Raw genomic sequence first — 72,089 nt, 5'->3', positions numbered from 1 at the left:
GAAATCAAGAGGAAGAAATGGGCTTGGGCAGGGCATGTAGTGCGAAGGCAAGATAACCGCTGGTACTTAAGGGTAACGGAGTGGATTCCAAGAGAAAGCAAACGTAGCAGGGGACGGCAGAAAGTTAGGTGGGCGGATGAGATTAAGAAATTTGCGGGGATACAGTGGCGGCAACTGGCGAAGGACAGGGTTAATTGGAGAGACATGGGAGAGGCCTTTGCCCTGCAGTGGGTGTAGTCAGGTGATGATGATGATGATGATGAAATCATTTATATAGATAAGAAACAGAAGCAGGCCTAAAACAGTACCTTGGGGAATGCCAGACAGTGACATGCATGTCATAAAAGAAGAGATCGAGCTGTGTGTCAAAGTTTCGACCTTTGCGGAAACCATGTTGATTAGGATGAAAAAAATAATGCGATAAGCAAAACTTCGTAGTGTCAAAATATAGTACAGGTGCTGTGATTGTTAACACTTGTTAACGAGATTGGTATGTAAATAAGCGGTGACGATTGCTTACCCTTTTTATAGACTGGAATAACCTTCCGTATCCGCCAGTCACGTGGCAGTGAGGACGAAGAAAGTGTTTGCTCGAAAATGAAACTGAATATCAGACTGCACATAACATTTGTATTTTTCACGCTTTTAGGGTTGAGGCCATCAACAACACATAGTGGGTTTGGGGAATGATTTTATTATCTTTGCTATTCCACTCGGATCAAAAATAATGGTTCTGAATCGAGAGCTGATAAAACAGGGTACTTGAGGCAGATTATTGAGCGGTACTTTTGTGTTGGAACATGTCAACTCGGAATGCAAAAGCACAGAATTATCAGTTAGAGAAGTTAGGCTAGACGTAGAGGGTTAAATAGTTTGCCAGAAGCGCTTCGGATTATTATGCAGCATGTTTCGTAAGGTGTCTGAGAGGAATTTACCCTTAGCTTAGGCTACTTTGGCATCGTAGTGAGCAGCGGCAGTGTAAAATTTGTTTCCATGCGTGGACAATATTAATACGTTTAGATGTGCGAAATAGTTGTTTTAATGTTTCATTATACCATCGAGAAAAAGGTCCCTGTTTTATTGTGATAGTAGGAACGTGTATTCCTAAAGGTGTTGTATTTCGGATTTAATAGGTAACCATTTCCAATTCAAGAGACCGAAGTGAAAAACCTGGTGCAAAGTTGGCGAGACAACCGGCGAGGTTGCCTATATGATATTGGTTATATCATATGGAGACGCTATATGATATAGGTTATGTTATATAGCGTGTTTCCTTTTTTTTTTTATTCTGAAGATACCACGAGAAAGTAGCATGGATAGCCAAGCGATCACTTATCCCTTCTAGATAACTTATCGGTGAAAATCTACCAGGTTGGGATGCCAACATAAAAAAAAAAATCCCCTGTGTCCTTTGGTTTCTGTGGCTGTTAACTTCACTCATATTTATAACGAGCCCCTCATTCCCCTTCCCTTGTTTGCTTAATTGCTTAGCGAGGGCCTCGGTTCTGGCAGCCTTGACGCCATAGGAAGCATAAGAGGGTTCTCACACAGCTTCCACCCTCGACGTTCGATGACGTTCTAACTCACACCAGCGGTAACTCAGGACGTTCTACGTCCGTCGCTTAGGAACGTGGGTGGCGCTGATGAACACTGTCAAGGTTAGGTTTTTTGTAAGCATAAAAATCCCTGAAAGCAGAAGATTTGACAGCCGTCGCCGTAGCTCAGAGGTAGAGCACCGGACGCGTAATTCGGAGGTCGTGGGTTCGAATCCCACCGGCGGCATGTGGTTATTTTTTCTTCTGCTTTTCTAATCAATTATCTTTAAGCGATAACATATTCAGTAATATTCTAAATTGATGAACACCACAAAGTAAATAAAATAATAAAAAAATAAATCCCCTGTGTCCTTTGGTGGCTGTTGGCTTCACTCATAACATAAGGTACAGATTGTTAGCTGAATGATGCGTTGTAGCCCGAAAGTAAAGCAGGTTTAAACGAATTCACTATCGAGCTTATTTCTTAAAGCGAGAATGCAATAGCGGGTCAAATTATGGAAGGGAATTTGAAGTCGCCGAACAGTAAGACCAGAATAGTAGGCTAGAGGGTTATTAATCTGTATATAGAATTCTGGTGTCCTGGTCATCAGCGGTGGCATAGTAGTTAGAGCATCCGCCTCGCATTCCGGGTGTGCAAGGTTCGATACCTAGCGACGCCGTGAACCGGAATGTTTTCGAACGGGTATAAGATTTCGAATGGGTTGGAGCTCGGCTCTTCTGAGGAGAAATATTTGGAAATGGCCTTATCCACCAGAACCGACACACATGATGTCAAAGATTTACACCACATTCCTTCGCGTAGACCTATGGGGTGACGAGGTGGTAACTTGTTGATGCACTCGCGGCTGTGTTCTACTGTGCCACTCTCTTGATGCTATCAATTGCATTGTCATATACTTAACATTGTTTACCATCAGCATCTTTCACGTGAAATTATAAACTGCGTATTGTGTAAAAGTTTTATCCATGTGGAAAAGTTTTAGTGCGTGAGAAATTAAGCCTGCACTCATCTATTTCGCTGTTGTCTGTCTTAAACCTCTAGCAGGCTGCCCACCTGAGGAAGTGGACCGATGGCAACATGCCCACTGGATTTTATGCAACCTGCCGGCAGGCTTAGTGGCCAACTATGCAAAGGACGTTAGCACATAAGCCCACGCTCAGCTGTTTCGGCTACACTCTTCTGAAGCCTTCTTGACCTTTTCGAACCATAGGTGGCAGGTGGAGCACCTAGGTCCCGTGACCTTGTGACACCATTTCAACCTGCCCACCGGATTGGGAACGAACTGCCACCCGTCAAAAGTGGCAGTTCAATTAATGATTTGTAGCGAGAATTTGCTCGGCACGAGCAACCTGGGTTTTGCAAGTGCCACAGGTGGCAGCACCTACATTCGCAGAGCAGGGCGCATCGCTTCAGCGCTCTACCTCTGTGCCAGGAGTATCGTGAGGACTCCAGGTGATCTATGAGTGCAACGTAGAGAACCTTGAAAACCAAGACTCGAACCAAAACCGAACTGAAAATGAAGTGCTAGTGAATCCAATTAGCAATTGACCTCATCACGCCAAATAGTCCGCCAGTTTTTTCGGACGTGGCATACGAACGGCGGAAATTATTCTTGACAAATATTTATTTGGTGTTTAGCTTTGCAAAGAGCAACAGGACCAATGTTTTCTTTTTAAATGAATAGATTTTTTTAATCACGGGAAAACATTTCATTGTCGCAGTACTGAAAAACTGATGGACGTGTTCAACGATGTCTGTCGTGAATTGGCGGTCTATAGCAATATATTGGACAGGGAGTGGTTTTCTTCCCTTCCCTGCTAATATTCACTTCTATCGGGAATACCGTGAAAGGTTCAGTTATTCCATCTGGCTCTATTTTTTAAAACATATATGCGAAGGAGAACACTTCTTCTCCTTAAAACACTTTGAGAAGGGTGGGTGGGAGGAGGGAGAGTGACGCGGAAAGATCCCCATACAGTTGCCCTGCTGTGTCCTCAACAGTGGCAAGGCCATTTTCAATGTTGTTTATCACGTGAATCTTTGATTTAAGTGTCTCAAAACTTTCGTAAAGTTCATCGAGCTCCGCCTCAATATTCTGTTGGGCAGATTAAATGTATTTTAACCCTTCCCTACAGATCAGTCTAAATTTTCACAACATCAACTGGTGGAGCACTAAATTTTTCAACCATATCGACGCAACAAATAAAAGCGAGCACTTCAGCTCCGTATAATGGCATGATGCGATAGCGTTAATGCGTCCCTGAGCCGCCTCGGATCTCCTTTGAGTATCACTTCGCAGACATGGAAATTTTCTATTTTACATTCATAGTCGCTGAGTGTCCTCGTAGCACTCCTGGCACAGTGAGGCAGCAGTTAAGCGATGCTCCACTGCCGTGGCAAGTGGCTCTTTCAAATAGAGGTTTCTCTCCCCGAGCAACCTCTAGCGACCAATCATTAATTTCACTGCCACCTGCCGCAGTGGGCAAGTAGCGAAGGCGTCGCAAGGTCACGTGACATTAGCGGCAGGTGGCCACCCGCTTTTTCGCTCACAATGCCGACGCATGATTTTCTGCAGAACGGAAGTCTTGGCGCTGCCGAGTTAAACTCATGATGTACGATGACGTTCGATATCATAACTGTAAAGTAGCAAGATCACTTCAGCGCATTCGCGCATATAGTAGGAACAAAGTTTGTGCGCATGGGAGTAGGACTAGGCAACGTTTGCGCCACTTTTTTGTCTGAAGTGAGAATGGTTAGAAACCTTGGGATGCACAAAAGGTGTCTGTCAGCCGTGCTGTTGAGTGCGCTGCTCCCATGCTCGCTTATGGCTTCAGAATTCTGAGATTTAGTCAGGCTGTCTTCTCTTTCGCTAGAAAAGTTACAAACACAGAAAGGTTTCTTTGAAACAAGATTTAGCATCACTGGGGTGTATTTACAAGGAAAAAGCTATTCTGCAACGCTATGTACGTTCATTAGTATATGTGTTTCAAACGGATTTGCTTCGAACTGATGTCTACATAGGCTGCACCAACGTCGTAGCGACCGCCCTGTTTGAGACCACAAACGCGTTGGCAACCTACCGGCTTATCTAATTCGCTTATAGTCACCCCTTCCTACCTGCGCTGTTGAAGCTTTCCCTTGTACTCAATTATGGTGCCTGTGACGTCAAGTGGAATCCATGTATAAGCATTAAGCTTATCATCATCAGCCTCACTACGCCCACTGCAGGACAAAGGCCTCTCTCATGTCTGTTCAACTAACCCTGTCCTTTGCCAGCTGCTCCCACCGTATACCCGCAAACTTCTTGATCTCAGCTGCCCACCTAACTTTTTCCCGCCTCCTGCTACGCTATCCATAAGGGCCAGTGATTATCTTGCCTTCGCAGTACATGCCCTGCCCAAGCCGAGTTCTTCCTCTTGATTTCGACTAGAAGGTCTTTAATCCGAATTTGTTCCCAAGCCCACTTTTCCCACTTCCGATCTCTTAACGTTACACCTATCATTTTTCTTTCCATAGCTCGCGGAGTTGTCCTCCACTTAAGCTAAACCCTCTTTGTTAGCCTCCACGTTTCTGCCCCGTAGGTGAGTACCGGTAGGATACAGCTGTTGTATACTTTTCTCGAGAGGGATACTGGTAAACTGCCATTCGTGATATGAGAGAGCCTGCCATAAGAGCTCCACCTCATGCATTCCTATTCTTCTAGTTATTTCCCTCTCATGTTCGTATTAAAATACCGAGTTTAATGCTGAGAAAACAGAGAATGTTACTCAGCACTCATGCTGTGTCTTTCTTTTCCTATGTCTGACCTGTAAGAGATTTTTCTAACACAATCTCTCATTTTCTTGCCGAGCGTCAAACTGCCACTGTATGCTTAGTTCCTTGTGCAATGCGCTAGTCGTAATCACTTAGAACTACCCCGTGAGACGTCGGCTAAAGTGTTTGAAGAATTCGATATCGTTGTATTTCCGTTTTCAAAGCAATTCATACGTTAAGCAAACGTCGCAGTTGAAAAGGCCTTGCACGACCAAATCAGGAAAGAAAATAATAATTCCTCGTGAGATGTCCGCCGGAGGGAGGAAAATGAAAGCATCGCGGGCTTGTTTGCTCAGATGGGGCTTAAAAGATGCGCCTATAAAATCCTTTGTCTAGAGCTTCTGGCACCGGTCTAAGGGCTGCTGATGAGGTTCATGTAAAACTTGATCTGAGGGACAGCGCTCTAAGGCGTAAAACGGCGTAGACTTTAATGCGCTGTTCAAAGCATGACCAATATTTCTCTGCTCTTTCTAGGATAGAAACCTGTCTTCCGACCTCATTACGAACGGCTTACAAATGCGTAAATCATATTTGATTGTGAGTGCAGGAACCCGCTGCTGGAGCCGGGATTTCGCCATTTCGAAAATGCTTGAAAATTTAAAAATGAGGCCTTCGTCCTTATTACAAATTCCTTACAGGTTGAGAAATTCGCTTGATTTGACAAGAAGCAGCAAGCCGCTGGCGCAACCATTATTAAACATTTTGAAAGGCCATTTGTCCTCAAAATTTCTGCTTTCTCTAAACGAACTCACGCATAATTATGAGTCCATTAAATATGGCTTAACGGCGGTCATAACAACAGCTAGTGTTTGCGGCACTCATCTGTGCGAGAGAGAGAAACAGAAGGATGGAAAGGCAGGGAGGTAGGTGGCGCGTACAGCACCACCGGTGAGATATGCTGCTCAGATTGTTCTGTGCCTCTAAGCCAGGCTCTATGTTTATCTGTGTTTTACTGATTTTTTCTGCGAAGTGGAATGCATGCTTTCATTTTCGTTTGTGTCCATGTATCTCAATGCAATCTATATCAAAGAAATCAAAGCTCGGAATGTACAGTCCTTACCTCCAATAAAATACGGCGATGCCAAATTGAAAGTTTCAAAAACACAGGCAGCAAATGAAAGAGCATTGTTCCACGTAGCCTAGCCACGTAGCTTCAGAAAGAAGTACCCAAAATTCGAACAGAGGACACAGAATAAATCCATTATGGCCACTAAGGAAACAGCCATAGGATCCTCGGACCACGGCTACAGCAATCGACTGCCATCAAGGCCTACTACTCCATTCGCCGTACGCCACTTTGACTATTCTCTTCATCCCTTCTTCCTTTCTCTTTTCTTTCCGCTCATCCCTTCTCCTCAGTGCAGGGTAGCCAACCGGAACACTCTTGTGGTTATGATCTTTCCTTCCGTCGTCCTCTTTATCTCTATCATGTTGCAGCGAATACTTTGGATGAAGACGTGAACCAAGTGTCTCGGTTGTGCGCGTGCTCTGCTAGAATGAAAATGCACTGCTTTTTTCTTTTTCGTTTTTTTTTGTACGAATTCTAATCTAAGCACAAAATTATCCGTGTACTCCACTGCTTGCACATGAGTGCGTTTGTATGCGCTATGCAGCCTGGTCAATCTCCCACCGTGGGTATATTCCATTAAGCCTTAGGACGTCATTATGCTCATCTAGGCTTTTCTGCTGTGTGTCCTCTGCGGTCTATTAGCTCTCGGCCTGTGCGCTGTGCCTGGGTCGTTCTTGCGCAATCCTTGCCATGAGCCACGTAGCTTCTTTGGTGGAGGTGCGGATTTTACGCTCAGCACACCGCCGAGCTTCGCACTGGTCGTTAGGCCGGGTCTACCACCATGGCTCAAAAAGGAGAGTAAAGGAGCCTCACCATGCTCCTTTCGTGCTCATGGCTCGTAGTCGCGACCCCAGCTCCTTTTCCGGCACAGATGGCAGCAATGTGGAAGACTGGCTCAACCTCTACGAACGCGTCTGCGCATATAACAGATGGGACACTACCTTAATGCTAGCCAATATTGTATTTTATCTCAATGGCACGACGCGAGCATAGCATCAAACCCATGAGGACGATCTGATAAGCAGGGACACCTTCAAACACTAGCTAAGGACGCTGGTCGGTAGGCCTATGATCGGCAGCTCGCGGCCAGGAAACAGCTTGCGTATCGAGCCCAGCCTTGAACAGAAAGTTACGTCACCTAAATCCAGGACATCTTTGCTGTTAGCCACAAGGTCGACGCTGCAATGAACGAGGCAGGCAAGGTGGGCCAAGTGCTCAAAGGCATTGCAGGTGATGCCGTCCATTTTTATTTCTGCAGACTGCTCCCCTGTTGACGCCATCAGTAAGGAGGGCCATAGATTTCAGCTTTCAGGAGACTAAGGACATCGGCTACGTAAAAGCACCAAGAAACCCTCAGTGTACTGAAAAACTCTGCATACACGCTTGATATCAATAAAATCTTGATGTAGGTTGCCAGATTTTGTTAAAACAATCTCGTAGCGTGTGCTTAAAAATCTTGTCCAGGCCGGATGGCTACCATCCTACCTGGAGAAGGTTTTCAAGCTGACGCTGACCATCAAATAAGTTTCCCATCTCACACCCTCCTTTTCCTCACCTGAAGTTCCTCCTCGCAGTGAAGCCCCACTTAAATCGCGCCAATGATGAGCGATTTTCCCAGTGTAAGACAACTCCTCTTGTCGAAACTTTGGTGCTTCCCTCTTGCTTCTTCGCTCCCTCATCTTCATCGCGCGCACAGAACCGGTGGCACTACAGTGACACTCAGTGGTGCACATAAAAGATCGTGTTCACATGCAACCTTGCAGGTCGCGGATAATTTAATGACTGGTCGTGCAAGGTTGCTCGGGAAAAGCAACCTGGATCGCACAAATTCTGTCGGTGGCAGCATCTCCGTCGCAGGGCAGTGGCGCACCCCTCAACAGCTGCATCGCTTCTCCAGGAGTGGTATGAGGAGCTCCCGCGATCAATGAAGGTAAAGCAGAGGATGAGCAATTCCGCATATATTTGCATTAACCCATTAACGCTATCACTTCATATCCTTAAGGCGGGGCTTACCAGTATTTTTAACTATGGTCCTAGATAGCCTATTCAGAAGAGACTCCAGTATTAGTTTTCGTGGTGATGTTGTCTTTGTATATATTAAATACGGTGGAATTGAGTAACAATTAATCATGTTGAAAACCCTGTCCTCCTCACTGACTCCTTTTACACAAGTGAGGAATGGATTTAATGAGTAATTCTTGTCACAAGACAGACGTTTCGCTGAAGGCTTCAGCCTAGGTTTTGTCAAGAAAGTGAGAAAGCATCTTACCTTGTTTGCTTGGGCAAGCTGATGATTCTACCCCACATCGTCGAAATTATTTTCTAAGCAAATACATCCCCCTCTTCCGGACATGCGAGAATGCTCTGTAGGCTAAAAAAGCTCTGAAATATTAGCTGGTTGATTTACTAAAAAGCGGAACTTGTTTGTTTTCTTATTGTCGGCCCGACTAGCCTCGGAAAACATAATAGCCGGGTGTGAAAGCTCTCAGTTACTAGAGTTTATATGAAATTAGAACAGTATTACGGAATCTCGTATAGATGAGCCATATTAGTTAAGAAGGTACAACATGGCTGCTATTGTGTAAGGAGCGATTCCTCAAGAACTGTTGAAGTATATTTGTTTCGCCATATATCGAGATACAGATTTAGTGAGCGGAATGCGCAAGTATAGATATAGTGCACTGTTTTTAGTTTTTCACGTACTTGTCCTTTGACATCGCTGCTGAGGCTTATGGTCAGTGACTCTACCTAGCCTCACCTCGGGCGGCACGTTTTGAAGCAGCCGCCGCAGACGCAGCGCTATGTTTCGCCATCCCCTCCCTCCTCCTTCTAGAGTAACCACTGTTCGGCTCGTTCCCGTGGCAGTCATGCTCCGTGTGTGCAATCCTCGCTCTGGTTAAAATCTCCTCCTTCCACAGTAGCCACCCTCGGAGTGGCTGTTTGGCAACCATCCTCCCGGACTTCGCAAGTGTATCTCAGTATTGTTCATCCTTGTTCATCCCTTGGACACAACACTCATTCAAAAACTAAGCTAACACCTGCAGTAATTAGGATTTCACTTTGACCTGCTGACAATTCAGCGCTGATAACACGGATAAAAAGATGGTGGCGAGCTTGAGAATCCAACACCTTGCGAATTCCTCTACCTTTGCTTCTCTATGCACGCACCACTTCCACATCTTTCCATGGCATTAAGTTCAAGGACATATAATAAGGAAATGTTGTTACTTGGAGGTATGTCTTACGTCATCTCTGTGTTCACACCGTAAAATTGCAGCACCTGCTTTAAACTGAATTACAGATGGAAATTATATCATATGTACCAGATAGGATGAAAATATAACCTTGCTCAATCTTATGAAGGTAATGTAGGGCCAGCTTACACCAAATATAATAAATGATTTTCATTTCTTCTGATAAAAATTATGCACACTCCCGATTGTCTTTCAGGGTTGTATCGTTAACTCTCTGGCACGCCCGTACCACGATATCAGGAATCCGTTAAATCGTATTCAAGAATTCGGGCTCCAAACTAGCGGATTTCACAAAGAAACTGGCTGCAAAAGTGCACGAAAATCCATCTCAGGATAAAGGTTCTTTTAGCGAGTCTCCACGTGCCTACCAGAATTGGCTAACTAGGGGAACCTTCCTTTGCCAATAGCTCATTGCCAGTTACAAGGAGGCTGTGCTTGTACCACAAAATGTATCACAACTTTTCTTCACACTGTCCTATCCAGCCTGCTCATCGTTCTTCAGCCCGCACAATCCACCAAAATGCTGTTTACCCACCTCCTGTTCGCACCGTGAGCCATCTCTATTCCTTCTTCAACCAAACAGCGCGTGACTGGAACAGTCTTCCCACAAGTGCCATCCTTCATACAAACCCGGACCATTTTAAGAAAGCCATCGAAAAAATGTTATTAACACCAGGTTGCTAGCCCACCCCTCATGTAAAGCCCTCACCCGAGGGCCCTTGAGGTATGTGTAATAAAACAATAAATAATAGAAATTCATGCATATCGGAGAAATAAATTGCGGAGGGCAGGCAGAAAGTGATAGTAATCAAACACTTCTATGTGAATGAATCTCTTTCATCTCTCGCATTTCGCAATGAAGTTTTCGCGCGGCAAGTTATAAAGAACAAGCAGGTATACTTGTCAATGTAAGAAGAAAATGAAAATGGGATCAACCACTGATTGAAGAGGAGTGCCAGTATTCTATGGAATGTAAAAGGGAAGAGTGAATTTTTCTCACACGTGTCTCAAGACACGTGAACAGAAATAAATGAGCAACGAAGAGTTTTGGCGGCCTTCTTTTTAGATAGAAGCAAGGAACTTTGTAAAGGTGCAAAACGTCCGTGAGCGCCTATTAATCAGAAGCTGTCACAATGAAAGGACGGCTAAGCCATAGGCGAACGCAGCCTGGGGGGTGTGTCAGTGCCTGTCACGCAGGCTCAATAATTATCACTCATCTTTTTACATTTATAGCATCCTCCCTACTTTTACAGATTCCACTGCTCTGAAAAATACAATAAACTAAAGAAAAAGAAACAGAAGCAACATAATAATAATTACACCAATCATGTTTTAGAGGTAGAGCAGGCGAGCAGAGATCTTTTGTGAGCGGCTTTGATTGGATAACGTCACTGCCAGCTTTCTTGAAAATGGTGTCTTGGACATTTTTTGCCTTCTGGTGTGTTCCTCGTTCGCTTCTATATGTTCATCTGCTGTTGCCCTGTTCTTCGCCGCTTTCAGCAAGGCGTACGTTTTCCCCACGGATACTTGTGCCGCTATTTAATTATGTTTTAGGTGAACAAATTTATCGTTCGCACTCCTTACCCAACGGTTCTCCATTCCATTAGCTCTGTGGTGCTGGTCGCATTTATTCCACTCGACTGCGGGCACCGGCGCTGTGAGGCCTGTTGAGCTGAGAAGCAAAGCGGCCGAGCTGATCGAAGCTGACTTAATCATTTCTATGCTTGCGTTCGCCAGCGCAACGGGCGCAGCGCCATGATGATGGCTACTAGATGGTCTCCCGCGTAGAAGAAACGGCAATGTTCTAAGGAAATAAAAAACCTTAGAGTGTGGTGTGCGCCGTCGTAACGTACCACGACAGAGCACATCTTCACGACTAAAGTTGTATACAGGACGTTACGTATGGCACAAGGCGGATGAAGTGCCTAATGGATCCGGGTGGAGCAGTCGGCGTTAAAGTCTGGCCTCGGGCGCGCGGCCAAGGCTGAAGTGCGGTGGTCGTTCAATGGCCACGGGGCAGCAGAGCCGTGAAGTCAGATGCCGGGTATCAGGATATGCATAGGCGAACGGCACGCAGTTGGTATGGAAAGAGGATTGCTGGGGGGGCACAGTGAAAGAATCACTGCGGGCAGTCGAAGTTTCTGGGTCGGAGATAATCCCAGAAGAATTTCAGTAGACTTGATCCTGGCTGCTGCAGCTCCATCCATGATTATTGTCGGCGATGAGACAGTCTTTAGGGACAGCAATGATGAAGCCGTGAGCAAAGGGCCAGAGCCGTGGTAAAAACACTTTGGTGCTTTAGCATTGCTAACCACGAAATATTGCTACGGACGCTGAGAGGACGACGAAGTGGTTTTGTAACGAAGACGACGCTGAGGTGAGCGCTTGTGTGCTGAGAGACTACTCCAAGTCGTCGGTTCCTTGCGTAGCAGATTACCTCTGCTGTTTCTACTGCTGCTTCTAGCCGCCACGTATCAATATTGTGCGAAAGCAAGTTTCTGCAGCCGAACAGCAACTCCACGTTCCTAAAAGCGCTATTAGAAGTGGTTTTTTTTACCTTTCCTAACATGCACACAGATGGAAGGGGACGAAGCTGACGACGAGCGATGCACAACGTGACAGCGTGCTTCAATTTATGCGCCATTCTGCGAGGTTAACAACAACAATTTAACACTAGGCGTGATCGCATGGAACAATAGTATAGTGCTCTCGTGCAGTTGCAAGCGAAGCCTGCTGTTCACGACGTCGCGGCTTCGAAACACGGTCGCAGCAATACTTATTTTATTTCAGCAGGTTGGCCAAGATCATAGTCATTCATATTCTCGTTTACTACTCGCGATTATCCGAATCACGTGAATGACTTCAGAGGCTTCACCACACACTGCTAACTTCGAGGTTAGATGGCTAATAGTTCGTTTGCACTAAAAATTCATTGCTTTGGTGCAGTCAGCGCGAAAGCGACGCCTACCTTTGAATACGCACTATGCTCTTGGAAATCCTCTTAATGTAGAAATTATCCTCCAGCTGCGCGAACCGTGCATTGCAGTGCTCGATACGAAAGGGTGGACAGTCGACGTCGACGTACGCTCGAGTCATGGATACGGGGTCCTCGTGTAGATGAACCGGTCTGCCAAAATCAGGACCCGTAAGACCTTGTGGCCTCCAAGATGGTTGCTGGTCCTGGTGAAGGGTTTGCGAAGGCGCGGCGCCAGAACACATAAATGAAGAGAACCCCTGGGTGATGCCGTAACATCAGAAAACAGCGCAATTGTGGGTATGGCAGTCGAGCTCGGATGTAGTGCCATGGCGTGGTGTCTATGATGCAACGGGGAGCGGCGAAGGGCAGCAGAGAGGGTGCGGGCTGCGTTGCACTCGTTGCACGCGGTAGTTGCTATCTGTGGCCACCAATAAGTTGACACTAACCACAATTATGCCATTTTATAGCGAGTACAGGTGCCGCCACGCCTGACTAACTGAGAGGCGATGCGTCACAGCTGTCCGCCGTCCTTGAGAGCTACCCGTGTACTGCGCTCACGCTGGCCAGCACGAGAACCGCGCTGCTTCAGTGATTTTTGAGACAGGCCTTTCAAACCCTTTATATCTGTTTGTTCCGGCCGCCTTCATTTCCTTAGTGTGTGGGAGAAAAATACAGGTACCGCCATCTCCAAGAGATTTTATTAATTTGCTCTGGTGCCTTATATACCAGATCTGTGAAGGGAATGTGCACTGACCCATGTGTAAAAAATAACACACGTCCCCTAGTGGCAGCGCTGTTTCATACTTCAAATATTTTACAGGACAACTCCGGATTGATTACAATGACTTTGGGTTGCCTTAACTGTATTGCTATTCCATCGAATGGAAGTTTTGCATTTTTCACCCATTTAAAAAGGTCATCGCGAACACAGCAGTCAAATCAGTTTCCTTTACGCCCCGTAGCTGACAGTCACAGAGCCACACCGGCCGGTCGTTGGACCACCCGTTTTTCGGTAAAAGAGCCAGAAAAAGCGCATATATGGACGGGAGTACGTGTCAAATTGCAATGCTCGAGGCATGCTGCGCGGATGATTATGCTTCTTTTTTCTACGCAAGCCGAAATCTTTGTTGTGGCTCCCGTACTAGTATGCGGTGTCACTTCATTGCCGTCGGTTGAAGTGAATAGGATAGAAGGGTCCTATTCAGTAACCTTTCATTTTGGTGTTATTCCATTTGATCGGGACATCTTTTGACACTAAGCCTACAGGAGGAGGGAAAGCAAACAACCAATTGTAGCTTAGGTGCGTGTGGGGGACCACCACTGTGCTGGCTATCATACAGGCTGGAAAGGTTGCAGGGACCATATTTCTGCAGTTTATCGCATGCCCACCGCAGTTTTTAATGCATTACAATTGGGACCGCCATGTCGGAAACTTGCCCGTGAGTAATTTCTCCATAAACAAATATGCGTCACATTAGCAGATTCCCATAAATATATGACCAACACCGTTTGTACCTCAAACCATTGACCAATTCGTTCTCGCCGTACATTGTGCTAGCCGTCCCGGTTAGCTCAGTTGGTACAGTAACTGTCCCGCTGAGGCAGTGCTCCCAGGTTCGAATCCAGGACCGCGACGAACTTTCCTTTGACTACGAAGTATCTAAGGAAGCTGTATCGATGTCTTCTGTAACCGTACGACTGCGCTTTGGTAGGTGCCAATCAGTAATTGCTTTCCTAAGTAAAATCTGCTCCGTGTTGGGAGATACCCCTAAACATTCGACCAACACCGTTAATACTTCGAATTATTTTTCAGTTCGCTCTCGCCGTACCACCTGCTCGCCCTCCTGGTTAGCTCAGTTGACAGAGCGACTACCTTGTGAGGCTATGGTCACAGGTTCGAGTCCTAGACCAGTACGAATTTTAACGCAAGTGCGTTACCCTCATCACGGAAAAAAAATTGCCCGGTGTAGGGATCAGGTGGAGAGCAGGCTTTAAGAGGGTTGAGGGCCTTGTGGCTGTCGCAACTGGATTGGATTTCTGCCGCTAAACGCGTGCTGGGATCGACTTCATGGCGAGTTTCGTAGAAGAGGGAGAACGTTCGCGGTCCGAAGAAGGAATGAAGGACAGGGAAAGCTCTTTCCTGTACGCGAGAAAAGCGAAGATGGCATGAATTATGTGTCAAGGCCGCTTTGGCTGCATGACACGAGCTTCGCTTTAAGAACTCCATGTTCAGATTTTGAAAAATGTCTAAACTGATGAGCCCCACAGATTTATTTTTTGGTTATTTACTCTCTTTACATCCAGAAATCGATTCATAATGGTTGGGATGAAATACCTGGTAATTAGATGGAAATACTGCAAATCCTACTTATACGACGCAGACTGGCGGATGTGACAGCCCCTGCCGTGGTACCTTGTGTTACCTCGAGCTGCTGGTTTTATTCCTACCGCATCTTCACCATTTTGATGCTGGAGAAAAACAGAAACACCAAAGCACTACAATGTACAGAGATGCGCCATGAGGCACTTGATAACATTGCATGATTAGACACATCTGTATTTTTTTTTATAATAGCCCCATTTCGTTTACTGTATTGTTATGTTTTCTTTTTCCTGTAACCACCCCCCTCTTTAATGCCAATGGCCGTGAGAGTATATGAAATAAATAAATAAATCAATAAATACGATGTCCTACGCTGCATGATGTCTCATTGTGTCTCACTGCTCACACTGCTACTTTGGCGCGTGAAAGTCATTAATCGACCGTCACATCATTTAGCTCTTGAGGTCACGAAAGTTAGAAACTGGTAATTGAAGCTCGAATAAAGAAATAGCAGTTGTGTCTATCCTTATACCTTGAACAGTTAAGTGCAGTAAAAAAACTACAAAGAAAGCGCACCAATTTGCGGCGAATGGATGATTACAAGTGAGTTTTTTTTCAAGGCTGCGTTGAGCACTTCGAACTTGGGGCTTAGGCGACATCTGTGGCATTCTATGAATCGACAGCTCTCACTTTCTTCACTCTCTTTCCAAGGTGCCATAAAAAAGCAAGCGAACATAGTGCGACCCGCAGTCTTTCTCATATGTTGTAGAGAGAACTATACTACTCAATACTTAACTCTTATATACACTCTGGGTTACTCGTATGGGGCAAAACAACACTTTCTAATATAGCAAAATTATAGTCACTACAAAAAAGGGCTAACCGTGCTATATTCAACCTTTCACTCAGCCAGGATATAGGAGAGCTTTTACAAAACACAAGTTGCTTAAGATACAGAGAATATATGATAAAAAACTGTCTATATTCATAAAGGATTTAATCAAATGCAGCAAAGCTCTCTTTGAGAACACATACCTGCATACGCCTATTGCATACAACTTTCTAACAACTAATTTTCATGTCGCACTGTTCCGAACAAATTATGGCCACCAAAAGTTGACGTTTGCGATACCGCGACTTTTAAATGCCTACCCACAGCTACTTTCTATGGCAGTGGAAATCCGATGTGACCAAAGCTATAAAAGAGCTGTGCGTGATGAGCTACTGTCTTAGCATTGCTGTGTCAGTAACCATTGCTCTTTTTTTTTCCTTTTGGAAAGCCGATCTGTTTTGCGTATAGCATTGTCATCTTAGCTTGCGTTCCATGATATAATTTCACTGTCGTCGAATGCTTGGAATGATTGCTTTCTTTTTTTTTCTGTAGGAGGGCAGGCCTGAGTCAGGTGCTTCTAGCGCCTTTGGCCTGCTCATGCTTAGTTTTGCATATGTTTTGTGAAAGGCCGCTTATTCGTATTACCACGCATGCTGTTCGTACAGGCACGCAAGTATATAAGTGCATGCTTTAACATTTTTCTTTGTGCCAGTCTTTCTTAAAAGTTTGTTAAGCTGACTCTAGCAAGCCCGGATGCAACAGGACCAGCTGTCCAACGCCACTAGAGAAAAGGTGTGGCGCGTTAACAGCCATCGCTCTGGCGTTTGTTACAGCTGGAAACAGGGTAAGCCCGGTTTTTTTATCACCTCACAGAATTACGACACTACACGCAGTGATACAGCGACGTGCTCCCCGCCCGCTTTGAATCTGGCGAACACGTGACTGCTGGAAGGCACCGCGCGTTGCTGTCAAGAAAGCTATGCGGGGTGAGAGGCAGGAAAAAGGGAAGGTGAGATGTCCACACGTGAGGCCGCACGAGTGCAAATATACGTGAGTAAAGAAGGTGGTGGGGAAGGGAGAGAGGAGAAGGAAACATTAAGAAGGAATACTTGACAAGGATCTTACCTGAAAGCAGTTGTTAGCAAATGACGAACGAGAAGACAAAACGCATAACTCGAAAAGAAGGGAAAAGGCAATAAAGAGCTAGGAATCAGATCAATCAATGACGCCTTCTGGTAGATGAACAGTTATTTTCTAAGAAAACGTATTTCTCTGAACCTCCTCAAGGCGCACAATCGATAGTGAACCCCATAGAGCCCCCCCCCCCTCCCCCCCCCCCCCCCCCCGCCCCCCGACACCCTTTGGACACCGACTGTTACAGGTTTCCGGAGATAAATGGATCTTCTTGTTCAGTGGAGTGTCTAGGCTCTCTCTACCTCTCCTCTGTTCAATTGAGCGCCCCTACCTCCGAACCACTTGTCGATGCGCCCATTTCGTTAACGGGCTCCCGACGAGTCCCTGATTGCGGCAGCTTTCTTGTGTTTCGGATTTCGTTCGATCCGCTCTTCTTCGCAGCCAATTTCTTTCCGACACGGGCGCATCGTCGCGCGTTGGTTTGATATCGTGATCCGTGCGCTTGCTAAGTCATGAAATGCACTTTAGAGATGCACTGTACTTGCTATAGGGAGCTGAATAAGTTGTATACCACCGCAACTACGCAAAATTGGGCAGCCTTATTTCTAGCCGGCGTCTGCACAATGAACCCTGCGTCCTCAGTGCCCACGAGTCACTAAACCGTATTGTACGGCCCTATGGTACGGCACAAAGGGCCACTAAACCACCAGTACTGTTGACAACTGAGCCGTGCAAAGGTACGAGGCTGGCAAAACTTAAAATGGCCTCGAGAACATTTAGAATCTAGTTCAGTAAAAATTGATTATTTGTCTCTTTGGCGCTGCGTTGATGTTTTTTAGGCATCAAAATACGCATTTCATGCCGAGAAAATCTGATTTTAAACTAGATTTCTTTTTACTACAAACCAAACTCACCCCGTCATTACAGAAAAGCACATCGGGGATTACTCTAAGAAAATGAAGGATTGTGCATCCTTGCCTCAGAGATTCGCACACAAAAATCCATCTCGAGGTCACCGTAGCTTCACTGTGAAAATGGCTGCGCTCAGGGAATACCTGTACTCTGTTGTTTTTTACCTTTTCAAGATTAAAAAATCTCCCGTTTAAAGTAAGTAGTCTTCCTTCAGAACGCTTCACCGGCGAACTTCAATGCGTCGTTAGTGTCACTTTAATTTCGCAGGAGACGAAGATGAACTTCAAGCTTCTCTGGCTTCGTAACACGTAACTCCAGTCTCTGCGCGCTCCAGCAATATTTTTATTAACCCCATAATCAAAGATACATACATTTTGTTCTCAACTAAAACTGTATTTTGGAGAGACAGAATACATTATTGCATTGTACAACCATTTTAATTATTTCACGGTGGGGCCCCTTGCTCCAGGAGTTAAGTAACGGCCGCTTTCGCCCGCGTTTGCCCAGGTAAAGTTAGCTTCAGCCCGTGATCCCATGGAACGGAGAAGAAATGTGGGGTTCAGGAGAACTGTGGGGCTCCCACATTAGCATGTGTTGCGCAGGTCCTCTACCAGCGCCTAAACAGGTGCCTGTAGCGAACGCATCCGCTCAAAAAACGGTCGTGTGGAAACAAGCCAATATAACCAGCATTCCGGAAACTAATGAACGGAAAGAAAGGAATATTGCAAGCGGTTCTTACAGTAGTACATTGCAATCAAAGAAGGAAATTAAAAGTGGCAGACAATTTTTGCCTAAATTGTATGATCGCGCGAAAGCACCGCTGCTGAACGCCGACGACGACGATAAAGACAAACTTTTCTGCCTGTCCCTTCGCGCCGTACATGGAAGTTAACTAATAATCGCAAAAACTGAAAAAAAGGAAAACACCCGAGGCAAAGACTGAACCTCCACAAAAGAGACCAAGGAAAATAAAAACATATTTCAGCGAAAAGAAAAGTTGACACATGATCAACGTACTAGAACCACATACCTCAATGCAGCAGATTATTGTGTTTGACTATTCTTAAAAGCATTTCAGGAAGAGCTGCGAAACAGACGTTCACTTGGCCGAACAAGGAGAACAAAAATGTTACGAGAATACTTGGCTCTTCTTATTCTGCTCTACTTTTCGTGTTCGGCTAAGGTTTCACCTTCCTCCAAAAATAGTTTACAAACTAAGTCGGAAAGGCAGTGCCAGTTGCAACGGAATTCTGGGAGAGGCTGGTCATTTGGATAGTTACTCTTACTGACCTGTCTCTTTCGAGAGATGGGTGTTTGTCTCCACGCCATGAACACCTCTTAGTATCAAATGGGAACATTTTCTTCCGAAGCACTTCAATATAATGCGAGTTTGTCGCTACTGAACGAAATTGTTAGTGAACTTCTTGCCTACTTTCTTCAATTGTTTTTATTAAAGTTCTTAAGCTTTCTCGGACAGTGCCTTAGGTTTCAGTTTGGTGTGGGAGCCTGCTGCATTCTGATCTCGCTTTTGAGTCCTGCCAAATTTCAAGTGGGAGCCTCGAGCGCTAGAAAACCAGCCGCCGATCACTCTCTTCGAAGCCGAAAAAAAAGCCCTCCCAAACATTGATCTTAGTAGCCGGCTGCCTTAGCTGGGTACGATGGTGAAGTGATGGCGCGAAGAATAGCGGCTACAGGACAGTGGCATTTCGGACTGAATTGCCTCCACCATTACAGAATGGCACGGCGATCGACCTAGTACGTACCGTTCAATACGAGCACAAGACAGGTAAAAGCGACCTGTGGAGATAATCTTGGATATCGAGTACACATCAAGGACAAAAAGGCTATGAGAACGTCTTGCACCATGCCACCCTTGACAGGTCTTTAGCGTATGTTGTCCTCTTCACGCGTAGATTATGCGGTTCTTTATCAGTCCTAATATTTCTACGTCTAGGGCAAAGATGACACTTGTCACCACATCGACTGTGGCCAATTTGCTTCGTAAGCAAGAGTTCTAAATACTCTCCTATTTAATATTGCCCTCGTTGGCCCCGGTAACGAGCTCCCGGCTTGAATTCATATGCATGCGTATGCGACTCACACTTACGTGGACGCTTCAGGAGAGAAGGTGCTTCAATGTCATTCAGACTGCAATGAGCTGCCTCCTGCGACCAAGTAAAATATATACGTTGGCAATCGATGTTACTAGAAACATCTGCGGCCACCAAATGCCCCAAATCAGCCTCCTGCTGGCCACACATCATAAAGAGAGGCGGGACTGCATGCGCTCACCTCCCTACGCTACGGGACTCTCCCACGGCGAAGCTCGGTTGAATCAACTAAAGCTTGTGGTGTGTCCTGTTTAGTTTCGAAATACTGACTGAAGTGTGGCGTGTCGAAAGCAAGACTAAAAGGTATTTTTCTCAGGACATAATGCTAATTAACAAAAGGAGAGACATCGACAGTACAGAAAAGCGTTTATTTTTATGAAATTTCATATTAGGAATCCGTTGTCATGGGTTCCTATTATGTCATAGGTCATGGGTTATGTATCTATTGCGGTCATGACCTAAAATATATACCAGAATGTAATGTGTCGATTTTAAAATAATAAGTTCCTGAAGACTATAACGGAAGTGTGCACTGAAGGCCAAGAAGAAAAAAGAACAAACTTCACCTACCAGAATGACAAAAAAAACAGACCTGTGATTGGCACTTCCCAACCATACATAGAAACGATTTGGCTGTTTGCTTTGCCATGTCGTCCGGCCAAGAGGTGAGATGCAAGCAACGTCATGCGGCTCATGGACGTAATATTTTGCAGCATTGAATTTCAACTGGTCTAGTGATGTATATTCATCCCAGGACTAGAGCCGTTTCCGAATAACCTTCAGCGCTCCCTCTGCTTCGATCAAGTTAGCCCTGCTCATTTCCAAAGCTCTTTGCTCAGTATCGGTGCCACTGTTCGATATCAAGCGTGACTGTTCCTCGTTGCCCCGGTTCCACTTGCTTCTGTTTTTGAATGAATGGGCAAGTTTCAGTTAGGTACCAGGCAAGCTGAAGTGCGGCGGCTGTAAAGTAACACTGGTTCTTTTCTGCAACAAAATGGAGAAAAGTGGGTTACTACAGGAAATTTACCTCGCACGTAAAACACCTAATTTTAATAGCAACCTTTCGAAGCTTCTTTCTTGCTATTCTCTGAACTGTAAACCTTGCTTTCTTTTTGAGAATGAATAATTATTTTTCTTCTGACTCTATTAATGATTACCTTCCTCCCTCTGTAAATCTTGCACAGCAGAACATGTTTTTCTTTTTTTTCAATGCAGTTGACTTCCAAAAATTTTAAACCAAGTGGATGGTTTTTTAGGGAAATGATATTTTAAAATATTCACTTTTTCCCATTGATGACACCATGTTCATGACGCCTATTTATATTAAAATTCAAGAAGTTTTTTAAGTTTTGCAAGTTCAATTCAAGCTCTGCCTTTCATCTTTCTGTGGAAGTGACGTGGATCCTGTTTAAAGTGGAAGTTTATTCCTCCCTCTTGTCATGCTCCTGGCAGCTTGGAGCGAAGTCTGATTGCACCAAGTGCATCGGTCTAGCCGCACTAATGGCCTTCAAATAAATCTCTGCTGAGGTGAAAAGAAGGGAAAAGGAAGCCGTTTTACTTATGAGCAAATCTAAAGTGCTCAGTACAGTCTCTACTATTCAAGAAAAACAGCCGAAAGAGGTACCAGGCGAAGAAACAATTTTCGACGGTCGCCTCGTCCTAAATAAATAAAGAGAATCGCTATGCGCGCAAACATTTCCCTTTAATATTGGCGATTAACGCTGTAGTTATTCATGTTCATTTCATGCTGAGAATGTTTTTGTTTACTTAAAATCTAATAATCTGTAAATAATCTCTCAAAAAATAATAAATGCACTGCAAATCAAAACTGGCATCTCGATTTTCCGTTAATAATACGTCGTATCCTATGAGCAACATGAACTTTGCACTAAGGCCTCATGGGAAATCTGTGACTGAACTTAAGGCCTACAATACACTAACTTGTATGTACATATACATACAAATTAGTGTTTTCTAGGCCTTAAGCGAAAAAGAGGATGTCCTTAAAATGCATTTCAAACATATTGTATTAATTTCATATATATTTCACATTTTTTGTCCCTATGCTTAAACTGCAATACGAATGCTTTTTAAGTATGCTAGGAATAATATTTTGAACGTTCTTTAAGATATGTGAAAAGTACACTTTTGCCCCCTTAGCATATTTATAGTGCATTAAAAATATACTAAATATATCCATTAAATACATTAGAAATCGACTAAAATATACATTTAATAAATGAAGAATATATTCACTTCGGCTCATTTAAGCATTAACCCGTCTCATTCACATAATGAGCCGGGGTAATGCTTCAACTGCAGAACAAATTCTACACGCGTAGTTATCAATCAAGAGGTGCATGAGATTATAAGGTCACATGACGGAATGAGAACGGCAAAGATACCTTCACAGCAAATCATGACGAAAGTGACGCAGCAAACAAGTGCTCCGACATGTTTCATGCTTGGCTTGCCTTATGTATACTCACCGACAGCGACGCACTATCTTGTCCGGTGAGGCGTTTTTTGCGCAAAGACTGTGGGCCCTCAAAGTATCCCAGAAGTGCTTTACTGATCGCGTTAGAACCTGGGGGTGCTCTAAAACCGAATTGCTTTTCGAAATTTGCGTCAAAAATAGGTCAGGAGTCTAACTAACTGTCAAACACTAGATACACGGGCGTCTAAGGGAGCATGTCGGCCTTGCCGGTGGTGGTCCTTTTCGCTGGCATATTCGGGCCCGGAAGTATTCAAGGAGCCTTTTCCGGTATAATGTTATCACGTTCTCTGCACTTAGTATAAATAAGCGGTGATGACCTTCCTGCTAGAAGTTACCACGAAGGGAGAAGTTACCATAAAAGAAGTTACAGGAAAGGGAGAGTTTTCACTCTTCCTTGAAACGTCATTTCGAGCCCTAGATTGTTCCGCGTTAGCTTGAAGTGTAATGCAAATACGTTTACGCGGACGGCGCATTTTGTTAGAATTTATGTATACTTGGACGAATTGGTTTGGTTTGGTTTATGGCGTTTAACGTCCCAAAGCGACTAAGGCTATGAGAGACGCCGTAGTGAAGGGCTCCGGAAATTTCGACCACCTGGGGTTCTTTAACGTGCACTGACATCGCACAGGACACGGGCCTCTAGAATTTCTCCTCCAAAGAAATCCTAGCCGCCGCGGCCGGGATCGAACCCGCCTCTTTTGGCTCAGCAGCCGAGCACCATAGCCACTGAGCCATCGCGGCAGCTATACTTGGACGAATTAATTGCGTATTTACGAAAGTACACTTTAAATACATTTCCGACACCAAAATGTGATTTCCAGAAACTCGATTCCGAGCATTAGGTAGTTGAACGGTAGCTTGAAGTATGCTACAAATATGCTACGGACCGGACTGCCAATTTGGTAGAATTTAAGTATTATTTGGACGAATTAATTGCGTACTTACGGAAGCACACTTCAAATACATTGACAACACGAAAATGCCATTTCCCCAAACGCGATTTCGAGCACTCGACTGTTCAACGGCAGCTAGAAGTGTGCTGCAAATAAGTTTAAAAGGACTGCTTGTTTGTTAGAATTGAAGTATACTTCGGATGAATTCATTTCATATTTACGAAAGTGCACTTTTAATACATTTACAAGGTCCTAAAACTGCATACATGTTTTTTCACGTACTTGAAAAGTGCTCGAAGTATGCTTTAAGTGAGGTATTTTTGGCATATTTTAAGAATATATTTTGAATACCATGCATGAAATTTCAGGAATGTAATTCCTACATATTTTAATGCATTTATGAATACAAAATATGTTTAAAATACAATTTAAATAGCCCACCGAATATTCCAAACTTATTAGTTTTTGCTAAGCGATAGTTTTGTACTTGAACGTGTGCTCAGGTCTGTAGTGCCGTTGAGAGAATAAGAATATATTTTTTTCACAATTCCGCGTGTTTTAAAACTTTGAAGGCAACCACCTATTCGCGGCAATAGATTGTCACGTATTCTATATATAGAACCGACCAGCCTGGCATGTGATCGCAGCAAAGTTGTGCTTGGCTAACAACGAAAGATTTCAACAGTCTAGTCTCATGGCGTGCCGAGCCGCCGCGGTGGCTCAGTGGCTATGGTGCTCGGCTGCTGGCCCGAAAGACGCGGGTTCGATCCCGGTCGCGGCGGCTGAATTTCTTTGGAGGAGAAATTCGAGGCCCGTGTACTGTGCGATGTCAGTGCACGTTAAAGAACCCCAGGTGGTCGAAATTTCCGGAGCCCTCCACTACGGCGTCTCTCATAGCCTTAGTTGCTTTGGGACGTTAAACCCCATAAACCAAACCAAACCATCATGGCGTGCCGAGGCGCGTCCAAAGCAGCTGTTACGGTTGTTCTACATTGATCGCTCACAAAGAGCACTACGCGCGGAAGTGCCGCAGGATCGGGAAGGGAGAAGGCTGCTGTCGATCGACTCCTTTTTTTGGCGCCTTTCCAGCACTATTCATGTCATTGAAGCTGTATTTCACGATGCTTTTGATTGTTTGCTTCTCTCTTGGCGATTGCAGCATTCAAAGCAAGACATTCAAAAGAGCAACAAAATTTTCAGAATACGGCACGTAGTTTCGCTCAGAAAAAGCGCTTTCTCTCTTTCCTTTATAAGCACGCACCAATGCACGGAGTTGAGAAGGGCCGATTTTATTAGAATTTTTGGAGGACGTGCGTCTGGGAGGAAGGTGAAACAAGCAGTTGTTCAGGGGAAATTGCGCCTTCAGTGCTGCTACTTTCAAGTTTTTTTATTCTTTTGCAAACAACTGTGCTGAAGGGTGCTAATGGTAATTTTTTCTCGATTTTTCGATCTAGTTGAAACTTGGCCTAGCGCAAAAGACGAACACAAGAACGAAGTTTTGTTGAAGTATTTTTCGATCGATGGCTCGAACCTAGCAGTGAAGACGCGATTCCGATATTAGAAAATTAGGAAGACACTTGAATAGGGAGATTTCAGCGCACTTCGAAGATTTCAGCGAACTCTGTCCGGTCGAAATAAATCCGGAGCCCTCCAATAAAAATTTCTCGCATGTAAAAATGCTGCTTTGGTGCGTAAAAACCAAATTTTCTATTTTCAACAGCAATGATTTAATTCATTGCAGACGGTTACATTGGACACTCGTGCGCTAATATCAGACTCTGGTTAGGACAGAGTTAGTTTTTTTAATGCGAAAGCATTTCTAGGCCATGTTTGCGGTTTCGTGTACGCAGCCCTTGCATCACTCTAGGAAGAGTTAGAGCAAAAGAAAGTTTGCATATGGTAGAGGATGATAAATTGTGGCTGCGCGACAAATTTGGTTGATGTAGAGTAATTAGTTGATTAATTAGAGGCGAAAGAGTCGTTTAGACGTCGAAATAGTCCAAGGCATTGATATTGTAACGTGGCGGCCAGCCGAAGAGTGAGGCGTGATGAACCATGAACAAGAGATGATTTAATGGCCGCTGGCCTAGCGTGAGCGCTCCGTCCTTCGCCACTGCCAGCGTCGTCGTCTTCTTAACATTACCCGGGGCCACCGAGCGATCATCCCGATCGTAAATAGAAGACGTCAATGAAGGGATGGGCCGAAACGGTGATGGGCTTGCAGGTTAGAAAGAAGTGGCAAAGTGGTGAAGTGCTGGCCGCCACAGTGGATGAGATGATCGAAGGATGAGTCACGGTCCACGAAGCATCCGGGCCGTAGGGTGCCAGGAGCTCACGGCCGAGGTCCTTGGACGCACTGGACGGCAGGGGCAGGGGGGGCGGTGTCTTCACGTGTGGGTCTTGGGTCTCGGGTCGGTCTTGGGGCGGTCTTCGGTCGCTCGGGTCATTAAGGTCGCTGTCGTCAGTGCATCGTGTCCTGTGGTCCGGGCGGAGGACAGGGTTGGGGTGAGCGGCAAGGTCGGTTCAGGTCGGGCGGGCTGGGGCACGGCCGGGCGGCGCGGACCAGGCACTCATGGCCGACGTCCAAGGCAGACGAAGGACACCGAAGCTCCGGGACCAGGATGGCGATGAAGGGACCCCAGCACCTCACACCAAATGTAACCTGGCGGCCAGCCGAAGAAAGAGGCGTGATGAACCATGAACAAGAGATGATTTAATGGCTGCTGGCCTAGCGCGAGCGCTCCGTCCCGCGCCACTGCCAGCTTCGTCGTCTTAACAATATATTGGGTAGACGTCGAAACAGCCGTGGACGTCGAAATTGTCGAAAATACGCAACTGAGCTGGAAGCAGGTTTAAAATAGATTCAGAAGTCATTAATTACCGTTGATTAACAAAAAGCTTTGGTTTATGTAGAGTAATTAGAGAGAGGTAATTAGAACCTAATGATACAACGGCTGTACATGTGGTGGTGATGAACAAACGTGGTTGTCATGGCAAGACGTGAAGTCATGCCGTATCGTTGAAATGGGGTCGCCGTGACGTCTGAGGAGAGGGCGGCTGCGTGACGGGGTGAGCAGTGGCGCGATGGAAGAATCTTCTAGAAAGTTCCTCCGCTTCGAGGGCTTCCGGCTTGCGTCAATCGTTGCCTTGCCGCCGACGAGTGCGCGCATTCCTTGCGTATGAGTCAAATCTCGAGGTATCTCGTTGTGTGAGAGTCGACGAGTGTGCAAGAGGCGTCAGTGCTTTCGCACTCCCCCAGTGCGAGTGGCCACAGTGATCTCTAACTTTTTTTTTGTTCGTTAGAGAGAAACGAGAAAAAAAAAGCTGCCTTGCTAAAGAGCCTGGCTGGCTACCCTTGCAACAGGGAGGGCGACAAGGAATTTCTGGATGTCAGCCTTAACTTTCCTCAGAAGGCGTTGAAATACAAAGGGACACCGGCTTTGGCACCAAGCTGTAAACATACTGTTTGTATTCTTTGCTTTTACAGACCCAAAAGCACCACGACCGTGGCCAGTTTATATTCACACGACAAACTCAACTTCCCTTCTTCCTTTTCTCTCGCTAGTAAAGAAAGTATAGAAAGAAATTCAGCGCGGCTAAAGACAGGAGGATCGGTATATGGTTTATGGGAGTTTAGCGTCTCAAAGCGACTCAGGCTATGAGGGACGCCGCAGTGAAGGGCTCCGAAAATTTCGACCACATGGGGTTCTTTAACGTGCACTGACATCGCAGAGTACACGGGACTCTAGAATTTCGCCTCTACAGATATTCGACCACCGCGGCAGGTATCGAACCCGCGTCTTTCAGGTCAGCAGCCTAGAGTCATAACCACTGAGCCACCACGGCGGCTATTTTGGTTAGCCGCTTTCCACTGGCGGTGGCCTGAAGCAACTCCAAAGTAAAAGAAAACAGAAAAATGTGTGACGTCAATGACATAGGTGTGAGGCCTGCGGCATACTATACTTTCCGCATCAGTATGACGTTGTAGGCAGGCGGACCATTGCCTCTCAACCCGTTGGGGTGTACGGATGTCTACAGGCCTTTCTCATGTGGGCGCCGCCATATTGTAGAAGTAGCATCATCTAGGTACTGGCACGGTAACGCATGTCATATTGCCTTCGGCAGCCAGCCTGCAGCAGCTGCATCGGGCTCTCTGGCAGGAGCCGTTGGCTGCGCTGTGTAGTCGTGTTATTTTGATCTTTTCTGCATAGGGGTTTCTTGTCTTCAGAAGTCTATTGGTTGCACATGCTATTCGGTGCTGCTGTAAGCCATTTCAGAGGGTGTAAAACCCGACGAGATCGTTTCAATTTTATATACTGTTAAAAGGCGATGATCTCTGAAATATTTGCACCATTGTATTGCATTGTTGTCGCTGGAATGGCATGTCTGTGCGCATCCCCATTCTGTGTAGGCCAAGAAAAAGTGACATAAATAAAAAATGAAAAAACAATGGCAATACATGTGAAAAGAACGCGCTTCCTCTAGGTGGTAAGTACTAGTATCTATTAGTTATCTCGAACATTTGGTCGGTAGCCTGGTGACTCTCTCCATGGACTGCTTTCTCAGGCTTCTTTCAGTGGTGTCTAAAAAAAGAAGTGTAAAGGAGGAGGAGAGAACAACTCTTTATTTAAGTTTAAGGGCCCGGCAACTGGTGTCGTGTGCATTTTTTCTTTTCGATTCTTCTTTTCTTGAAATTCGAATGGGCCGTCATGCCCTTCCGGAAGACTCACCTGGAGGCCCTGTATGCAACCAAACAATCATTTTTAGCTAAGGTACACTAAAAGTGAAAGAAAATTTCTCTATTTAAGCCCTCGCTCGGCCGCAGCAGATACTAGAGAGAGGTAGGGTGCCTGGATGATGCTAGCTGTTTCCAGGAGCCCTAGGGATAGGAGCGAAGGCTCCTCCCCAGACGCACAGCTGCTTTTCTGCTCAGCCATGGAAACGGCCTATACGATGCAAATAAAAATGCAGTGACCAGCGGCAGGCTCTCCGGCTTCCTCCTACTTCGTCTCCACTGGCACTATTAGGAGTATGTGCGGCAATTTCTAATAAGAAGGCATAACTGAACTAACGTAAAGCCACTGAGCGCTTCACGGTCAATGGCGGTTCTTGTAAGGACTTCGGTCAACCCCTTTAATACCCCTCTAATGGGGCCTTTGAGATTGTAATAAATAAAATAAAACAAACTGTGCCGCCCGGTAGCTACCGGTTTTTAGTGGGTGCAAGCTTTGCTGTGGCCTGGCGCTGCGCTTCTTTGGTGTGAAAACCTCGGATAATAGATCTCTGACACCACCTCGATTACCCCACATACACTGTGCCATGTCGCTCTTTGGCCGCAGCTGCTCTTGCATCATTAAACCCGAATCATCATCATCATCTCTTTCTTCTTCTGTAGATAACGCTGTCGGGTGAGACGCCTGTTACTTGCACGCTCCTCCATATCAAGTATGAACCTTTCTTCTCAAATGTCTGTCGAAAGCCTTAATTTCGTGTTTTCGCAGCAGAGCATTCACACCGGCGACGTGTTCGCTCCTAACGTTAGCCGGTTTGCATGACTTCACGTGACGGCATTAGAGACCTTTAGCGTAGTGGATACGTATTAGCATAGACTTATACCAGTGTACTGGATGCCGGCTTCGCACGCGCACTGCTAGGGGCGCGACCAGGCAGGGCCAGTGAGCCTGCGTAGTCTACCGGGTAAAGCGGTATACGTCTACGCTAACTCGTCTGTGCTACACTAAATGTCTCTACTAATTTATTTGTGCTCAAACATAATCATGACTACTTATATTCGTGGTATATTTTTCATTCCCATCTTCAGTCACGTAGCCCACAAACAAAAAAGTAACCGATGTGCTTTTTGATTAACCAGATCACACTCCTTTAACCCCATTCTCTTATATTTTTCAATGCGGGTCCATGAAATTCGCCGCATCAGAAGCGGTCTTGCCAAATGCTTGAAAGTGTCGGCGACACTCAAGACGTTTTCGCGCAGCCGCTTCGGTTCCCGCCTCACAGCGCATACCACTCGACGCCTGCGGGAACATTTAATCACCATCGTGGGAGGAGACGGCGTGCTCGCTCCCTCATAGCTTTTCGCCGTTGTGAGCTTTCATTCCGGCACTCACAAGCCGCTTGCAAGAACTACACAATTAAAAAACAAACAAAGAAAATTCAGTTGGCGCCTGGTGCGCTACTTGATGACCGTTCGTGGCGTTTACGCTGACCTTTTCTATCCTAACGCTTCGGGGCCACTGCTTACGCATCGTAAATTGTACACGCGGTCTGATCCTAGCCCCGGACAGAATAAATGGCGCGTTTGGTCTACGCATTACTGCTGACTGCGCGCGCGTTGACGCCGACGCTGCACTTACGTGCCAGGAGCGCCAATAAAGAGAGCGCGATGGATGGAAACAACAAAACGCAATTTAGAGCTAACGCTGCAAAGAAAGTATTGGCCATTTATGATGCAAATGCGCCTTTCTCGTGGACACGCTTAAACAGTGCCGATGAATTATTCAAGAACGTCATTTTATTTGCACAGGCACTCCTTCTTGCGGCTTCGCAACATAAATATTCTGCTTCTTTCTTGAGCAGTTTTTAGGCCCTGATTCAATAGAGCAGAGAGGCACCTTCCATTGTACACTATTGGCACGAGTGCGATAATGATGGCTTCTAACTCCCAATGGCTCATCAAAGCAGTTGTTATGCTCTGGAAGATTCAGTACATAAACATTCTGCCAAGCGCCTCAATAGGGGTTTTTTTTTTCATTTGTGCGAGGCTTGTGTCGTCATAGGGGTTTAAAACAGACATAGTCTGGAAGTGCCAGATGACTGAGGGCCTACCAAGAACACTGACCAGTCGCACGGCGTGTTTTAAAACCACCCTCCATTCCGACCAAAGAACTAAGCGCCAGTGGTTGCTAGAGACTCGGCGGCTGCTGTCGTTTTTGTACTGAAATTGTTGGGATTAACTCCATGCTTCATCATTTTGCAGTTCCGAATTCAGTTGTCCATTCCTGCTCTATTCAAGGGAATCACAAAGTTCTAATGCCTTTGAAAACATATGACTTGTCAAGATGAAAAATGGTGTGTCAGGATTGTAAATGTACTGAACAAGGTAACACCCCTTTAGACCAACCTTTGCAGAACTAATAAACAAAGAATAATGTTTGCGTCGCCTTCCGAGGTTCAACCCTTTAGCTCTAAATGACGAAGATTGATGAAGAAACATTATGCGCCTGCCTAAACTAGCACGGCGGTTGCAGGCTCGCCATTAGTTTCCTTCCTTTTATTTTGTGGCGCTTTAATTTGTACTCATCATCAGCAAAATGGGGAGAAATTCTAACACAAGGGCAGGTAACGTGAAGCGAACACGATCGCAGCAGGAGAGTACACACCACGTGTGTAAACAGAAGAAACTAAAAGGCACCCCATATAAAATAGTAAGCTATTTTGCCATAGGCATCCCAACCTTTCTTAATGCAGGAAACTGAATGAGAGCTCATGGTGTCATATGCTTCTTTCTTGATGCAAAACGCTGTGACTTGTTCATTAATGGCGTGATCGTAGAGTTTGTTTAAATATGCCAACACGAGACCGTATAACCTAACTTACAGGGCGGTTGTGATACTCGCAGATACTACACCAAAGAATTGGGGAAAGCGAATGCCAGATATTCTGAATGTCTCTTAGTAGCATATTCCCAGTGCGGCTTACTTGCTCCTTTAGACTAATCAGGAAGGTTTCCCGCACGTTTTACTGCCTTTTCACTTCTTATCGGCAGGCTTCTCGTATGTTGTGGCACAGTTGCGAAGCCGTGAACTCAGTACGCCTTTGGCTGCTTTGCTGGACGGCTCGAGTATTTCTGGAGCTTGTATTTTTATCTCTTCTTCAGAGAGTTCAATGCGATACGGACTGTGTAAAAATAATCCAAAAATTTTGAGTTGCCGTCGAGGAGAAATATGACCTTCAGCTACCCAGCTGGCGCATTTCCGGGCCGAATAGGCAGAGACATGAAGCGGCCAAGAACTGGTGAAAGGATCCTGACGTCACATCAGGCAGGAGACGTCGCGACCTCTTATGTAGAGAAAGGTATACCAAACTATGACTTATGAAGTGCCAATGGGTTTGATAAAGCCAGCAAAACCTCCCCGATGCAGTGAGACTAACAAAACCGGGAGGGAAAGTGCGTTGTCGTAATTTAAATACAAAAATACAATAGTTGTGAGTAAATTATTCGAGGCCCCTTGCGATAGCTTCTTTATTTTAATGGCAGAGAAATCGAAACCCTTCATTTATTTCTAAAAACTAGAAGTCGCTTTAGAGTACACAATAAATAAAGGAGAAAGCTGGAATAGTCTTGAATAAAGTCCAGAACCGGAACATTGCGTGACCGTTGCACGCGAAACATTGCTACAACTGGAGTTGTAATCTGCAGGTAGCTGTGCTCACCGTCTACAAAAAAGAGAAGAAAAGCGCGGTTATTTCAGAGCGACCCTGTCATTTTTTTCTTAGAATTTCCTTAATCTTTCAAGCTCTAGATAGGATTCGTGCGCATATTTTGCACACGAACGAGTGTACCCAGTGGTAAATTTGAAAGTTGAATCGTTCAGAGCACTCCAAGTACATACACTTTTAAGGCGAAAGCCTTTAGTGGCTCAAGCTCACGGTGTCCGGCCATGCTCGCAGTGTCCGTCCGTGCGCTGGAATCGTGCCAACTGTGGCCTCCCCTCTGCGCAGCGGCGCAACCTCCTCCCCTCCTTAGCAACCGGCGCGCCGGTAGGGGGCGCAACTGTGCATAGAAACCTTGACGTCACACAGTAGCGGTAGGACGAGCGCGCACGTCGGTGATGGCAGCTACACCGCCGCTCCTTCACCAGATGTCTCGTTGCAGTCGAGTGAGTTGAGTGAGTGAGACGCATGGCTCCGAAGCGGCGCAGTGATCCCGCGCCAAACGGTTTGGGGAAGCGGCAGTGGGTTGACCACAAGGCTTTCGCCAAGCACACTTTAGAATTTCCAAAGTGTTTTCGCAAATTTTTTAGTTCCCATATTCGCTCATTTTCCTGGTGCTAGCAGCGGAATTTTTTGTCTATCTCAAGTTTATCCGGTCCACCATTATAAATTTATAACACCTCCACGAAGGCACTAACGTCAAATGTAGCGTTTTGTCATCAAATTTCTGCATACTTTACAAGTGTCTTGTCGTCGCTGCTTCGCGGGTTCTTGTTTCCGTTCAGTGGTTTGCGTCAACTAATTCTGGATGTCTTCTCTTGCTACTTTGGAAGTTTTGTTCTACATTTGTGCCGTCACTTTCAACGTAAATACAAATGCCTGCGACACTGTTGTGTCTCTTGGTGCGCGCTACTCGTTATTTCCGGCAGTGTAGTCTTAACACCTGGATTGTTTTATCTCTGTGTCTGTTCTGATACAGCAAACGGAGTTGCCAACTCAAGAAGCCATTTTTAAAACTGTTCTTTTCTCAACACAGCAGCACTAAAAGGAAAAATGATATCGTCGGATCCAAACGAGAATCAGCCACTGCTTATTGGAGGAGGAGAAAACATTTATTGCAACACTGTACTGAATTGGGAAAGGGAGGTGTGGATGGTCGTTTACCTGGGTGACAGTCCCTATTCCGGGACGCCATTGGCCGCCGCCGCTGCCCGTGCTCTCTGGACCAGGGCCCGCTGGGTCTCCATGTCCGAGCTGGAGAGGGCCACCTCCCAGCTCTCCCTAGTTGGCTGATTTATAAGGGCTATATTTGAATTGGACTGCCAGGCCCACACCATGTGGTATAGGTCGGCATACTGCCCGCAGAATTTGCACCTGCCCGTGAATGTCGGGTCCACGCGTTTTAGTGAGGCGGGATCTAAGAAATACCCGTTTGGGAGCCGTATAAGGTGGCACTCCTCGATTCTGTCGAGACACTTGGCGGGTCCCGGGAGTACCCTCTTGCAGAAGCGTAAATGGTTTGTAATTTACGCGTAAGAGATTAGCGGAATCAGTTTGATTGCGAAGAAAATTTCACGGAGAAATGTTGCAAGAATTATTCCAGTCAAAGTGACACCAAAATACATTTCGTTAAAGTCTGGTGCTGATTTTTATGAAAATTTGGGTTTTACGTACGTTGCACAGCTTTATCGTACGTTTTCACCGTGACAGTCAAAACCGGCTTCTGACCGAGATATCTTGTTTTCACCATTTAATGAATCATGTACAAAACTGAAGCCGCCCATCAAAACGCATCACTGCGTGGCGCGTTTTGATGAGCGTCACTTCGCGCTCTCCACACACGCGGTTTTCGAATGGCGCGACAAATAGCCCAAATTTATCCAGCCCGGCGGGGACGACAATCTAGTTTTCTGAATTCTTAAACCTCATAAGGCTAAAAGTATCTCATTGCCAAAATCGCCCTAATGTAATGACTGAAAAGTTGACTAATATAACGTAGGTAATAAATTTATACAATTAACCTGACTCGCCTGTTTTCTGATGTCCCTCAACACTGCGATTACTATTCCGTAAAAATCGTCTCTTTACCTAATAAGCCTATTTTTGAAAATTAGTGGCGGATCTCCTGAACCACCTGTGGAAGCTTATACGCTGCCACGCACTTTAGGCCCCAATTATCTGAGCGGTAGCAGCATTTTAACGGCTCTTCTTTACCTACGGGACTGTAGAAACCGTCCTGCGTAATTTTTCCTTTATCGCTCGCCTAATGGTGCACACACAGAGCAGGCTTCAGGCACCATAAAAAGATAAGACGAGAAACTGTGACAAAGCCGAAAGTAACGAGCAATCTAATCATGATCTGTCAATTGCGCGAAAAAAAACACGTTGAATGGGTAACTGAACTAAAACAAGTACGACGAGGCCATTGGAACTGAAGCTGCGTAAAGAGCGAATGTGTTCGCTGTAGCAGAAAGTTTCTGCAAAAGTTTGCCTTCAGAAAATAACTTATGGAATACCGATAATTACTCCACAAAAATGAAAGAATTACTTATAACAGGCCATTTTGTTTATAGAATTTTGTTTCTATTTTTCCCAACTTTACAGCACTCTGCACAATGCAATTTTCTTTGAATTAAAACATAGGGTTCTTCACAGATTGTTGCAGACGTCTCCGTTCAGATAAGCTGCTGCACCTTTGTCCCCTCTGATTTCAATTTTCACTAATAGGATTCTTCTTAGCCTTACCACTATGTCAAAAAAAAATTTTATGTTATGAAATGTGTATCGAGGAGAGCACTATTTTCAGCCCTCATAAAGACTTATGGCGCCCTTAACCTGCTCTCGATAGGAATTTCATACCCAGTGGAAAGAGGCGTTATGGGCCCCAACCACAGTTCATGTTCGCTCCATATTTAAGGGAACAGAAGCACACCTGGCTCATTGAATTGCAATCATCGTCTGCGCCACTCTTTAGCCCAAGTGCGGATTTGATCTGGGCTCGGTCACGGAGTTAAAGTTTTCCTAAACGAGTCGAGAACCCGGCGAACTTGTACGTGAATTTCTACGAGAATTTCAGAACTTGAACCATTGAACTTGTACGAGAAATAGTTAACTTGTGTGTGGCGGAGAAATTCGGAGGTTTCTAGATGTACAGGAATTCGAACGAGCACCACCTTCTGACATGGTGGACCTTTAATCGCTGGCTAGAACATCATACCTAATTTCAGCTCCTGCTAGATTAATGATATTCCTGTGTTCCAGGAGGCAGTATGCGCGCTGCTAACAGCACTCAGAAGAGTGTGACGAAAGGTTGTATACAGTGTACGTCCTGTCTGTGGTTCGCTTTAATCCCTTATAGCAACTGCTACTCTCAAGTCTTTTTAGTTAAGCCCCTCTGTCAGCCCCTTGCCTTCTGTAAAATGGATAGAAGGAGCTATAAGGGGAGGAACTCTGCTCTGAACACCGCTACCAATTCTCATTGCTTAATTTACTTCGTATGCTTACTACAGGTAAAAATACATGGCAAAAAGTTTGCACCCGATGCACCCGAAAAATTTTGAGCACCTCATGAATCACCTGTTGATATCAACGACGGCAAGCAAAGCTAGACATGACTAAAAGACGCAAAAAAAGCACGAACGGAATCGCTAAAAATAAACAGATCAATGCGAACATCAAACTCTCCAGGAGAGCGGCGAAAAAGGCGGGTGAGGCGGTCGAAGATGAAAAAGAATTTCCACTAGCGCGCGTAATGATAGTCAAGTATTCACAGGGTGCGCAGTTTGTTATGCTCTGTCTAACTGGCTACATCACATAATCTCGGTTGTTCAAGCGCTCATATTTTCATGATCTCGTCCACCAACTGGCATACAAGACATTGATGTAGACTACCTACAGCTCTTCGGGGACGCCAGCGGGCACGTACACACATAGAAACGCACGCAACATACATACATATGTACTACTATTTCATCTAAATGATGCCTCAAGTAAACAGACGAAAAATTTTTACGCCAATGAAGGCAAAATGCGTTCGACAAATACTTCGCAATGATACTTACGAGGTTTGCTACGGACTCAGAAGCAAGGTTGGACGGAGCACCGTATTTTACACAAAACGGCAGAATTTACGAGTAAGTAAAGGTAAAAATAAACGTGATGCCATAGGCGCTAACAAAATGATATGAAAAAAATCTCTCAGTATTCCACGCAGCCGGGGTCAGCGTCGCTAGTCCGTGCATAAAGGTATCTAGGCTCTCACCCGCACAGCAGCGGAGTGGACGCTGGCTTCTGTGGCACGTGCCTGGGCTTACCTAACGCTCTCGTTCCCCACGCAGCCAACACTCTGCCACCATACGCCGCGGCGCGAACATTCTTGGGTTGCTTCGGTTTCTGCCATGAATTGCTGCTCACCGCTTCGGGAACTGCATAAGCACGCATGAGACGCGTGGAACATCGCGGCTTTTCTCGGGCTACCACGCGCGAAAATCCGCGTCACGTATCCTTTCAAGAACGCCGAGCATGCTTCCGCATGCACTGTGAGGTGAAGCGTGGGTTGAGAGGCTGAATGGGATTATGTTATTTTTTCGTCGAGGGTAGCACATTTCAGGAATATTCTTTTCTGCGCTAAAGAATCCGCTGTCTCGTCAGCCCGTCTGTTTGCAACGAACTACGTGTCAATGCATACTGACTTAACAGCTCCAGAAACGAATGCATTCTCGACCGCTAGCCCTGTGCCACAACTGCAGCTTTCAGTTTTGCTGCCGAACTTATTATCCCGGGCTTTTCCCTCACCCATATGTGCAAAGCGTCATCTTCTCCCTGTTAAAAAAAAAAACATTGAATGAGATATCCAACACTTTAGAGCTGTAGGAGCAAAGGTTGCCTCCAGAGTTTTGCAGCCCCCACTTATAAACGTATAACCACTGTTGCTTCTGGATGTTTCAACTGTTCTCTCGCACTGATTTACCGCTTACTCATCTTGTGAATGCCGCTTCCATAACCGGCTCACCTTTGCATTTAGTAATTTTCCTTCAGGTTATCCGTTTCCATACGAGCAAGACATATTAAAAAGTATGGTAAGATAAACGTAAAAAATAATCTCTATCAAAAATTAGGCTACCTTGTCTGTCGCTTGAAGCAGGAAAAAAATCTGGGAGCTCGATTAATATTCTGACAGAATACGTAATTGTAAACTTCTTGAAATTGAATTGTGCGGCATGTGACGCGACCACCGTTTGAGAAGACATTAAAGACAAACATTCACTTCGCCTGTGTTGCTAGAACATGTTCGACTTCTGTGCCAGCATTGTATCGCATAAGAAAATTTTAAGCATATGTGTATTGGTTTTCGTTCAAGCGCTGCATTTTCAGCATTTTCGTTTTGATGCACGCAGTTGCGACGCTCAAAAAGCAAACTGGGAGAGTGAAATTCAGAGGCGGAGGAAATGAGCAAAAAATGAAATTATGTGACATGAAAATATATTCAAATGAAATAACACAGCCACAAGAATGCACCATATTACATTTACCTTACGCTATAAGAAAAAAATACGCATAATTAAGCGCAGAGTGTTAAGCGAAAGCGGGCGCAATTATTAGAACTGTATATTGTTTTTGCAGGCCTCCCGACAGTCCGGCCTAAAACTCACCGAAGAAGCGGGTCTTAAAAAAAATTGAAGTGACATAGACTGAGAACCAAAGAAAATAGTGACTGGAACCAAACGCAAACTGACTAAAACAATATAAGAAGTCGCAAAAGTCACTCATGCATAAGAAACATCAGCAAAGTAGGGAATCTGATTTCCCCCTTGAGGCGTTACGCTGCGTGGTACTAAAAAGAAGGGGAACACAGCGCACAGATATGACGATAGGTTCTTCAGTTGCGTTGCTGAGAAAGGCAACGTGCGAGAAATAGAGAGAAGAGGAGGGGGGGGGGGGGGGGGGGTATCACGGGATAGAAACACACAGCGGGAATGCATAACAAACTCTGTGAAGAGCCCGATAAGAGGACCGGTGGGACTACCACTGCCACACATCACTTGTCTCCAGGCGCAATTAACTGACTTTGCGCTGACTGCAGTACACTCATTTCTACTGTTTTTGGCGGCAGTGATACAGGCTGTAAGTCATGAGCCCATATGCCGGAAATTTAGCGACTGCTCTCAGCTTACGGGGATGAGATTAGCAAAAGCTAACCATTTATTTATTTTTTTTCTCCATACTACAGGTCCTAGTTCGGCCCCAGATAGGGGTGGGCACTGAAACAAACTACAAAGCAAAGTGCACAAAGCCGTACATCATAACCACATGTGTGCTGTTCTAAGCAACCGCAATCGGAACACGCTCAAAAATGGCAACCAGAGTTATAAATTGACAACAAAAACCGCGACAGTATTAGCTTGTAATATTGTGCATTTCTTCAAGACGGGACCGAAATTGTTTGCGATTTGAGGCTATAACGTCATTTTATGGGAGTCTGTTCCAGTGTCACGTTGCTGATAGAAAGAATAAATTCCTGAAGCACTCCTTCGAAAATTTCACCTCTGTCACACATTTGCTATGCTTATGACGGGTTCTTCGCGTTAAGTCATCCTGTATGTAATGCTGTTTGACAACATGTACCATGCCATTCATAATGTCATATAACAGGTGCAGCCGTTTATCTCAAGGAGAGGCAAGTCGGCTCGTGCGTAAAGTGGGGTAACGGATTCTTTCCTGCGGTAGCATGAGTACACAAAACGCAAAACACGTGGCTGGACTTGTTCAAGCTTTAGAGTTAAAGTTTTGGCATATGGATGCCATGCTTCACATCAGTATTCCAGTATAGGGCGGACAAACATCTTGTATGCACATAACTTTGTCTGAGGGGAGGCGTGCTTAAGCATACGCCTGATGTATCCTAACCTTTTGTTAGCTTTACCTACAACTGTGTACATGTGCTGCCAATGTGAGGTTTGAGGTTATAGTAAGGCCTAGGTATTTGTAGTCAGTTGCTCGGTTCAGCTGATTTCCGTGAAAGTTATATGAAACGTCCAGGGGCTGTCGTTTGTATATTACTGACATGACTACCGTTTTGTTAGGGTTTGAAGACATTTGTCATTTCGAACACCATTCATCAATGATGGACAAGGAGTGGTTTAACATTACTTGATCTTCTACAGACCTCACCTCTGTGTAAATGACGCAGTCATCAGCGTACAGTCTCGCTCTGACGGGGCAGTTTTCGATCATGTCATTGATGTAAACAAAGAATAAAAGTGGCCCCAGGACAGAGCCATGTGGTACCCCTGAAATGGCTTCTTGCATGTCGGACTCTTGACCATCAATACTCATAAACTTCTGGCGGCTTCTTAAAAATACTGCAACCCAATTAAAGATGTTATTGTCTCCTAGGAATGATTTTAGTTTGCTCAGTAATTTTCTCTGACACCCTTTAGTAAGATCGAGAAATATCATATCACTTTGCCACGGAATGACGTTGAACACATGGTAGTACGGACATTGTGCGTGAAACTTAAAAGGCGTGCCTGGTCCGGTATGATGTGTGTGAAGCAGATGTGCAAATGTAGAGATATTAAGGAAGTGTAGAATATAAAACCTTTGGGGAACGCGAAGACTTGCGATGGGGTGGCGGAATTCAAAATGCTGATTCAAAAGACACTGCGATTTTAAGGATGAAATGCTGGCTTTCTACGACTAACACAACGGGTAAGTCGAGTGAGCCTGATCTGAAATCATTCGACAGCGAAGTGTTACAGAACGGGAGAGGCAGGACGCAGTGACAGATATACAGCCCCTTCTCTGCCGCGTTATATCTCTTCGCTATGTGACATCATGCACCTAAAGGTACTAGTTTAGTTCTTCGAAAGCATTAGCCGTGTTCTTAATAATTAGGGGCCTCTTTCGTCCCCCCGCTGTGTGTATTTGTTTAGCCACGTCATATGTGGATTAATCTCAAAAACAGCCTAACTGCTGAATTATGGCTAAGTAGTAACAGAAAAAATAAACTAGTCCTTTTATTTACTCTGCTCAGGTGTTGCACGCCAACATTAGGCATAAAGTAGAGCCTATCACCCGAAGTGAGTTTTTTTCAGGAAAGTAGAAAAGGCGTTTAACGAACTGACTCATATAGATGTCTGCAAGCGATCCTTGTTGACAGGGTGCTAGGGTACTTCCCTATTACGAAGTAAATGACGCAATATAATTTTGTTCTATTTAAAAGGAAGATTTACGGACAAACGAAAAATGAATTCTCCGCAATAGGAGACGACATAGGACCTGGAAGAAAACCTAGTCACTCGGCACTCGTGTGCTCGGGGACAGCTATGGAGCTGCGCCTCATACGGGAGCGAGTTCACTCATATGTAAGTTCTATGAACTGTGTAGAAATGATAAACCTTAGCGAGCTATGCAATTATTTCATCCAAAAACATGCCCTTGACTTGTACATCCTTACTTCCTTGTGCACCAACCCCAGTTACATTTTACTTCATTTTTGATTAAAGACAGCCGCCTTATAATCACGCACTACGTGGCAGTCAAGCTTCTAGTCGTTGCTCAAAGCTCTTCAAAGTTAATTGATCAGTCTGAAATTGAACTGCTGTGATGAAAGCAGAAAGTTCATAATACGAGTTGGAATTGATGGCAGGGCTTTGTGGGCTATGTGAAATTCATAAGAAAATAGATGCTAAAGAAGGAAAAAAATATATATTTTATGGTGAGAATGCGGCCGCCACGTAAAGTGCATTTTGACGTTCCCGCAGTATCTATCCGCGGTTCATCGTTATAGCTCTTGGTTCTCCTGTGAAGCGAGGACGAATAAACTCTCCAGGGAAAAGGTAGCGTCTTATGCGAACAGGGAAAGGTGAAGGGGAAAATGGGAGACAAGAAAACGGCGCCCATGCACTTCGACAGAAGCGTCGACAGGAGCATCGATCATAGACGGCCTTCAATGAATATAAATCAAACGAATGAAAGTGGTTGTTGACCCCTCTATCCTGATATGCTGCCGCCATATACGCAGCACAGAGCGAGATAAAAATGCAACGAATTCTTTGCGAGACCCCAGAGCTTTTCGTGCGCCTTAGTGGATCGACCTCACAGCGTGAATTATCCTTACAGGACGCATAATGTCTCAGACTGTGAGGGAAAGAACCGTTTGAAGGACGCTCTGATAAGCTAGGGAACAAAGTTCGTAACCTTGATTTGGTTTTCCTCACCCACTTGGTACTTTTGTATGCGAAGCATGTTGAAGAGACCGGAGGAGTAGCCCAGAGAGCAGAGCTGAATTTTGGGCGAGTTGGAACGTATTCATAGCGCGTAAACAGAACGGAGGCACAAAGAAGTTAGCAAAGGCGCCTGGAGGGTCTCTGCACGTATATTTAAAGACAGCATGAAATAAATTAAGTGATATGGAATGATATCAGTAGAGAATATATTGACAAAGAAACTTAATGTAAGTAAATTTTTACTTGTCTTGAACGAGTGAGGAGCTCAGAGCATTGTAGACGCCACGCACAGATGGTGTAAGCTGCTTCATGTACAAGCCCTCTGCTTCAAAAGTCTGCTTGGCCGCATGGCTATTAAGAGAAACGTGTATGTATTCAGCAGTAAAAATATTTGCAATAAGACGTAGTAAGAAATTAGCTTAGACAAGCTAGTTACTGTGTCACAAATTTGTTAAGTCTCTCGAAAACTATGCCTGAGACCCGTCCAGCAACACTCTGAAACGAAGCAGTAATGTTCTGTGCATCGAGTAATATCGTCTTGTCCATTCTATTCCACGCAGCGAGAAGTGCTGCGTCAGACAGATAGAGTATTGCAAAAGTGTTATCGATGATGTTGAAATAGGAAAGAAATTACTAGGAGAAATCGATGAGGCTGTCACGCTTTCTTTCGTCTTCTGCGTCCCTTTTTTATAAACGTCTCCTGGGGCACTACAGATAAGTACGAAGACCTATATGCCACGCGCTTTTTCTATAGCCACGAATACCAGTATAGCAAAGTATATCTTTAAGGCAGCTAGATGGAATAATAATTTATTTATTTATTTTATTTACAAATACTGTTAATCCCAATTGGGATTGTGGCAGGAGGGCTTAGTAAGGTTAACAGAACGCGGTCAAGCATAATTGGAACATTCAACTGGTCAGCATGTTACGAAAAACAACAAACGGTAAAACGAAAATACAACCGAGCTGTGACGAAAACAATCAAATAACGCATAAAATAAGGCTAATGTCGGTAGTATTATACAAAGAATAACAAAATGTTGAAACATTGCTAGTTGTTATAATACGCAGACAATAAGTAAATATAAGTAAGACAATAAGTAAGTAAGACAGTAACACAGTAATAAGTAAGACAGTAAGACAGTAATAAGTAAGACAATAAGCAATGAAGCCTTGCAACAAACTTTAAACGAGGAGACACAAGCTCGAGCTCGTGTCTGCTTTTTGAATCTTTTTCGGTGTTTCCTGATGTCTCACTGACCTCAGCGTTACGGACGTAACAATTTCCTTAGTAATATTCTTGGAAAGCAGTTCTCTCTTTGTCCGATCGGCTTAAATCAGGCTTGTTTGAATGTAATTGTAAGTTACTCAATTTTTTTTCTTCTACTGACCATTACAAGGTGATCAAGGCAACTTAAAAGAATACAAACTCGCAACGGAGAAAACAACTGTCAGGCTCTTTTACCATTGCCAATGCCACCCAGAACAATTCAGTGCGATGCATTGGGGGGAAGGGGGGGGGGGGGGGGGATAAATAATGTATGCTTTTCAAATAAAAATGACAGAAGTAAACGCGTTGATATGCACTTCATTGCAAGCAGCTCAGTTTCACCTAAAAAAAGAATATAAGCAGGGTCCGAAAACAAAAAGTTGAGTGCTATATTCTTCGTCGCGCTCCTAGTACAAATACCGTAATTTGCTGCTTGCTTTGGCGCAGCCGTGATGCTGAGCCAAAGGATCTTACTACAACGCCCAATTTCACTGGTGCAGTTCCCTTGAAATCCTCTGCCTGAAAAATATTGTTATGACTTGTATTGTACGGCACGCAGCGTTACTCTTCGTTTGCGTGAAGCTGGGTGCATTTGATGCGGGTTTCCTCAAAACAAGACGAAAGAAATGATAGCCCTTGCTTTTGCTACTCATATCGGGGTTAATATAAAGTACCCATCTGGACACACAGCGTTCATGAGGTAATTCTAAAGGAGGACGAAAACTAAATCATACTTACTATTCACGTCTCAGTACCATACGTGCAAGTGTGTAGCTGGCCGAACAAAAAAGTTACTTATGTTTGCCTTTTGAAATGACTGTGCGAATTATGCGCTTTAGTGCTTGCTTTTAACTCTACACAAACTAACTGTCTCAATTCTAGAGCAATAGCGAGAAAGGAATTTAGCGAAGTTTCCTTTTTATCTTTAATTACTGTTTCACTATCACTTTTCAACAAAAGAAAATAGGCTGGGAAAAGCACTTCATCCACTGCCTTGCCTCGGGCACCATTAATGAACTTTGATACCTTTCTAAGATTAACACGGCGCACATTATCATTTTAGGGCTGCGCTCAACTGTGGATTGGTTGACTGAAGTGGTTTTCAGAGGGAGTGCTTGCCAGGCTTACTTCGAAGCCATTCTCGTTGTAATGGCAAGAGACACTGAAGTTAAAAACGCGGTGTTTATTTAACATCCTCTCTAGATCGCCTTTGCTGGCTTCTTTCGTCGTTCTTGGCTCTATTTACGCGGTAGCTATCAATAGCTTAAGCCACCTTTTACTTCTTAAGAAACATGACAAGACAATAAAAACTTCGTCCAGCGATGCAGAGCCAGGTACATGGGCTATACATTATTGAATCTCCTTAGCCGTCAATATAACAGTGTCTGTTGTTTTTGAGGGTAAATAATCAACAGTCCGATAATACAGAAAAATTTACAGATGATTATGACAGCCAGTAATGCAAAATTTGAGCGCAGCTGCTCACGGCTGGCACGTGGCGTGTTACGCTGCAAGCCACCCTCCGAGACCTTCCCGTGGCAGCCAACATGCAAGTGGCATTTCGCTCTGCTAATTGGACAGCCGCTTGCTCCGCCGACCACGCCGACAACACCGACACCGATGACTGCGACGCAGAAGCGAAGAACTTGCGCCTAAGAGCTTCGCTCTGAAACAAAAATTAGCAATGCTGGTTAGCCACTTGAAAGCAAACTGTGAATAGTAAACTATGGGATTCTGCTCCCGGAAGTTATACACGGATTACGAGGAACGCAGTAGTGGCCATATGCGGTTCCTTAGCGTCCAATTTCGATAGATGCAAAATTCTGGAGGCTAATGCACCGTGCGATATGAATGGATTTGAAGAATTCCAGGTGGACGAAATTATCTGGACCCCTCCGCTACAGCATCCCCATAGCCTGAGCCGCTTAGGGGTTTTAAACCCTATAAACCAAACGAAAATAAACCAAACCTCAGTTTTCGCGCCGTAGCTGCCCTAAACATAAATATAGCACTGACAAAAAGGTTTTGAAGCCGGCAAAGCGCATATCGGCTGACCCAGTGGAAAACACTTTCGTCCGGGTGACGCATACCAAAAAGCTATTTTTGGGTACTCCATTATTGCAACAGCTTCCACAAAACCAATGAAACACAAGACCATTAACGAGTTATGGTCGCACTTTAAAATGCCATTCTGTCGCCGTCGTCAAGCGAAATCGCTCTTTTCTTTTGATATTTCCACCTCCCACGCGCAAAGAATTTATTCCTCCAAGCGACCATCACGGCAGCTACTACAACTTTTCGAGGCCAGGCTCCAGGAGGCGCCGAGGTAGGCGCTCATCGCAAGGCAGGCGAAGAACGTGCCCCAGGCGCCATCGCATTCCAGGAATTCTTTCCGAGCCCCACTATATAGGCCGCTATACTCCCTTTGTTGTTGCAAAGAGGAAACGCAGTCCTACTATAGAAACGCTGCATGGCCTCTCCACCTCCAGCACATCTTAACGCCATCAGCCACGTAGCCGCCACCATGGGAATGCGTATGAGCTCTGCGCTTACGTGGCTAGCGAATTTTGATTATAAAAGTTCTCTGCCAGTTCAAAGGACACTTTGTTTGCGAAAGCGTTTTTCATTCAAGCCATTTTCAAAATTAATTGGTGTCTGGACTGTAATGAAAAAAAAAAGGCGGTTACGCACGTCAGGTTTCATTATTTTAAACAGACAAATATTTGCCTTATTTTCTACATTGATAACATTATCAGGCTCCGTGTCTATTTTCCCGCCGCATTATGCAAGCTATAAAAAAAGTTTTTCTGGGGCAATTCGATTGGTTCATTATTATTACTAAGCAATTTTTTACATTTTATTTTTAATTTGTGAAGAAATAGCTTCAAATATATAGCGATCATTCATATACATATAGCCCAGGAGGATAAACGTATTCGGTTTCTAGAGCTAAAATGCGAAATTGAGAAACGCTTCATTTAGGCAAACCCTTACTGCGAGTCGACGTTTCGGACAGAGCCTGTCCTATTCTAACAGGCTCTCTCCAAAACCTCGACTATATATTAGTCGAACATACATTAGTCGCAGGACTTATCGTTCAATGGGCCGGGAAGAATTGTAGAGGGAAGGGGTCACAACTTTCCGATTATCTTCGTTTATTGGAAAGTTGTGACAGTTGTGACTACTTCATTTTATATATATATATATATATATATATAAATAAATATATATATATATATATATATATATATATATATATATATATATATATATATATATATATATATATAAAATTTTCTAGCGCTAGCATGGCCGTACACTTGAAGAAAACAGACGTGATGAAGAAACACTGTACCTGACTGCAGGGCAGAGGTCTCTCCCAAGACACTCCAATTAACCCTGTCCTTCGCCAGTTGCGGCCCCCGTATCCCCGCAAACTTCTTAGTCTCATCCGCCCACCTAACTTTCTGCCACCCCCTGCTACGCTTGCCTTTTCTTGGAATCCACTCCGTTACCCAAAAGGACCAGCGGAGGACGAGGTACCAAATCCATAAAACACAAGCTACCAAGAATGCTTTCGAAGAGCGCGATACCGACGTGATCTATGTGCCTGCGTGGTGTACATGCATCCAGCAGCCGGCTGACGGCTACTGGAGCAAGCATTTTCAGTATACTCTACGGCTTTTTTGGGAGGAATATATGCGCGAAGAAAACAGGACACCCAAAGGAAACCTCGAGAAGTCGTCGCGCTAGCATCTTCGTGACGTTGTTGCCAAGGCGTGGGCTCCTGTACTCGGGGAGACTATGGCACCCTCCTTCAAGGAATGCGGCACTAGCAACGCACTCGATGGCTCGGCGCACGGCGACCTGCATGTAGGACTGGTAGATGTTGGAGCCGAAACGTCGTTAATTAAATCCTGTTATGTTGTTCAATTTCTGTTGAATATCTCTCTCTCTCTCTCTCTCTCTCTCTCTCTCTATATATATATATATATATATATATATATATATATATATATATATATATATATATATATATTTCTTGGCAGCTCATTGGTCAATATAAGATAAAGTCACCAGAAATTGAAAAACATAACTGGATTTAATTCACGGCATTTCAGCTGGAGGACCAGCCTTTTTCGAGTGTGTTAAATTCAAGGTAGTCCTTTTGATCCATGACTACGGTGGCTCCGCCTTTATGCGCCGGTTCTATTACAATTTCAGATCGGCTGCTGAGAGCCTGCAATGCATTGCGTTCCAGCATTGTAAGATTAGGGCGATAAGATCGAGATAAGGCTAGTCCTCCATCCGAAACTTCGTGAATTAAATTCTGTTATGTTTGTCACTTCCTGGTGACTTTATCTTATATATATATATATATATATATATATATAAGATAAAGTCACCAGCAATTGAAAAACGTAACAAGATTTAATTTACGACGTTTCGGCTGGAGGACCAGCCTTTTTCGAGTCTATTTCGACTGTCGAGTGAGAAACACCACAACATCCTTCTACAGAGTGAAAGGGTGAAAGAAGTCATCCCTGCTCTCCCACGCGTTGTGTATAGGCGTGCAAGGAACATCCGTGATATCATAACATCATCTACAATCGGGAACCGAAGCTTCAGAGGATCTGCGCCATGCAATAAACCTAGGTGTAAACTCTGTCCGATGATGGAAACAACTACTAGCGCCAAAAGCACAGCGTCATCCTTCTCATTGCAGATAAAATGTAACGTCTCATGCGACAGCGCTAATGGTGTCTACCTCCTGGAATGTGGCACCTGTAAAGCTCAGTACGTGGTAACAAACAGTTACACCGTTCAGAATTCCCATCACATATGCGGACGCAGCCAAATCTCCCACTTTCAAAACACATAAACAACCTTGGGCATCCATTCGATAACTTTAAAGCTATTGTACTTCAATCGGGGTTCAAAACGCATTATGAGCGCGAGAGCTGTGAATCATACCTGATTCAAAAATTTAACACATTCTCAAGCGGCATCAGCGAAACAGTAGGCCGGCTATCATGCTTACACCCTTAGTGTACCAAATAATTATTCAAGACATGTTGATGGCAGAGACTGACAGAACGAGCGGCAGAAAGCTAAGCAAGCATTTCTTTCTTTTGTTTCATGGCACATGCATTGTCACGTATTTTGTGATTTTTCCCCCTTTTCTGTAATTTTTTTTTGTTTTTTGTTCTTAAGTATTTTTGTATTGGATTGTCATGCATTGTATTGCATTGTCAAGCATTTCTGTTCTGCGCACGCTCACGCGCAGTGAAGAATTCCATTTGGTTAACACGGTACATTGTACTTGCCACTGACTGCAGTTCGTTTCTGGTGTTGTGTTTGTTGTTAGCCTTGTGTCTTTTTCTTTTTTTTCTGTATTGATTGGTTGCGTAAGGATTCATTAGAAACTTGTGTTTTTTCCTAATGACCTATCTTGTACCGTGTTGTGCTGCCACAACCCTTCTCCGAGTGGGATTTTTCACAATTCTTGTGCAGTAGCGTTTTTCTTTTTTGTTCTTTTCTCGGAGGTGTTTCTTTACATTCCTGCAGACCCTCACGCGTAGTACTTTCACCTGAAATGTTGCCTTCTCGCTGTGCGGCTGCCAGGCGCTTCGCGCTTGTGACCGCAATGCGTCATGAGTGCCATTTTGCAAAGCCTTGTGCAGTAAAGGTTTTTTTTTTTTTTGTCACAACCCTGTGGCAGCTGCGCGCTATAGAGCTTCGCGCTTGTCAGCGACTTTTCTGTCGTTCCCTCCTTCCGAACACCTGCATCCACGTTAGGAGATTGCCTTTTCAAGTTGTAACCAAATTTTTTTTTTCTAAACCTCTCCCCTCGCCATTGCTTGCATTTGTGCTTTACACTTTTTCCTGTACCTCGCGGATCTATAGAAGCTGCTTGTTTCGAATACGGTAATACACTAAAAAAAGGCTGGTCCTCCAGCCGAAACGTCGTGAATTAAATCTTGTTATGTTTTTCAATTTCTGGTGACTTTATCTTATATTAATCAATCAGCTGCCAAGAAATAATGTGTGATATATATATATATATATATATATATATATATATATATATATATATATATATATATATATATATATATATATATATAATAAGTTGGGGAAGTCACATTGAAAAACTTAACAGATTTATTCAACGTTTCGACCAGGGACTGGTCTTTTTCAAGACAAGTCCCTGGTCGAAACGTTGAATAAATCTGTTAAGTTTTTCAATGTGACTTCCCCAACTTATTATATTTTTAATCAGTTGCCTTGAAGATTTTGTTATCCCTTATATATATATATATATATATATATATATATATATATATATATATATATATATATATATATATATATATATATATATGAGAGAAGCCAACAGCCACAGAAACCAAGGGACACAGGGAATTTTTAATTTACTTATTTATTTTGTGGTGTTGATCAATTTAGAATATTACTGAATATGTTACTGACTAAAGCTAATTGATTAGAAAAGCAGAAGAAAAAACAACCACATGCTGCCGGCGGGATCCGAACCCACGACCTCTGAATTACGCGTCCGGTGCTCTACCACTGAGCTACGGCGACGGCTGTCAAATCTTCTGCTTTCGGGGGTACTTATGTTTACAAGTAACCTAACCTTGAGAATGTTCATCAGCGCCACCCACGTTCGTAAGCGGCCGACGTAGTACGTCCTGAGTTGCCGCTAGTGTGACGTGGAACGTCATCGAGCGGCGAGGATGGAAGCTGTGTGAGAAGCCTCTTATGCTTCCTATGGCGTCAAGCCTGTCAGAACCGAGGCCCTCCCTAAGCAATTAAGCAAACAAGAGAAGGGGAATGAGGGTCTCGTTATAAATATGAGAGAAGCCAACAGCCACCGAAACCAAGGGACACAGGGGATTTTTAATTTACTTATTTATTCTGTGGTGTTGATGAATTTAGAATATTACTGAATATTACTGAATATATTACTGAATATTACTGAATATGAAGTACTTGTCTGCATAAAAGAATATAGAGCGAAGTTTACGCTTCGTTAAAGGAAACTTTTATTTTAATGGACATTTCGATCGGGAAGACCGATCTTGAAAAAGATCCTCCCGATCGAGACTTCTAGCAAAGTAAATATTGTTACTTTAACGAAGCGTATACTTCTCTATACGTATATATTAAAATGAGCGTGTGTGTGTGTGTGTGTGTGTGTGCGCGCGCGCCCGCGTGTTGAAAGAGATTATTTGGGCTTAGTTACAAATACATTTGAACAAAGACAGGTGTGGACAGAACAGTCTTATTGCGAAAGCACTACTAATGCCTGTGTGCTCGACCACCTCAGTTCCTCGGGTAAGCTTTTGTTAGTTTGGAGCGCAAGACAAGAGGCACAAGATAACACAAGATGACAAGAGTTTTGCTCGGGGTTGGTCGGGTAATCTAGGATATGCTCGGGTAAATTCTCAGAAGCGTTGCACCAGATTTAGGTAACGCGAGGAGGGCGTTGGCCCACCTAAGTAACGTAACCCTGTGCCGTCGTCATAACGTCCTCTGGCAGGTGGTATTTAAGTTAATGATTCGTCGCGAGAGCTTTCTCGGCAAGAGCAACATTGGTCCGACAATCCCTACCGTTGACTGAAGTAGAAAACAGCCACCTGCCAATCCAGTGGCGCATCGCCTAACCGCTCCGCCACTGCGCTGGTACTGGAATGAGGTCTCGCGGCTACCTATGAATGTTAAGCAGGGAATGACCAATTCTGCATACATTGGCATCCATCTAATGCTATCGCGTCATACTCTTAATGCGGAACTTAAATGTCCCCTCCCTTTCAATAATGAACGCCTGCTTTCACACGTTTACTCGCTTCAACTCCGTTATACCCCTACCACTTTTTTTCGGAGGACGCATATGATATTTATATTACTACTTGTTCTCTGAACAAGCCCCCCAGATAAACTATCCGATTTACTGCCAAAGTATCAAAGAGGCTTTAAAAAATAATTCACAATCAAAAACCTTCCTTTCAGCAAGCGCGGATGTTCATTCTGCACATGCCGCCATATTTTCTGTCGCCTTGGCAAGAATTACGCGAATGCAAAAAAAAAAACTGTCGTGTCCGGTCGCTGTGTTGAATGCAGCGAAAGACGCACACGGTACTTTAAGACTTCGTTTATTTAAAGCCGATGAGGGTGCGACCAGCGTCGACCGAGGCAGGAGCCGAACTGGCCGCCCGAAGAAAGGAGGGAGCTGAGAAGCGTCCACGGGAGGGAGTGGCTTCCCAGAACAGGAGGAGGGTGCGGGGGCGCACCGTGGGGGGGCATCCGGCGACAGCGTGCGACGAGGGGCAAGCGGTCGTTAGGAGGAGGATTGAGTGGTCGTTAGGAGGAGGATGCGAACTGTCGTTAGGAGGGGAATGCGAGTGGTCGTTAGGAGGGGGCGCACACACACAAAAGCAATATGGGGACACAACACTTCCTTCCCCCTTAGAAAGTTGCCTGGTATCGTGCAGGGGGTCGGCGCTCACGCGTGGAGGCGCGCTGGCTTTGTGCGCTCGGGGGAGAAACACTTGTAGGCTGGCTGTTGTTCGCTGTGTCTCCTGGGTCTGTCCTGGGCGAAGTCTCTTCTTCCGGGAAGAGGTGCCAGGCTATGTGGGAAAATGGTGCACGTGCTCTCTTCGCTGGCGGACAGCTCTCAGACGGCGTCGTAAATCTACGCAGCTGGTTGAGATGTCGGCGTGCTACTGTGCCATGTATGTTGACGAGCCAAGAGCGCTGGCCTATGCGTCTGACAATTGTAGCTTCCTCCCAGCGTGGCTTTTTCAGAAACTGTCGGGCGAGGACGCGCTGCCCTTCACTAAGCGTGCCGCAGCGCGGAATTGCTTTTTCTTCCCGGAACGTCTCTGCCTTTGGCTCGGGGAGGATGGCTGTGAGCTGGGTTCGCATTTCACGCTCGAACATCATTTTCGAGGGGGTCTCGCCTGTTGTGCTCTGAACCGTCGTGTGCTGCTTGAAGAGAAAGCGCGCAAGGCGGCGCTGCAGCGAGCCTGTCTGATCTCTTTCAAGGGCGCGTTTTAGCTCGGCTACGTAGCGCTCGGCTTGTCCGTTTGTCGCTGGGTGGTAGGGGGCCGATGTAACTGATGAGATCCCGTTGTCGCGATAAAACTTGAGGATCTCCGCAGACACAAACGGTGTTCCGTTGTCCGACACTACCTTGCGCGGCAGGCCGAACGTTGCAAATAGTGATCGGAGGTTGTCAATGACTGCTGCCGAAGTCGTCTGTCCCATTTGCCTTATCTCAAGCCACTTTGTGTAGGCATCTACGACCACAAGGAAAGTGCAGCCCTCAATTGGTCCTGCAAGATCAATGTGCAGTGTGTGCCATGGTGTGTCTGGCTTTTCCCATTCTGGGACAGGAGCTTTCGGCGGGGCGCTCCGGCTGCTCTGGCAAGGCTTGCATTCTCGCACCACTGTTTCGATGTCGTTGTCAATGCCAGGCCACCACATGTAGCTTCTGGCACACTTTTTCATTGCAACGATGCCCCGATGTCCGGCGTGGATGAGAGACATAGCTTGTGCGCGTAGTTCTCTCGGCATCACAACTCGGGACCCAAATATGATGCAGCCGCGATGGGTGCTCAACTCTGTAGCTCGCCTGCGGTAAGCGTCGAAGTTGTCCCCTTTGAGTTTATGCACGTTGCCTTGTTGAACAGCTGTGTAAACTAGCCGGAGAGCTGCGCACTTCTGCGTAGATGCTGCAACTGTGCCTGCTGTAAGCGGAGGTTCTGGCAGTGCTTCGAACATCAGAACGTCTCCTGGTGGAAATGGTTCGTCAACAGTTGCGTCTAGTGGCAGACGGCTTAGCGCATCGGCGTTTTGATGTTTGCCGCATATCATCACGCCTAGTGGAGAAAACCAGTTTCTCCCTAGAAGGCTTGATCCTGTGCCCTTCACAACAAGCAGAGGTAGCGTATGGGTCTGGCCGTTGTAGTTAACCTGCACGTTGGCAGAGCCCAATAGTGGCAGATTCTGTCCTGACCACGTTCGCAGGTGCGTGTCGTCTTGTTGCAGGGCTGGTGCGTCAGATGGCCATGAAGTTCGGAACGTGTCCTCACTGATCAGAGTACAGGCTGCGCCGGAGTCCACCTCGAACTTAATCAGCTGGTGATGTACGCTTACTTCTGTAAAAATCTTCGGTCGCGTGCCGAGATTCATGGTGTTCAGGTCGTACAACACAGATGGTGTTGCTGATGTTGTTCCATGGAGATCAGATAGCGGCGTATTCTCTGAGGCGTTGACGCTGTGATTAGGCTGGGAAGGTGACTTTATCTTGGCAAGTCTCCGTTTCGTAATGCATGCTCTTTCGATATGCCCTCGCTTGTGGCAAAAATTACACGTGGCTGACTGGAATCGACATCCCTGGGGGTTGTGTTGGTCGTCACACCGCCAGCAGCGTTGTGCCTTTTTGACCGATTTTACAACAACAGAAGGCTTGCGCACCTGGTTGCTTGTCTGGTGTACCGGCTCGGTGTTCCGGCGAATCCCTCTCTGCTGGTTACCGGCGCTCTCCGCTCGAACGGCGATGTCGTAAGCTTTGCTGAATGTGAGGTCCTTCTCAGCGAACAGGCGCTGCTGCAGTGACTCGTCACTCAGTCCGCACACAAATCTGTCGCGTAACATCACGTCCAAGGGAAGCATGGTGGTGTTAGCAGAAGAAGCTGCGTCTCCCTCCTGCCCGGTAGCTGTTGTCGACAGCGTTCCAAAATTGCAGTCGGCAGCGAGCTTCTTGAGCGCGGCTACGTAGGCGCTCACAGTTTCTCCTCCCAGTTGATCTCGTCGTTGGAAGCGAGCCCGGCTGTAGACCTCGGATGGCCTTGGGTCGTAGTGCTTTTGCAGCGCTTTTACGATGTCGTCGTAAGACACTGCCGCTGGTGTGCTTGGCTGAATAAGGGCGCAGACAGTATCGTAGGTCTGCTCCCCGCACAGCGTCAGCAGGTTGGCCCTCTTCAAGGCTGGGTCTGTGATGTTGTTAGCTTCAAAGTAGAACTGAAGGCGTCCAACCCACGATGACCACGATGAGCCGTTGAACTCTGGTATCTGATTGGGAAACCCTCGCGTAGCCATGGCTTGTCAATAGCGTTGCGTAGCGCGGGTCGAATCCACTTTCTCGTCGCCACTGTCGTGTCCGGTCGCTGTGTTGAATGCAGCGAAAGACGCACACGGTACTTTAAGACTTCGTTTATTTAAAGCCGATGAGGGTGCGACCAGCGTCGACCGAGGCAGGAGCCGAACTGGCCGCCCGAAGAAAGGAGGGAGCTGAGAAGCGTCCACGGGAGGGAGTGGCTTCCCAGAACAGGAGGAGGGTGCGGGGGCGCACCGTGGGGGGGCATCCGGCGACAGCGTGCGACGAGGGGCAAGCGGTCGTTAGGAGGAGGATTGAGTGGTCGTTAGGAGGAGGATGCGAACTGTCGTTAGGAGGGGAATGCGAGTGGTCGTTAGGAGGGGGCGCACACACACAAAAGCAATATGGGGACACAACAAAAACACATCAGTCTGAGCGCTTCTTATCAATCGTGTTACAAGTAGCTATGAGGGAGGGTTCTGACTTGCTTGTACCTGGTGTCTCTTGTGTCATTCAAAGCATGTTTGTACCTCCGAATGTTTTCAGCTTCCGATGGGCTTGTTACCGGCGCCTTGCGGTTCGGAAGAAAAAAGTATTGCTTACGATTGTCATGTGTTCATAAATGCGAACAAGACAACTTCCTGGAATGGAGTATTCCTCCCACATAATGTTTTGCACAGGTTTGCTCCTAAAGAAATGTGTTTCACTGACTGTTTCTGTGTTGGGCAGTTGAAAAAGCTGGTGCTCTCGTTCTTATTTGTATTCATTCAGGCACTGGGGCTTTTTTAAAGAGGCAGCTCCCTAAAACGGTAGCGGAATATAAAGTTCACATACTTTGTACGTGAAATTTGTATTTCGGGCCTTGCGCGAGTGTGGAAGAAAGGATGAAATGTTTATTTTGATGCTTGCATGAAAGAAAAAGTCCTTGCGGCGGTGTTCTGACACTTTACACCAACTATTGGTAACTCGCTCTCTCTTTTCTTCTCCATACCTGTACCCTTTAAATCTACTAAACCCGTCATACCGAAAATTCGTAGGAGATTGTTAGGGATGTTATTAATGCGAAAGCATAAGAAGGTTTTGTTGACGCCGGAAGTGTGCGCAAATTGTGTCGGCCGAAGTTGGTACCTTGTGATGTCACTAGTTGTATGAGGTCCTCGGTCATATGACGTCATGAGATATTAGAATGAAAATAAAATTGATTTGACATATTGGTAATTGGGGTATAGGTGGTAATCGACCCGGGCCGCCAGCGTGCCAGATGACGCCAAATTCAGAGCGAGAGCTGATTCACAACCGCTGCCAGGTGCAGACACGAGGAATGACGGAAAGAGACGCGGGGGACAAAACCGCGTCCACCGAAGCACCGACGCTGGTTTCAGTGGTGGTGGTGGTGGCGAAACTTTATTTCCAGCAGATATAGAGGAGCGACCTGAAGCTGCCCTCGGCTCAAACGACGGCCGCTATCCCTCGGGCAGCGGCGGCGTCTTCAGCCAGCTGGAGGAGCTTGATCTGTGTACCCGGGTCGGGGCTTATCATTAGCGCCTCCTAAAGGTAAGAGTCGATAATGAAGTGACTCGCGGGTAGGGACTGCAGGAAGTTCCGCATCATATAATTTACACAATTTTCACATTTTTCTCAGTAGAGTCCACACAATTGGGGATTCGGATAGATACTAGTCTGAAGTTTACGCCAGGCTTTGACCTGCTGTTTAGTTAGCGTTTTATCTGCTGGGAGGAATGTGAGTCTCACAAGCCTGTAGTGCTGCAGGACTTCTCTGTAATAAGACAACCTGTCCTTGCCGGAGTATAGGGCAGGCGGTCTGCACGACCCAGCTCGGCAGGACAGTTCTCTAGCTAGGTTATGAGCCGCCTCATTACCAGCAATGGAGACTTGAGCAGTAAGAAATGTCGCAGTTGGAGGGGTAATCCACACAGCCATATACGCAGATGATATAACCCTCTCGACAACGGGAGGGTCCCTTGGAACAGCCCAGGATATCCTGCAATCTGCCATAGACATCACCACCACTCATTTAGCAAACACTGGCCTCCGTGGCTCTCCAAATAAATAGGAACTCATGCAGCTGAAGCCCCTCCCTAGTGACCCCCAGATTAAACTGCACATGTACGGGAACGCAGCACCCATTGCGCCTCAGGTGAAGATTCTCGGCCTTCCAATTAACAACACACTCGATGCAACCGCCACTCCTCAGCTCTTGCAAAGACAGACCAAACAGATCGCTGCACTTATCAGGCGGGTGGCAGCACGCAATCATGGGCTGTCTGAACGCGAGACCCTCAATATGACAAATGCACTAATCATTAGCCGCATTACATACCACCTCCCATACCACATACTCACTCAGCGGCAAACACAACAGGCAGGCATCCTAATAAGCACGGCTGTCACCTCCGCCCTACGTCTTCCACAAACGGTTAGCACGAAACGTCTCCTGGCCACGGGTACCCACAATACAGTGATGGAATTAATAGAGGCTCAACGCACCAACCACTTAGTCCGCCTGAGTTGCACAGAAACCGGACAACGCCTACTGCGACAGCTACGTCTCAATCCAACCATTCCCACCCCAACAAGTCAGACAACTTGCATGATTTCTCTGCGCACTCATGATCACATATATCAGAAGCCCCTACCGCGCAATAAGAGCGCTAGTCTCCATCAGGGTAGGCGGCAGGCACGAGCGAGCTAATGCACGAAAACATACAGCAACCGCTCCGATATCCCTTATGTTGACGCGGCAGAAAATTCGAAACCAGGATATTTCACGGCAGTCGCAGCCTATGAAGACGGCAAAGTGGGGGCCGCTGCCACTGTCCGGACTAATTCGCCTGCAGAAGCGGAAGGAGCCGCCATCGCACTTGGTCTGGCCACTCCACCATCGACAAAAACGTAACTGAAATTTGGACAGATTCCCAGGCCGCGTACCGCCACTACCTAAAGGGCATGGCAACGCCGGCAACACATCGTATTCTTGCCACAGTCACCTCTCTCGACTGTACGGTTACTCTGTCGTGGGTCCCTGGGCATGCCTCGATCCCCGGTAATGAGCGCGTTCATGCGCTGGCCAGAGAACGCTCCTCCCAGACCCCGGATGATCAGGTGCCCAACCCTGGGGAAGAGGCCCCATCGGTCCTCTCTACATATCATCAAATCACAACATTCTACAAACTCAGCCGCATGACACTACCACCACCCCACAGTACCTTGTCGCCCTCATCCAGCGCCACATGGCGATAATTACAGACAGGCTGTTTCATTTCCCCCCACCGTCTCTCATGCTTTTCCCCCACCTTTCCTCCTGATTGTACCACCTGTGGAGTGCCCAGCTCCACACTTTTCCACTACCTTTGGGAATGTCCTTCCCCAAAGGCAGTAACCCCCATCCCAAATCCCACTCATTCTTCCTGGGAGGCTGCTTTACGGACCGCTCAGTCCGCCGGCCAGAAATGGCTGGTGGATCGGGCTTTACGTGAAGCACAAGCCTGTGGACTCTTGGACCAGTAGGCGACAACCCCTGAAAGATTTTGGGTAATAAAGTTGTTTCCATCCATCCCAGAGATGTCATCACTGGTTCACCTCAACGTGGCGAAAGTGTTCCAGAGGATATTCCCCAAAAGTTTAGGTTGGTTGGCTGGCTTATGGGGTTTAACGTCCCAAAGCGACTAAGGCTATGAGAGACGCCGTAGTGGAGGGCTCCGGAAATTTCGACCACCTGGGGTTCTTTAACGTGTACTGACATCGCACAGTACACGGGCCTCGAATTTCTCCTCCAAAGAAATTCAACCGCCGCGGCCGCGATCGAACCCGCGTCTTTCGGGACAGCAGCCGAGCACCATAGCCACTGAGCCACCGCGGCGGCCCCAAAAGTTTAGAGCAACCGTTCATCGTACAGCATTTCACATGTGTCATAGCGCTTCTCTTTGTATATGGCTTACAAGTTTTAGTCAGGTTAGAGGCTATCTTGCCACTCGGTTTTGGACCAATGACTTATGCACCTTCGATTGGCGGCCTCATGAGACTACAGTTTCTCTTAAGGTGTGTCCACCTCAAGGCGTCCACCAAGATGTCGAGATCTGAAGTTTGAGGCTAGGTTGCGACAGGGGTTCGAACCGATGACATATGCACCTTCAGTTGCATCCTTTAAGGCGCGGTCGTGGTGTCCACCGAGGTGTCGAGATTCGAGAGCTATTGCTTGCTTTGCTTTACTCAAAAACCTTTCCTTTACACAAAACACATCCTTTCGCATTACTCTTCGTAAGTAGACTTAAGTAACCTCATTTGAAGTGCCCGGGTTCAAACCCGACTGCGCCGGCAGCGTTTCCATGGTGGCGGAACGCATAAGCATAATGGTGGAACGCATAAAGTAAATAAATAAATAAGAATCATAGCGAATTTCATAGTATTCAGAAAGATATTAAGTGTAACTATTTGCTTTTTGAAAAAAAACTCCATCTTGGAGGCTCCTTAGCCGCGAAGACAAATTTGGCTCCTGCTTCGAGTTTCTGACATCCGGCCACGCCGTGCAATTTCATAGCTCGTATAGCTAAGTTATTTTCTAGATAGTGTGTCCTGGTACTGCAAGATCACGGGCTCGAGCCCTTTGGCTTGAAACCTTCATTTCTCTTCCAAACATTCAAGAACCCTCGAAAAAATCACTTGTAGTTTTCAGGCTGCAATCAGGCACATCTTGAATATAATTACTTTGAAGAAGTAGATCTGCCACGTAACGTTCTCATAATCATTCCGCTTGAGATATTGTATAGGTTATCATTTTGGCATTCAAGGCACCAGTGTTAAGGGTTTTCACGCTTTTGTTACATCGTCCACATTCTAATGAGGAGCGAGTTGTCGGTCATCGAAAAAAGAACCAAGGGTCTCTGTTTTCAGACATTTTTTTTTTATTTTAGTCATTAGTCTACCCTTTCACCTTTGGTAGCTGCTTGTGGCATGAGAGTAGAGAGCTAAGAATTAGTGTCAGTCCCAGCATGGTCGTCGAAAGCGTGGGCGACCGGTGGACAAGAGGCAAAAAATCGGTATAAAAAAAAAAGGTTTTTAGTATGGCTTCCTTGCTTTTGCTGTTATAACCCTATAGGGGTTTGGACGCTGATGATGTGGACACTGGTGGTACCACCCACGGCAGGATGCGGTGCTGATGCACTCTCGCAGCTAGATTGAGGGAAAGGGTTAGAACTGAATTTCAAACCCTGGCGTGTCAATTTGAGCACTGCGGCAAGTCTTGTGTTCGTTCCTTCCGTGGGAAAGGAATTGCACGCCGTTTCCCAGCATGTGAATGAACGTCCTCGTACTCTCCTTATTCAATAAACCCTTTAGGGGTTTATTGAATAAAAATAAATAAATAAATTCGCTGCGAGCATTCCACCTTGGCTACATCAGAAAAACAAGGGCGGCATGCATGATCTTGTCTTTTCGCTCGACATTTGTTTTTTTTTTTTACGCGTGTCTCGAGTGAAAAATGGCGGTATCCACACTGCCCTGCTGCATGACTTATATCCCTTCTACGCAGGGGCATTCATTCTATCTTTTCTCCCCTGTTTCCGCCATTTCGGCAAGGCAGAGCACGAAAGCGCGCCTAACCTAAGACGCACGGTTGTATCGGGCCCCATCCTTGTCACGTATGGGCGCCTGACGACGGCGAGTGCCATCAAGTCGCAGCGCGTGAAGAGGAAATTCAGGAACAAGAAGTGGACAACAGAACAACGGCCGCATTTCCGGTCCAAGGTTCGTGCGCTACGTCGTCGCTTCGTTTTGTTTCAGTTTCGCAATCCGGACGCTGCTCGAGTGCTGCCTGCCTTCGCTCAGCATTATATCCCTGAGGAAATAGCATAAAGAAAAAAAGGAATGATCCAACTATTAAACTGAATCCCAATAATCCGGGCTTCGCTGGAGGTGCTTGTTCTGAGAATGCACAGGCGTCTCGCTCGAGCTTACATCCTGCCAAGATCTTTATCTCGCTTAGTTTTAAGCCTTTTTTTTTTAGCTGCAGTTTTCACCGTACTGTTTTTCTTCTCCTACAGTGCTCACAGCTTCAGACAAACCGCTTGTCTTCTTAAAGACAGCTAGCAGCATGGTTCATAATTTTAGATGTTAATACAGTCTTTTTCCCGTTTCTGCTCAGCTCACCTCTTAGCCACTCCCCACCCCTTTTTCGTTTTGTGGAGTATGTAAGCATTCCTTCTAAAACCTCAAGATAAAACGTTCTGTTGCCTCCTAAATTTTTCTCATGTGGCAAAAAGATTTGCCCTATTATGAGGATTTGTTCTTTTTTTTTACGTCCTTGATACGCTGCGGTCGGCACCACACATCTTTATGTGGCCATTTCTAACTTCCCTTCGCACATTTCTTTCGCGCTTCCTAAAAAAATATTTTCCATATAGAAAGAAGAAAAAAAAACATTAGGCGGGGGGGGGGGGGAAGGAATGAAATCAATAAACAGGAAACACAACGCTAAGTACGCTGCTAAAAGTTTTCTCTGTGCTGTAAGTGTCGTTTAATGATTTATTTGGTAGCGTTTTTGTCTAGGCGCGCCTATACATCACCGCAGTCGACAGGAAATTCGGTCAGTGTGATCGCAGTATCTAAGCCCTGGTGCTCTTCTTGCCAAGCATTCAGAAGTTGGACGTTGTAGATTGCTTTTTTTTTTGTGCCAAGGCAATTATTTGGATAATTCGCCACGCTCTGCTGGCCGATCGGCCTGTCGTTTGCTTCCCACGGAGCAGGTGACAGCACCTACCTTTCAATTCTTTTCTCAACAAACACAGCCAAAAAATTGCGAGGACACTTTGGCAACTAAAGTGTTCGAAGGTATAAGCCGAGGACACTATGCCGTGGCGACTTCCGGTCGGCGTGACGTCGGACCATTCCCGTGGCTATATCGATACCCAAATTATACACATTTCGGGGATCTTAAGCGTTAATTACGCTTAATTGCACATTTTCCGATATAATTTCACACAAATCCGACGTTTTTCCGACCATTCTGTGACAATATTTGCTATGCCATGAACACTTCCGGTGGATGTGACATCGCACCGTTCCCGTGGCTATTTCGACGACCGTGCTATTTCGACACAATTTCGACATTTTTGCCTATAGCTAATTAAATAATTAATGTACAGTCATAAAACTTGGATTCTAGGTTCATTTTTCTCTCCTCTATCTGCAGCAACCACTGGTTTTCTTCTATCTTTTTTATTTCCCGAGTTAAACGCGTGTGGCAAGCTTTCTTAACGGATTACAGTATGAGTCATTAAAGCTGTGGCTGTGGCAATTTTGTTAGTGTTCGTATGTAACGGCTGGACTGGAATTATGCACTTAATTGAAGAACAATGTAGCATGCAGATCATAGTTAGTCTGAGTCGTAACAGGAAGAACTGCTACCTCCCTATCGGTGTTTGAAACGCAGTTTCGGGTAAAAGAATAATTTTCTTTGCTCTAGCTTTTGAAGAGCATGCATTATATAAGTTAAAAGAGAAGAATTTGAACGGTGTGCTAAAGCTCTACAAATTTAAAAGAAAAGAAAGATATTAATGACTAAACAAAAAACAGAATACTTCTCTGTTGAGGCAGCTATTTAATTCCTTTTGTAAACATGCCATGAAATTCAACCTAATTATAACATGCCGAAGCTACGCTCTGGACTATGAGAGACGCTGTAGTGGAGAGGTCCGGATTAATAAAGACCACCTCAGGTTCTTCATTGTGCATTGACGTCGCAAAGCGCACAAACAATTTTTCAGTTTGAAACGTGGCTCTCAGAGCCATGATTCGATTTTTGGATAATTGGCGCAGCAGCCGAGCGCAGTATTGAGTAAGCCAGCGCGTTGTGCATACATAGTTCCTTTTCAGGAAATAAGGACTGCAAAGATAACTAAGGTGGATACTTCTTTATATCACATAAAACTATATTCGTCAAATTTTGTTTTAATGAGTAAGGCCTACTGCTCTAGTACATACGATTTCAGCAGCGCGAATCGTATGGATTCCCACCAACTAGCCCGCCAGATTGTGTTGTTGCTCTAGTACGCGTATAAGAAAAATCTAAGCATGAATTTTTTTACGGCCTGGAGGAGCAAAACTGCATAAAACGCTAGTTCAAGGAAATATCCGCAGCAAGCATGTTTTAGTAATTTCATTTTATTGACAGTCTCACGCTGTCCGGAGACATTCAGCTAGAAAATCTTCATTTATGAAAGTGTCACAGGACTTGCAAATGATCTCTTATATTGGTACAGATTTCAGTGGCGTGGTTCAATTCAGCGTTAGTGAAAGCGGTGATCATATGGGAGACATAGGCCTCGCTTCATATTTAATCATGGAATTAACATCGAACGCTTTTCGCACCAAAATGAAGTTTCCGACCAGTCACCACTGGCGGTTGGATAGAAGACTGTAAGCGTCGGCGCGGTGGCGACAGCGCTATAGGTAATCAAATCTTACATTGTAGTAACCCTAAAACAGCTTTGCGAATTCGGTCTCTACTTAATCGATCTCTGGCGTAGGTCTGGCGATGATAACGCCGCACATTTTTCGTCTATCTCGTAAATGTGCACACAATTCGCTTCGACTTATTTTAGAAATAGTATCGTTTGCACGAGCGCTTCCCTTCTCCGCGCACGAAGTTCAGAAAAACATGAGTGGTTTGCGTCATTCGCAAATAATTAGGTTACAGTTAATGCGCACCTGTAATGGTGTTCTGAGTGAGACAAAGTAATGCTCGTTGTACCGGATGACTTGCTGAGAAAAATTCAGAGAGCTGTCGGCATGGCGGCTGTGCTGTAAGACGGAAATTCCCTTTGACAGCAGTCGCTGCATTTGCATTAGTGTCAGCCCAACTTAAGCGCAATTATGCCCGCTTTCAGCACTTCCTATGGTGCTCCCCTCCAAGGGCCTGCCGCAGGCTAGAACTGCCTCACAACAGAATCCAGCTTCCAGGAAGAAAATGGCGCCGCTGAACCGATGCACACTGCCAAAAAGTTCGGGACTCAGTGACGAGGTAAATAGTTCGCACTGGTGCCCTTTGTGCTTCACAACCAGCGAAGAGGAGTTGCTAATTAGCCGGGCTATTTTCCGCACGAGACGAGGCGCCGATGCCGGTCAATGCGGCCTGATGCTCCGGCGAGAATCATTAGCGCAGCTGGAGCGATGGAGAAAGCAGCTAAGCAGTCTTAAATGGCAGCTAATAAAGGCGGCTTTTAAACTGACATTAGTGGATTTGCGCCCACCATTCTTCATCAATATCGTACGAGTGCAAGAAGAAGGTACAGGAAAAGAGATAGCATAGTTGAAAAATACACAAGGATAGTTTAAAGTGGCATAATTTTCTCTAGTGTGAACACCATATGGTCTCACGGATTCTGGTGGGAACATCCTGAAGACGGTTGTAGTGTGTCCTAGTGTTCGTACAGCGCTGGTTTATTGTCTGCTGGTATACACATCCTAGTGTGTTAGTGTGTTGTGATGATCGCACCAGGGTGGTTGAGGTGGTGTAGTGTGCACACCAGACTTTTTTTGGTGCACTAAAGCACATCACAGTGACAGTGTGTTCTTGAGTACGTAACACTGCCCTAAGCAGCCAATTTATTCACTCTGCTTGACTCATGAGAAGTTCTACATAATTGTATCATTATTATATAAATAGTTACTTCATACTATATCAACATAATTATATACATCTAATAACACGCCGGATTACAGTCTCTGAAGGAAATCTGACGTTGCATTAAAGATGATCCTTCGATGCATCCTTTCAACTTAAGGAGCTGATTATGGTCTCTGGAAGATGCTGTGAGCGGTGATTTTGTAACAGTTCGCACTAATTATTTCGCGTGACACGCGTAACGCTAGAGAGAGAAAGGAATTTTAATGAGGAAAAGGTGGAGAGGTCGGCCGGTGGTAACATGGCCCTGGCCTGCTACTCCACACGCGTAACGCTAACGCTTAAAGCCCCACAATATGCCTGCGCTGCTGTCAATGACGCCAACACCCTCTATTATGGAGCGTCCTTGGCAGCATCGGATCCGGTGGACGCAGAAGGCATCGCTATAGCCATTGCTATCATAATAACTGACGCTCTACACACGGATCCTATACGAATATACGTGTACCAGACACGGCTCTCCGCGTATTGGGCGGCCATCTACAAGATGACAATATCATCACCTGGGTCCCAGGACATGAAGGTCTTGATGGCAATATTAGAGCCGATGCCTTAGCCCGAACCCTCTACTCCCTCTCAACCCAATTTTCAACCAGCCAAAAAAAAGCCCCTTTACACCTCGGCACATAACCAACTTTTCTCGGCGGACTAAAACCACCTAAGACGCATCCAAACACTCACATACACCCCATTATACGCTAATACATGACCCTGGTGGGATGGCATTCCTAAATTTACACACATTACATGGACATGCACAGCTAAACCCAACCACTTAAAGCCGCCCAACACGGTGCTGAAGCAGTGGAGCTGGCGCTGGCCAGTGGCACCATGGAAGACCACAAGGCGCTAGTCCCCATCTCAAAGCGTCAGCGGAAGGCTCTGGAGCCCTGGACTGAGGACCCTACCATTTCTACCTACAGGGTCTCCTTTTACATAATAAGTGCTTATTCTCTCTGCACGCCCCAGTACCTAGCGTGCTTCCCAACGCCGTTCAAATCTAGCGCGAGCGCTCCCAGGTCAATTGGCAGAATGTAGACCCCCCTTCGTGACATCCGGGCATCACGCCGTGACATCCAGACATTACGCCGTCCGTGCCTTGGTCGATGCTGCTGTTCTTCGCGTGGTGTTTGTGTCATTAATTTCAAGAGCGTTGCTTCAAACCCGTGCTATGGGTTTACTGTCGATAGTCGCTTTTGGCGCCGTCTGTAAGCATCCATCCATTCGCGTACTGCGTGAAAAAGTGATCAGGTTGAGAAGCATGGAGGCTTTTCATGTTGACAATACGCTCGAATTCAACCATTTAAGCCCCTGCAGCTTTTTCCTAACTGGAGCCGCAAAGCAAGAGAAGAAAGCGGTTACTGCAAGGCGTCGAGCCTTCGTTTCCAAAGGGAGATCCATAACGCAGCGCAAGAATGAGCGCAATTCGCAACCGCGCAAATAAACAAGCATTCACAAAGGCGTTAATGAACGGAAGGTACGATGCGCTGTCCTGTTCGTTTCCCCCCGGCCTTGTGCGTAGTTCAAGGGTTGTTTCCGCGGCAGCAAAGCGCATTCATTCCACATCATATCGTCAACCTGCTGTTCTGTAGGTAGTGGAAGGCAAACTGAAAAAAGAAAGGTAACATTCATCTTCTCCATGAGAAGAAAATTTAGGCAATAATCGTTACTGAGGTAGTGTTCACTCGAGCTTCATTGGCAGCGTAAAGTAAAGTATGCAAAGAACTTTTCCACTATATAGCCTGAACGCTGCTACTGTGGTAGTCGCGTCATGCAGCAGCTTTCAGGCTAGAGTGGTAAATGTCTGCGAAGAAATGTAGGAAGCATGTATCTTCAAGCCAGTAAGTCATCTTCTCCGAGTTGTGCAAGTGGGTAATCTCTTTTCACGTAACTATGACGTGGACATAACAAAGCACAATTAAATGGCAATGCACGCGTTAAATTTGCATAATGTGAGACGTAAGCCGTGGAAACAGTTTTTCTCACAGGGCTGCTACTCATAAATACCCCGAGCATAGGACTAGTTATTCTCACAGTGCAGCGAATCAAAAATACCCCGAGCATAAGACTAAATGATGGGCTGCCAGCCGCCACAGTGCTCTGGTTCTGTGAGTTAGGGTAGACACAGTCCAATTACAATGAAAAAAAAAAAAAACTAGTCGCTCTACCGACTACGTATATGCATGAAGGCGAAGGCATGAGACAGTGTATAAGGATGTCCACAAGATATTCCCTCTTCCGGGGCCTTGAAACTATGTTGGCTACACGCTTGGTCATGAAGGTGTGTGGTGGGGGGGTGGGGGGGGGGGGGAGGGGAGGGGGGCGAGAGGCGAGAGACGTCCGCTTTTGGCGTCGCCGGTTTCTTTCACGTCCTCCCATTCTCCCCGCTTCCACACGAAGGCGCTGAAATGAAGCCTATCCCCCGATGCACACTGAGGCGACAAAGGGGGGGAGAAAATTGCATATACCGAGGCGGAAAGCGCGTCGCCTTTTCGAAAACTCGGGACGTGACTGGAGCGCCCAAGTTAACGCCAGTGACCGAGCTTAAGGCGACCAAGCCTGGCTGTCCCCCGCACGCGTTGCCTCCTTCCGGTTTGTCTGTGCCACTGACGAGAGAGCTGCCTTCCGTCTGAGCCAAGGTCTCTGTGGTACACCGCGCAGGAAGGACGGGTAAGGCTCTGCGTGTGGCGGGAAGGCGCTTCCTTCTACACTGCATACAGAGTTTTGCACAGTTCAACCTTTAAGCGACTAACTTAATGCAAGCGGTAGCTGCCTTTTGACTGGACATGTTGAAAGTTGGCGCTAGTTACTAAGGGGGTCAGAAGACAGGAGAAACTTTATGTGTCGCTGACAAAAATTATAAGATAGGAATGCATTATATCTCCGCTGCTGCCATTTAGACCTTTTCTTCTTATAATATGTTTTAACGAGGAATGCGCGTACAATTTCGCTTTTTTATGCATATAGTTACTGCAGTGTATAATTTAGTTCATTGCTCTCAATAACATAAAAATTGCGACATGTAGAAATCGTAGCCGAGAACCCTGCACCAGATAAAATTGCAAGGAAAATATTTAGCGGGTGGTACTATCCCTCGACCGAAATTCGCGGAGATATGCAATGTAACTACATTCCTTTCATGTTCATTCTCGAAGCTATGTGGAAGTCCTTCTTCATTCAAATACTCTTCGTTGACAGTTGGCACATTTTTCCGATTATGGATTGGATTGTGGATTATGGTTTGGCGTGATGAATGGCTATGGACTGGTGAAAGCATGACACATTCTGTCCACACCACTCATCAAATATTAAAGGCTTTCGCCTTAATAATGAGGGAGCTCGTATGTCACGCGCTGGTGTGTTCACACGTGTGATTCAGAGCGTACGTTCAATTGCTGGCCTTCGCTGGCTTGCATATTAGCGCGCGTATTACTACATTCTATCCCGTTTTTTTTCTTTTTTCTCGTGCAGTCTGTGAAACAAGAGTTGACAGCAGAAGGCAAGAAAGATTGCAAAGTGAGAACAAAGGGAGATATGTGAGATATTACTGACCTGTATATTGTAGGAAGACATATTTGGAGAATATGATGGAAAAGCATTGACCCTCCCTCGAGACTACAGAGCGGTCCTAGCCCACGGGGCCGCAAAAATGAAAAGAGTAGGCCCCCTGTCTGCCGCTTCGTTCGCCCTATTACGCAGCCTGTCTTCACTACCAGCCTTGCCTTCTGGGTACAAAACATCGGGCTGTTTTTACCTCCACGGCAACGGCAGCCGCCCTGAGGCGATGCATGCGCAGGCTTTGTTAATAAGATGCTCACGCCCAATCAGTGGCGGAGAGACACTGCAAGCGAACAATTTCCCGCAGGAAGACGCGAGGGGAAAGAGGTCTTCCATTAATAAAGAGTAGACGCCAGGGCCAAGTGACAAACGTGGAAATACTCGAAGACAAAGAGAGGGGAGAAGTGTTTTATTCTTTGAGTATTTTTGATTCCTTTTTCCGCCCTGCCTCGGTGGCTCAATGGTTACGGCGCTCGGCTGCTGACCCGAAAGACGCGGGTTTGATCCCTGCCGCGGCGGCCGAATTTTGATGGAGGCGAAATTCTAGAGGTGCGTGTACTGTGCGATGTCAGTGCACGTTAAAGAACCCCAGGTGGTCGAAATTTCCGGAGCCCTCCACTACGGTGTCTCTCATAGTCTGAGTCTCATTGGGACGTTAAACCCCAATAAACCAAACTAATAAACCAAACCAATTCCTCATTCCAGGCTTGGTTTCTTAATCAAAGCCAATTTTTACGCATTGAACAGCAATTTTCTCAATATGTTCACCTGGCTTCCACTGAGTTCCACGACTGCACGCAGGAACAGCATCTTTTGTGATATTCTAGATAAGGTCCGCGGTTAGCTTGTCTACTTGGCTTATCTACTTGACTTATCTACTTGACTTATCTACGTGGCTCATCTACTTCGCTCATCTACTTGGCGCATCTACTTGGCTATAGGGATAGTCGCCAGTCTATACAATGCTGCTACACATAATGCCACTTACAAGTGGTAAGCAGATCTGAACCTGACAGTTCTAAATATTTTTCTTCTGGTTGTCTACATTGCCTACAAGAATACACGACAGCACTTAGTTTTTGTTTAAATTTGCAGAATAATCATAATTCAAATGCTCGATTCACATTATTTAGGTCGCTCTGTTGTGCGAAAAATATCAAGAAATTGATCGTCTTGAACGTCCAGTAGTTGGAAAGGGCTCAACAATCCGGCAGGTATATCCAACTTTCCATGACGTTCAGTACTCAGTATACGTTATAATGAAAGAATCGGGACTTGAAATAAAGTACTGCTTGCAGTCGGTTATATCTTCAGAAGCCGCCGCGGTGGCGCATTGGTTACGGCGCTCGGCTGCTGCCCGAAAAACGTGGGTTCGATCCCGGACGCGGTGGTCGAATTTCGATGGAGGCAAAATTCTAGAGGTCTGTGTACTGTGCGATGTCAGTGCAGGTTAAAGTACCCCAGGTGGTCAAAATTTCCGGAGCCCTTCATTACGGTGTCCTCGTAGCATGAGTCGCTTTGGGACGTTAAACTCCTATAAACCATAAACCAAATATCTTCAAAGACCCAATTTTAACTTAAATTAATAAGATATTTCTTTCTTCTGTCTTTCGGCAAAACATGGTGAATAGTACTAAGAGAACACAGAAAAAAATGCCTTGTGGTGACAGGAAATGATATCATAACATTCCCCATTGGCAGTGAAAGCCGACGTTACCTTAATTCCACCAACTCGAAGTTCTAAGATTATATGTATGAAAAAATATAGAGACTCAACAGGACAAAACAGTTTGCTGCCACATCACCGGCGAGTACTCTTTTGCTTAAGTCATGCGATAGGCCACAATACCATGATCCACTTAGGTGGCCTAGCATATACGGTAATAATTTCCTCGGAGAAAGGAATGCATAGGCATAATCAAATATCCGTCGGCTCGCATAATAAAGCGGAGGTAGACTGAATTCGTCCTTACTATTGTGGTTGGCATTCTAAGTCTTGTTGGAGGGCGGAAGTGGTGTTGGTGCCAACAAAGATACGGAAAAGCGGGAGTCAAAGCATCTCTAGCAAACACTTTCGCCTTGATTCTTGGCGCACTCAGTGTGAGCGATGTGGTCTTTCATCAAAAGCTGATGCTTTGTCGCTTTTTTTTCCTTTCAGATCTAAATTTCAGCCCCCTACAAAGCTCTTGTAAGCTCTATAGACTTGGTAAAAGCGATGTCTTGCTCACGCATATGGCCAATATGAAGGAGTTCGTCCAGAATACCGCGTACTAGTCGGTCGTCGAGCATCGGTGGTGGCCGAAATCAGTGTGTCGACTGGTGAAGGAAAGCAGCGACGAAAGCCGGAACTTGCTCGTCTGCTAGTAAAAGGTCATAGGACAGGCCAACCTCTCTGAACGTCTGTGCAAATAAACCTCTCGCTCTCCACTCTCAGTTTAAAGAGCGGCTTGTGCCTTCAGGTCAAAGCGTGGCGTCTGTTCACGCTCGTGAAACGCAGACAGCCCAGGACGACTCTCATTCTGCTGCATAAAAACCACTGGCAACTCGCTAAAATGCTTTTCCATGCGCTCCAAAGCGAAGAAAGTCAGTGACAGGGACGGAAACCGTGGCTGGAAACTCGAGCGAGAAGAAATCGAATTTCGAAGCCCTTCTTGCCACGAATCATTAATCTTTGTTTCCAAGTGCTAGCCACGATGAGAGCGATTTCGCTTCGACACTTTATTTTTCCTTTTTACTTTCTCTCCAAGAGCGTCTATAGCAATAATTCCTTTTTCCTGAGGTCCTCTTTCGCTCTCACACACAGTGCCGGCGATTTCTACGCTATTCTTTCCGCTATTATCATACGCTACACATTTCACTCTGTCATGCTTTGTACAGGCCTTTCTACAGTTACTTGCTGCACGATTTTGGGGTCAGCCTTTTTTTAAGGGTGCTTTCCTTTGGTTATTTTACACTTTTTTTCTCCTTTGAGGGTTGATTCGTCGATGTCGTTTTGTTTTCTTGCATTTGGAGACGACGTAGATGGAAAGTTAAATGAAAATTTCAAAAACTAGATATCAGCACACTCTTTTCTGCCCATGTTGCGGTGCCCTCATTTATTTTAAGCTCTGAAAGAAAGGGCTATTAACAACCGACAAGAAGGGCAGTTGGGCCGCACTTTCGCGCAGCTTGCTTAATCCTGCGAACATCACACCCCCAAAGACCACTGGATACGGCTTTTTCCGATTCACAAGCTCTGTCTTTAGCATTTTCTTAATATTCGTAGTTTAATGCGCCGTTTACTATTCGCTACAGTTCCTGCTTTACACTTGTTGCTTTGCTACTGCGCTTACTAATCAACCTACCGGTCCTCTTGTTCTTTGCATATGGTTGCTCGTTCAGTGTATAGTGTACTTGCTATCCTACCTATACCAGGAATGTTCCGGGTGAGGAAGTATCTGGAGAAAAGTGCAGGCATTAGTGATTGAGTGGCCGAGTAAGACAGATAAAGTAGCATCTCTAAAATTATAGCTGTACAGGCTGCCAAAGTAGCACCTCTCAAATTAGAGTACCCAGGAAACATATATTATTCAAAATCTAATCACTTTGATTCCGACGCCATTCTAAGCAGTATTTACCGCTCCAATGAGAATGACGTGAATGAGGGGGTAGCTTGACCCTGCAGCCTAGCATTTGCGGCTGGGAGTAAGATTAGAAAGCTCTGGGTGCGTATTCGCGTGCATAGTCGGTTCGCTGTTGGCCAGCGTATAGCCGTCGTTCGTGATCAGTCAGTCACAGTATTGTGCTCTTTGTCATCAGTCTCTAACCAAGAAGAAAAGAAGAATGCCAAAATTCGTTCTCAGTATTTTGTTCTCTCGCATTTTCTAGTGTAAATTATAGAGCACGCAGGAAAGAGATACACACAGGACAAACACATTTGTCCAACGTGCTTCTCATTGCGTCTGTTACAAATGTCCAGTACAACCTTGCGCTGGAAAATTCATTAGAGTTACCAAGACCAACTAACCAGTTTTTCTAATTTTGTTCTCTCTCTCTCCATAACGCAATGCCAATTACTAAATTATTTTACCCACGAAGAGCTGTGCAGGCGTTGGTGTATTTCACCTCTAGTCTCCTGCAATTTGAGAGCAGGCTTTTCAAAACTGACAGCTGAGAATAGGCGAGGACACTTTCTGTAATTGTACCTGTAATATCCTTCTTTTGGAGAGTATGCCTTTCACCGGAACACGTGAGAGTAGGTGGAAAAGCGCGCACTCTTAAGTTTGTTTTCAATTCGCGCACCCTGCTATACTTAGAGCAAATTTGTTGCCATCCGCGAAAAATTAACCTCTAGCACACGGTGCCTCTAGAAATGACTAGCAAATAGAAAAAAGGAACGATTTCGCAGGACTCTTAAATTCAACCGATATTTGAAATATTTGGCCAGCACTTCGACGAACAGTAGAAGCCTGCAAACTGGCTCCTTGGGGAACTGGGTCAGTCCTTTTCCTCGAAATCTCTTTTTTTTTCCCCTTTGAGCCCTGCTCTCCATTTCGTGCATTCTTCTGACCTCCCCTGAACATGGTGGTGAAGAAATTTTCTCGGAAATTTCATGAATGAACTGACGTGCCTCTGAGCTTTATCAAATAATGCTGTGAATAAAGATAACAGCGCTTTATTGGTTTTTCTCACGGAGTGCCTTTAACTCTGTCTTGAGTGACCCAGGCGCTAATATGCCTACCCTATCGGGTTCACATCTCTTCCGCATGTGCCGTCTGCTTCTCATCTCCAGATGGCGCCAGTACTTTATGCTTTCCCGAAGTTCCTTCCGTCAGCTCTCCTTAAAGTCAAGACTGCATTCAAGACATCGCATTTGCCTGGACAAGTGTTGGTCTGACATCCTTATGAAGAGTGGCCACCCTGCTGCAGGGTAGTATATAGCCCCTCACAAGAGAAACCATTGCAAGAAATGCGCTGCAATGTACGAGTATAGGCGCGAACGACGCCAATTATGTAATATTGTATACTATCATAGCACAAGGACTCACAAAGGATGCAGCGCCACTATAGCCTCTCTAGCCGTCGCCTGTCGAGGATAAGCGGTCAAGATTGTGCAACTTTTCTAAAGCTGAGCACAATATTCTTCTCCCATTGATGCGTCACAAACAGTTGTAATAGAAAACAAGCACAGAGTGTGCTGCAACGCTTCTGAGCAAAACGTCCTCATTATTTCATGTCTTGTCTCAAAAAGCATGCACAAGGAGCAATTTCGACGTGATGCAGTCGAGGTAGAGGCGACTGTAAATCTCCATAACCTCACTCTAAACGTTCCGTCCCCTAACCTGTCAAAATGCGAAACCGAATTGTCGGCTGCTAAGTGCTTACCGATGGGATTTTT

At 45.6% G+C, this 72,089-nt stretch overlaps 1 non-coding gene across 1 annotated transcript; it reads left to right on the top strand.

The window, feature by feature from the left end:
* The first annotated feature begins 1,710 nt into the window (after positions 1-1,710).
* On the top strand, positions 1,711-1,782 carry TRNAT-CGU (transfer RNA threonine (anticodon CGU)). Its single transcript has one exon. It is a non-coding gene; the product is annotated as a tRNA-Thr (tRNA).
* Positions 1,783-72,089: the final 70,307 nt, after the last annotated feature.

This window comes from Amblyomma mixtum, chromosome 6 (genome assembly GCF_055824585.1).
Source record: "Amblyomma mixtum isolate Tamu chromosome 6, ASM5582458v1, whole genome shotgun sequence".
Classification (NCBI taxonomy): domain Eukaryota; kingdom Metazoa; phylum Arthropoda; class Arachnida; order Ixodida; family Ixodidae; genus Amblyomma; species Amblyomma mixtum.
This window is presented reverse-complemented; position numbering and strand designations above follow the sequence as displayed.